The sequence below is a fragment of the Populus trichocarpa genome, chromosome 5 (genome assembly GCF_000002775.5).
Source record: "Populus trichocarpa isolate Nisqually-1 chromosome 5, P.trichocarpa_v4.1, whole genome shotgun sequence".
Classification (NCBI taxonomy): domain Eukaryota; kingdom Viridiplantae; phylum Streptophyta; class Magnoliopsida; order Malpighiales; family Salicaceae; genus Populus; species Populus trichocarpa.
In genome coordinates, this window is record NC_037289.2 from 8,890,090 (window position 1) to 8,961,516 (window position 71,427).

A 71,427-nucleotide genomic window follows, 5' to 3' on the forward strand; every position below is an offset into this window, starting at 1 on the left:
AAAAGTCCTCCTCAATAAGGAGGTCCTTATCTTATCGGGTAAAACCTAACCGTTCTAATATCTATGTAAAAAAACCATATTTTTAATATCAGGAATACGTTTTATGTATAAATTCGTAATCCCAAATCTAAAAGAAGACAAAAGGATTTTTTTAGAATTTTTGAAATATTGGCCTAGTTCTCATGGCTTTAATAAACTGGTTATTAAAGCCGAAATGCATGTTAATACATATATTGTTTTTGAAATTTTCTTTGTTGTGTGAAAATATGATGTTATAATATTTATATATATATATATTGGAGAGACTAGGCCGTATTTTAAAACAAAACATTTTTTAAATATGTATTTTGTACGTTTTGACGCAAATCGGGTATTTTTAATACTGGGTTTGTATCCTTGCGGTATAAAAATACAACCAAATATTAATCTACTTTGATAAAGCAAATGCAGAAAAATCAACAATATTCTCAAAGATATTTTAGAAAATTTTTGAAAGCAAAAGACATTTTTTATTTTGAAAATCTTTGATGTTTTGATGAAAACCGGGTATGTTAATACCGGATTTGTATTTTTACAGTATAAAATACCAACCAATATTAATCAAAATACAGTAATAAAATTACAACAAAATCACATATATTTTTCTATAATTTTTGCATAATGTTTATAATTTTTTCATATATATACATATACATATATATATATATATATATATATATATATATATATATATATATAAATAATACAAAATATAATATATATATAATATAATATATAATATTAAATGGGCTGGGCTGGTCCGGCCCAACCGACTGGGCCGGACTCAGCCCAAAATTGCTGGGCCGATTTTGGCCCAAAATGGATTGGGCCGATCTCGGCCCAAAATAAAAATATTCTCTTCTGGGCCAGACCCGGCCCAGAAGACAGGGCTGGGCCAGGACCCGCCTGGCCCAAACTCAAAACGGGCGGGGGGAATTAATTTCCCCCCACCCCTGCATGCAGAACGCTATTCGTTCTGCATGCAGAGAAGGAAATAAAGGAATAACAGAACAGGGGAGGGAGAAGAGTTACCTGGCGCGGGGTGGCGGTGGCTTCCTGCGTTTCTGGCGGTGCTGTGGCGGAAGCTGGTGGCGGCGACTTGTTCACGGACAGCGACTCCCGGCGGCGCTGCGGCTGTTTCCGACGGTTTGGTTCATTCTCTCCGTTCCTCCCTTTCTCTTTGTTTTCTCGGTTTCTTTTGTTTTCGGGTTGGTCCTTCCTCTCTTCCCGTTACTCTTCGCTGTTTTTTTTCGTTCTCCTCTCTTCCTTCTCTCTCCTTCGTTCTATCTCTTCCCCTCTCTCTCCTCTGTTTTTTCGTTTTTTCCTTGCTCCTCCCCTCTGTTCTCTTCTCTTTTTTTTTCTCTCCCTCCCCCATTGCTGCTGTGTTGGCTGTTATTTATAGGGCCAAGTGAGTGGGTTTGTACTGTGGAGCATGGGGAGCAACCGGCCGGTCGGCCATGGGGCGCGACTGCCAAGGCTCGGCCCCCCTCCCCCTCGGTTTTCTGGCAGGTGCGCGGTGGGTGGTCGGCCATTGTGTCCGGTCGGTGGGCTCCAGGCGAGAGTGGCCGGCAAAAATTCAAAAAAAAGCAACCTTTCTTCCTTCTTCCCCGCTGCGTGATCGGTGGAAGAAGATGAACAGTGTCGTTCAAAACGACACCGTTCTGCTCTTTCCCTTTTTTTTTTTTTTTTTTTTTGAATGTATGAAACGGCGTCGTTTTGGAGAAAACGCGCCGTTTCATTTAAATGTGGCGCCAAAACGCGCCAAATTTCAAATCAGCCCTCAATCATCTTTTCTTTCTTCAATTGCATCCCTGCCAATTTCGGTCTCCATCCCTCTTGTTGGCCGCGTTTTTCACTTTAGTCCTTGGTCTCTGATTTATGCAATTGAGCCCTTAATTGATCAAAAAACTTCTAATTTCTTCAATTAGGCCCCTGAATCAATTAATTCCAGCCCCTCCATTTACGCGCCTCTTCCAATTTGGTCCCTGGTTTCGGATTTTCTCAATTAAGTCCCTAATTGGCCCTTAAACTTCAATATTTATGCAATTAGGCCCCTGATTTGACCTAATAAATTCCTAAAAAATATATTTTGGCCCCAGAACTTAAATTTCTTCTAATTAAAGCCCAAATTGACTTAAAAATCAATTTTTCTTGCAATCAAATCCCCTATAAATTCATTTAAAAATCAAATTAAGTCCATAAACATCCAAATTTGGGCTTTTCTCCTCAAATTTCAAATTTTCCTTCTCAACAGGGCTCTCCTCCTTCAAGAACATACTGTCAAAAATCCAATCTTTGTATTTTTAACCTTATTGATCGATTTTCCAACCATTTTCTGAGCGCTTCTGCCTTCTGTTATTTTTTCTTAACCTCCTTTTGCTATATACATATTTTTATATATATTTTGTGGGGACCCAAAAATGGGTTACAACAGATGCCCCCTCTTTATAATGCTTACGGAGCAGAGGTTTTGCGCAGTAAGTTTTATAAAGATAAACCCTAAACGGAACTCCCAAAACTGATCTTGTTGAAGCTTGATTGACCTGAAACTTGTCTTTTACAGCAATCCTCCTTAACTTCAAAAACTATGATCAAAATTTATCATCTTGAGATCCCTTCTGGTGATCTCTCTAAACCAAAATCTATAATTATTGCTTACTCAACTTGGAATCCCGTCTGGCAATTCCCTTTTAACCAATATTGAAATACGAGATCCCTTCTAACGATCTCCTTCAACAAAAAATCTTAGAATCCCATCTGGCGATTCCTTGTAACCAATGTTGAAATATGAGGTCCCTTCTGACGACCTCCAAATAGCGAAATACGAGATCCCTTCTGGCGATCTCCTTTAGTCAACTTGGAATCCCATCTGGCGATTCCTTTTATTCAATGAAAAACGAGGTCCCATCTGGCGACCTCCCAATAATGAAACACGAGATCCCTTCTGGCGATCTCCTTAAATCAACTTGGAATCCCATCTGGCGATTCCTTTTATTCATGAAAACCGAGGTCCCATCTGGCGACCTCCAAATAGTGAAACATGAGATCCCTTCTGGCGATCTCCTTTAATCAACTTGGAATCCCATCTGGCGATTCCTTTTATTCATGAAAAACGAGGTCCCATCTGGCGACCTCCAAATAATGAAACACGAGATCCCTTCTGGCGATCTCCTTCAATCAACTTGGAATCCCATCTGGCGATTCCTCTTTTTTTCCAACAGGTAATACGAGGTCCCATCTGGCGACCTCCAAATAGCGAAACACGAGATCCCTTCTGGCGATCTCCATCGACTTGGAATCCCATCTGGCGATTCCTTTTATTCATGAAAAACGAAGTCCCATCTGGCGACCTCCAAATAATGAAACACGAGATCCCTTCTGGCGATCTCCTTTAATCAACTTGGAATCCCATCTGGCGATTCCTCTTTTTTTTTTTTTCAAACAGGTAATACGAGGTCCCATCTGGCGACCTTCAAATAGCGAAACACGAGATCCCTTCTGGCGATCTCCTTTAACTTGGAATCCCATCTGGCGATTCCTTTTATTCAAAGCGATACGCGAGGTCCCTTCTGGCGACCTTCTTTGACCAATATCGAAATACAAGATCCCCTCTTGCGATCTAAGACAACTTGGAATCCCATCTGGCGATTCCCTTTTATTCGAAGCTGAAATAATGAGATCCCTTCCGGCGATCTCCTTTAATCAAAAACCAAAAAATCCATCTTGTAAATCGGTTAACCTGGAGTCCCCTCTGGCGATTCCCTTTTACCGCTTGCTCGATGTCGCTCTTCCTGATGGCAGGGTTTGACCATTATTATTTTCTCTTCTTGTTGTTTTAGAACCAACTCAATGATTTTTTTCTTCGTCTTCAATTTTGTTGGAATGTATTAAGATCTCCTCCTGTAACGATCCCAAAAAAAAACATATATGCAATGATTTATGATTAGATGCCATGCATGCATTCGTACCTGGTTTTGAAACATAGGCCCCATCATCTTCTTCGAGTTCATGAGACTCCCTCTTAACATGAGCTTGCTTTTGAAGTCGTATGCTGGATTCCTCTCTCGTGTTGCCTCCGATCATATTCTTGGAGAAGAAATCTCTGACTTTCTTCAAATAGTCTTTTTTCAAAATGTATGACTTGTCATTGCCTCTTTGTCATGCTTTTGTCAAATGTTTTAGCTTGGTTTTTTAAAATTTATAGGCTTTCGTACATGAAAATATCTCTTATTGCCCCCAGTGTAGGGGTGTGATTCTAGTCTAGGCTTTTATAGAGAGAAGAAATTCGTTCAGCCGATGCTAAACTTTTTTAAATGAGATAACACAAGACATGCACTGTTGGGATTCATGCAAAAATGACTGTTGTGAGATCAATGCAAAAGAGAAAGAAGTCAATGGCCAAACTTTGCTTTATTGATTTAGGAGCCTACATCAAGCATAATATCTTTTTACAGAGTCAGAATTCACAGGTCGAGCTAGGTCTTCTCCATCCATTCTAGCCAACTTCAGTGCTCCTCCTGAGAATGCCTTCTTAACTATGTAAGGACCTTCGTAATTCGGTGCCCATTTGCTTTGATCGTCTCCAGGTAGTGACAATATTTTCTTCAATACTAGATCCCCTTCTTGAAATAACCGCGGTCTAACCTTCTTATCATATGCCTTGGCCATTCGTTTCTGGTACAGTTGGTGATGACATATTGCAGCCATCCTCTTTTCACTGATCAGGTTCAGTTGCTCATATCTCACTTTGGCCCACTCGGCCTCTTCTAATTCGGAGTCCATCAATACTCTTAACGACGGGATTTCTACTTCCAAAGGCATCACTGCTTCCATACCGTACACCAACGAATATGGAGTTGTTCCCGTCGAGGTCCTAACTGTAGTGCGGTATGCGTGAAGAGCGAATGACAACATCTCATGCCAATCTCTGTATGTGACTACCATTTTCTGAATAATCTTCTTGATGTTCTTGTTGGCGGCTTCTACTGCGCCATTCATTTTTGGTCGGTATGGTGAGGAATTCGAATGCTTGATTTTCCATTTAGTACACAGCTCCACTATTATTTTGCCATTGAAATTCTGTGCATTATCTGTCACTATCTTTTCCGGAGGACCATATCGACAAATCAAATCCTTTTCTATGAACCTCTTCACTACCTTCTGTGTTACATGGGCATACGAATTAGCTTCCACCCATTTGGTGAAGTAGTCAATAGCCACAAGGATGAATCTATGACCGTTGCTAGCTTTTGGGTTAACAGGTCCGATCACGTCGATTCCCCACATTGCAAATGGCCAAGGAGATATCAGATTAAATAGAGGAGCTGGTGGCATATTGACCTTGTCACTGTAAACTTGACATTTATGACATTTCCTGACATAGTCGATACAGTCTTTCTCTAGTGTCATCCAAAAATAACCAGCCCTTTGGATTTTCCTTGCTATCATATGTCCGCTAGCATGGGTTGAGCAAATCCCCTCATGGACCTCCCGCAATGCCTTTCTAGCATCTGCCTCATTCAAACACCTTAGCAGGGTTCCATCAAATGATCTTTTGTACAAAATCTCTCCATCTAAATAGAAGTCTATAGCCAACCTTCTCAAGGTTTTCTTATCCGTTTTGGAAGCTCCCATCGGATATTCCTGATTTTGCACAAGGTTCTTGATATCATAATACCAAGGCTGTCCGTCTATCTCTCCTTCAACTAAGCAACAATGAGCTGGGTCATTTCTAATGTCAATGTGTACCGGTTGTACTTTGCACTTGAGATCAATGGTAGTCATAGCAGCTAGTGTGGCCAAAGCATCCGCAAAATGATTCCCCTCCCTTCCCAGATGGGTGAATCTAATTTCTTCAAATTCCTTTGCTAGCGTGGATAGGTATTCTTGGTACGGCCTTAACTTTTCCTCCTTAGTCTGCCATTCCCCTTTAACCTGACAGATAATCAACATTGAATCTCCATATACATCTAACTTCTTTATCTTCAACTCTAATGCCGCTTCTAACCCGAGGATACAAGCTTCATACTCAGCTGTGTTGTTGGTGCACTCGAAATGTAGTTTAACCGAAACTGGATACTGTTTCTTATCTGGAGAGATTATTACCGCACCGGCCCCGTTACCATATACATTCACTGCACCGTCAAAAAACATCGTCCACCAATCTGTCTTCTCTTCTTCTTTCTCTATTGACAATATATCTTCATCAGGGAAGTCAAAATCCAAAGGTTCGTAATCTTCAACAGCATTATCGGCCAGATGGTCCGCGATTGCACTTCCTTTTACAGCTTTCCTTGTCATGTATACTATGTCATATTCTGCTAATAGAACTTGCCACCTTGCAATTCGACTTGAGAGAAATGGCTTGTTACAAATGTACCTCAGAGGATCCACTTTTGAAATCAACCAAGTGGTATAGTATAACATATAATGCCGCAACCTCTTTGCTGCCCACACCAACGTACAACAAAGCCTTTCTATCTCCGTGTATCTAGACTCACATTCAGTGAATTTCTTACTTAAGTAATAAATAGCTCTTTCCTTCCTTCCGGTTTCATCATGCTGACCCAATACACATCCCATAGCTGCTTCAGTCACTGTTAGATACAATACTAGAGGTTTTCCCGATACCGGAGGGACCAGTAAAGGTGGATTTTGCAAATAATGCTTGATTTTATTGAATGCCTCCTCACACTCCTCATTCCAGGTTCCAGGATTCTTTTTCCTTAGTAGTCGGAATATTGGTTCACACGTCGTTGTTAACTGAGCTATGAACCGAGCAATGTAGTTTATCCTTCCCAAGAATCCTCTTACTTCCTTCTCCGTCTTAGGGGATGACATAGCTTGGATGGCCCTTACTTTATCTGGATCCACCTCTATACCTCTATCACTTACCACAAATCCTAACAGCTTACCCGATTTAACTCCAAATGAACATTTGGCAGGATTGAGCCTTAGTTCATACTTCCTCAATCTCTCAAACAACTTCCTCAAAACTTCAACATGATCCTCTCCTCTTTTAGACTTGGCAATCATGTCGTCTACATACACCTCAATTTCCTTGTGCATCATGTCGTGGAACAAAGTCACCATTGCTCTTTGATAGGTTGCTCCTGCATTCTTCAATCCAAATGGCATGACCTTATAGCAGAATGTCCCCCACGGTGTGACAAAAGTTGTTTTCGTCTTATCCTCCGGAGCCATTTTTATCTGGTTGTATCCCGAAAAACCATCCATAAAGGAATATGTGGAACTCCGGGCTGCATTGTCCACTAAAACATCTATGTGTGGTAAAGGAAAATCATCCTTGGGGCTAGCTTTATTCAAATTCCGAAAATCCACGCATACTCTAATCTTCCCTTCCTTCTTAGGCACCATAACAATGTTAGATACCCATTGTGGATACCTAACTACTTCTAGAAAACCAGCATCCCATTGCTTCTCGAGTTCTGCCTTGACCTTGATCCAGACATCCGGGTGGGCCCTCCTCAGCTTCTGCTTGATTGGCTTACAGCCTTCTTCCAACGGTATCTTGTGTACTACAATATTTGTGTCCAAACCGGGCATATCTTCATAAGACCAAGCAAAGACATCTGCATATTCTTGTAACAGGGCGATCATTTTTGTCCTTTGTTCAGAAGTAACTAAGGTACCTATTTTCAACTCTTTCTTGAGCTGATCACTACCCACATTGATGGTTTCGAGTTCCTCGGCGATAGGCTTCCAAGTCTGTTCCTGTTGTTCTACTAGCCTGGTGAATTCACTAATATTGCTTTCATCCCATTCTTCTTCTTCCATAGCTATCACATGCTCGTTCAAGTTTGGCCATTTATTCTTGATGCTAAATATATGTGATGTTGTTGGAGATCCGCTTTCAGGATTCCTGAAAGCGGGAAGTGTTTGGTGTAAATGCATAAAAAAGAAAGCAATTTGTGGAAAGTGCATGATCTCACAATTTATTTAAAGAAAAAGTGGGCTCCATGACAAACATAAAATCTAACCGACAATTGAGCCTTGATTGTCGACTAGCGAAAATAAATGAAAACCAAACAAAGCAATGACAAAAGCATGTTAAGACAAACAAAATTGGTTTACATTTTGAAAACCACTGGAGCTTCTTGGGTCACCCAATTCTGAAACTTCTCGTCTTGAGCCAACTTGCGCACAAAGGTCTTGGCGGAGACTTCTTCTATGGTGTAGACCGTCAGTTGTGGGAGTGCTTCATCTCCCTTTCTTGCTACTGTCTTCATGTCATCTCCTTCCACCTTGTTTTCCCCCAAGGTATTTATGCTCAGGTTTGACAGCTCTTGATCGAGGCTTTCAGCTTCTTTATCATGTTGCATTATGTATGCAGCTTTTGAGAATGACACGCTAAGGGGAGGGATTTCTAGCTTTTCTTCATCAGGCTCTCTTCCTTTAATTCTAGCCATCCTTCTTGCCCTTCTCCGACCAGCAGCCCACCGATAATCTTCTTGGTTAGGTTGGTATCCTAACCCAAATCTTTGAGCAGCACTTTTCATCCTTGCCAGATTAACCCCTTCTGGTATCCTGATAATAAAGTTATACTGAACTGGGATCCCGCGGTTCAAAAGGCATAGACTTGCCATCCTTGCTGCTTCTGAGATCCTTGGCCTTCTTAGCACTGTATTCTCCGGCACCCAGTCGGTGTTCACAATCTCAAAGGCATGGATATTGTTACCCTTGCAATCATTCGCTTCGATAAAAGGCACAGCCACATTCTTTATCATGGATACTGTCTCCTCAGCCTTGACAGTTACCAACATCCCATTCATGATATACTTCAGGCATTGGTGCAATGACGAAGCTACTGCCCCCCGCTGCATGAATCCAAGGTCTTCCTAACAACATACTATAGGAAGGATGGATATCCATAACTTGAAGTGTTACTAGGAACATTTGTGGTCCCACATATAGCTCCACTTCTAGAGTCCCAATTATTGGCCTAGGGGAGCCATCATACGCTCTGGCCATCATAGTACTTGGCCTTATATGGGATTCATCGATCGGCATTTCTTCCAACATGTGCTTTGGCAACACATTAAGGGCCGAGCCGTTATCAATGAGTACTTTTCCTATGAGGCAGTCCTTGCACCTAACCGTAATGTATAAGGGCTTGTTATGTCCGGTACCTTCAGTATCGAGCTCATCTGCTGTGAAGTATAGGTAATTAGTTGCATGAATCCTCCCTACTAGATGCTCCATGGTTTTATGTTCAATGTCTTGGGGTACATATGCCTCATTCAATACCTTTTGCAAGGCGTTTCGATGCGGCTCAGAGCTGAGTATCAAGGACATAAGGGAGATCCTAGCTGGAGTCTTCTTTAGTTGATCTACTATGCAATATTCACTATGCTTGATCAACTTCAGGAATTCATTCGACTCCTCTTCCGTTACGGGCTTATTAACTTCTAGTGCTTGGTCCAGATCTACCACTTCTTTGCCCTTTGCCTTCCTCAACTCCTCGGAAGTAAAGCAACGACCACTCCTGGTCAACCCACTTATCTCAGTCTGGAACAAAGGAAAAGGAGCTTGAACGCTGGAGGCATAACCATAATTATAAGGCATGGCATTGTGATTCCCTTTTGTGTAGGACGGTTTAACCAAGATTAGCCTTGGGGGACCATTAGCTGTTTGTTGGACCCTGCATACTCCTGTCATCTCCATCTGACCTTCCATCATACTCACCTCTCCGCTGCTCCTTACGGGTTCAATCCTCAACTCCCCCATTTTTAGCATTTTTGCCATCTTTTCGCAAAACTCGATGCAATCCTCAATATGATGTCCTTCTCTTCCATGGTATTCACAGTAATCATCTCCCTCTAAATGGCTCTCCACCTTTGTCTTTAGAAATCCTGATTGTACCAACATGTCGTACAACCTCTTCATGGACACCTTCAACACCTTGCATTGATTTCCCTCTTCGATCATGCCTATTCCACTACTACTTGAGGCATGTTTAGGCAACGGGTTTGAATTAACATTGGGCTTGTCTTCAAAGGATACCCATCCTATCTTAATAAGCTCCATCAATCTTTTCTTGAAAGCGTAACAGGTTTCAATCCCATGCCCAGGATTACCCGCATGGTACTCACAAGTTAACTCGGGCTTGTACCAAATTGGGAATGGTGGTTGTAATGGTAGTGTAGGGATAGGAGCTATGTGCCCAATGCTCAATAGTTTGGCATACATGTCTTTCAAAGGCATGGGTAACGGCGGCAGTTGTTCTGAAGGGTATCTCGTATGGGGTCTTTGGTAGTGATTTTGGTAGTTTGATTGGTTATTTGTTCGATTAGGGGAAAAAGATTGGTTAAAGTTTATGCGTGAGAATTGAGAGGTAGGTACTTGTGGATTGTGGGAATCTACTTTCTTGCCCTTATACCCGTCTTCCAGATTGTTAACATCGCCTTCTCTCTTTCTTCCAATAAAGCCCTTCTTTTCCACTGGCATTGCTATTCGCCCAGCTTTGATCCCCTGTTCTATCCTCTCAGCTATGCGTACCGCATCATAGAAATGTTGAGAGGAGCTACCCATCAGGTGCTCATAATAAGGTGCTTTGAAGGTATTGGCAAACAAGCTCACCATCTCCGTTTCTATCAAAGGGGGTTGGACATGCATTGCCTCATCCCTCCATCTTTGCGCATAAGCCCTTACTGACTCCTGGTTCTTTTTCTCCATTGCCATTAGACTTGTTCGATCAGGAGCGATTTCCATGTTAAATTTGTACTGTTTGAGGAAAGCCTCCACCAAGTCTCTCCAGCTCTTGATCCTGATGCTGTCTAACCTCATGTACCAGCTTAAAGCGGATCCTGCTAGGCTATCTTGAAAGAAATAGATTAGCATTTTATCATCACGGATTACTTCCGCCATTTTGTTGCAGTAGGATCGAAGGTGAGTGTTTGGGCATTCCAAACCGGTATACTTAATGAACTCTGGTATGCGAAAATCTTTTGGTACCACGATGTTTGGTACCAAACATACTTCGGCTGCTCGCATAGGATCAAACCAGTCATTACCCTCAACTGCCCTTAATCTTTCTTCCAGAGCAAATAGCTTGTCTTGGTCTATCAAATTGGGAGACCTATTATCCGGGACTCCCTCCGTTGTTAAGTCAACAGTGACTGGAGTATGAGGTGGTAAGATAGGAGTAATAGGCACAAACTGTTGTTCATTGGCCGAGTTTGCCCCCTGGTTTTGAGATGCTTGAGGAATGTGAACTGCTGGCGCTCCTTCAAGCTGTCGTGCTGATGTTCCCTCCCCATTCTTAGCCCTTAGAAGCTGCTCAAGTAAGTCGGTTAGCCGAGAAACTTCATTCTTTACAGACTCCAACTCAGTCTGATAATGTGACTCCAAGTGAGCTCTTTCTTCGTTCTCCATTCTCGCTCTGGACCGGGTGTTGTGGATTTTGGATGTGGGACCTATGTTTCACGATCTGGAATGCATATGAATTAAAAACAAAATGTGTGATGAAAAAATGATGCTCATGCAATGTATATTTTAGAGCCGACTCATGACTTTCGTAATCCTTTAGGCAAGATTTCTGAGTTGACCCGATTACTGTAAAGGAGGGTTTTGCCAAGTTCTTTATCATAGTAGCTTACCAAAACATATTTAGAAAGAAAGATAGGTCATGCCTTCTTATAAATAGAAGAAGCTTATACATTGATAACAGAACAGGGCATTATACATTGCTACCCTTAGAAGGCATTTCCTCTATTAGCTAAATCCCCAATAAAACAGGTGATGGCTGCCATATATTCTCGATACTTTGAAGCATCATTTCCCACTTGAGTAGCTTGTCGTTGCAACCTTTCCGCATAGCGGGCTGCTTGCTCGACCTGCTTCGTTATATGCCTTATCTTATCATGGAACACAGTGTTATCTGCAATTATCACTTCGTTGCTGGCTCCTAGGGCTTCATTACTTCTTTCCAACACTCGAACCATATCATCCGACCGGGCCAACTTATCCCTTACCCTCTGCAGTTCCTCCTTTTCGATATCCAGCTCGGCTATTTTGGAGTTAATTTGGACTGTAAAGCTGTCCATGTAGCCTTGACATTCGTGATGCTCTTGCTTAGCCTTACTGAGATCCTCCTCCATCTCGAAGTAATGGCTTCTCAACTCCCTCAACTCTTCTACTTGTATCTCGATCTCAGATTGTAAAGTCATCATTCTTCCTTTCGAAGACTCAGCTCTTTTCTGGTAATCTCTCATATCAGACTCGGCGGCCTTTCTTGCACTTCTCTCTTCCTCAAGCTGCACCATATATTGAGCTCTAATCCTTCTTTCCTCTTCTATGTCGAGCTGGGCCAGCCGATTCTTCTCCTTTTCAACTTCTATTTTCTTTGAAAGAATGCTCTTTCCCTTCTTCAAGGAATCCATCACCTCTTTGTCAACATTCATCTTGCCTTTTGTTGATCTTTTAACCTTTGCCAACTCTTTTTCTGCGAGCCCATTCTTCTTAGCCAGCTCATCATATTCGGTCATTCGTTTCTTTAGCTCAGCCTGGACCCCTTTTGCTATTTCTTCCGCTACCTCGACCCTTTTCTGCCATTCCTTTAAAGATGTCAATTGTTTATCTTGTTTTTCCAACTGCTGGTTCAAGTAAACCCTCATCGTGTTTTCTTCCTCTAATTGATTTTCCAACAGTCGCAGCTGCCCTTTGCTCTTGCTGAGATCAATTCTACATTGTTCTAGCTGCTTTCTCAGCTCTTCCTCAATATCAGTCCTTTTCCTTTTTGGTTGTTCTATTGCGGATTCTGGATGTTTTGGTATGGAGAAACCCCTTTCTTCAAAAAGCTCTTCATTCCTCCAAACTACATAATTCTGGCTGAATGATGTTTCAAATGTGCTCCCTTCTTCCCTTTTTACCATCAGGGGTCTTTCCCAATCCTGTCGGATAAGCTCCATCTCTTCGAGGAAGGGTTGGTGCTTGAATAAACCGATGAAATCAGCTAAACCCAGAGTTCTTGGCGCGTACTGCATTCCACCCAACTGTCTTGTTACTAGGGCGGGCGCGTAACTGATGTACCCGGTTATACCAATCAAAGGAACCCATATCTTATTTCCACAACTCATTGTGCAGATGGCATTGTTCATCCATGGTGCTTTCCATTTGAAGTTGCTCCTTGGCAATGCTGCATACTTATCTATCCATGCTTTCTCATCCCAATTCTTCCAAGTCTCATCCATGGTAACCTTTAATGGTCGTAGGTCAAACCACCAAAAGTTGTTAAAAATGTCCCTTGGTGTTTCGATATGACTGATAATCCATAAATACAACATAGGGGTGCAACATCTCATGGCTCCTTTTCCATGCATTCTGCAGTGATTGAGTGATAACATGGTTTCTCCCAAAATAGCTGATGAAGGATTGATCTGGTCACGCTCGTATTCGATGAAGACACTTGCTGCTTCCAAACTGATGACTCCGATTTCTGAAGGGAACAATACTAGCCCAAAAATGGCGAAGGCCACCAACCTGTATCGTTCCTCTCCTAACTTGCCTTCCTCAGCATTTTTCTTCATTCGGGCTTCTATGACCTTCCATTTGAACCCCCCATCGGCGACTCTACATTGACTGATCTTTCCCAAGCCTAATAAACTGACTACCTCCGAAGCGGTGTCTTCAAATCTTCGCCTTAGATAGATCCTGTGACTGTTGTTTGGAAAATCTAGAATCCTTTCATATTCCTCTAAAGTCGGTGTCATATCAATGTTCCCAAAGGTAAAACTCCGATAACTAGGATCCCAAAAATTCAGTAGGGCTTTGATTGCTGCTGCTTGTACGGGTAACCTCATTAGTTGTGCAATTCTCCCGTATCGCCTTTCAAAAATAGTCTCATCAATATATTCCATAATAGACACTAACTTCCCCAAGTCATTTACCATGTGATTTATCTTGGTAATGCCAGGCAACCTACTAGCATCGATTCTTGGGCATTTTCCTTCAGCTACTTGAGTCAACTCAGATTCTTGTCCAAACTCTTGGAAAGATAGGTACTTAGTCATGATTTCGGCTCAAAAACCTGGATTGATGATTTTAACATTATTAATCATGATGAAGATGAACGTAAGATAGATATCCTAAGGACAAGTTCTATTTATTAGGTGAGAATGGGTAGGTTTTCTATTTGGTCTTTAAAATGGTCTCATATCTGCCCAGTGACGTTCTTCGTAAAGACAGTATGGGGGCGTTGCAAGGAACAGTTAAGGTAAGTATACCCACCATTACCAAGCAGGCACTCAGATATGAGTTGGGTGTTTCACGCATCTGAACCCTGACCAATAGTCATAGGGCAGATCGCTAATCCCCCTCCTAGCTTAAAGCTTGTGTGTGTTTCTCAAAAATCAAAGTATGTGATGCATGTGACAGTTCTATAAGATGTATGAGACAGTTCTATACAAATGCATGAACAATATGTGTAAAAATATTTAAAGCGTATAAGAAAGTAACAAAAGGAAAGGTATATTAACAATAAACACACGAAAACAAAAACAAATCAGACAAAAACAAAGCTTAGTCCACAAGGTCCCCAGTGGAGTCGCCATTCTGTCGCACGTGAGCGACGTCGCGGCGATCGTCCACCCTCGAATGTGTGATATGGGGGATATATATCTGGTCAATGTGAGGAGACAAGGAATTCGTTGTCTCTTAGTAGTGAAAAATGGTGTGGGAGTCGCCACCTAGTATTTTGGTCACTAGGAACCCTAACTGGTCTCAGAGATCGGGCACGGGGACTGGTTGCGTAAAGGGAAGGTATTAGCACCCCAAATACGCCCTACCTAAGGTAAGCTGCATTGTTTATTTGTCTGATAAAATTCAAGGTCTCGTTGTGTTTCCTAGTTGTTGGTCCGTCTACGGTTTAAGAAAAGTCCTCCTCAATAAGGAAGTCCTTATCTTATCGGGTAAAAACCTAACCGTTCTAATGTCTATGTATGTTGGTCCGTCTATGGTTCAAGAAAAGTCCTCCTCAATAAGGAGGTCCTTATCTTATCGGGTAAAACCTAACCGTTCTAATATCTATGTAAAAAAACCATATTTTTAATATCAGGAATACGTTTTATGTATAAATTCGTAATCCCAAATCTAAAAGAAGACAAAAAGATTTTTTTAGAATTTTTGAAATATTGGCCTAGTTCTCATGGCTTTAATAAACTGGTTATTAAAGCCGAAATGCATGTTAATACATATATTGTTTTTGAAATTTTCTTTGTTGTGTGAAAATATGATGTTATAATATTTATATATATATATATTGGAGAGACTAGGCCGTATTTTAAAACAAAACATTTTTTAAATATGTATTTTGTACGTTTTGACGCAAATCGGGTATTTTTAATACTGGGTTTGTATCCTTGCGGTATAAAAATACAACCAAATATTAATCTACTTTGATAAAGCAAATGCAGAAAAATCAACAATATTCTCAAAGATATTTTAGAAAATTTTTGAAAGCAAAAGACATTTTTTATTTTGAAAATCTTTGATGTTTTGATGAAAACCGGGTATGTTAATACCGGATTTGTATTTTTACAGTATAAAATACCAACCAATATTAATCAAAATACAGTAATAAAATTACAACAAAATCACATATATTTTTCTATAATTTTTGCATAATGTTTATAATTTTTTCATATATATACATATACATATATATATATATATATATAAATAATACAAAATATAATATATATATAATATAATATATAATATTAAATGGGCTGGGCTGGTCCGGCCCAACCGACTGGGCCGGACTCAGCCCAAAATTGCTGGGCCGATTTTGGCCCAAAATGGATTGGGCCGATCTCGGCCCAAAATAAAAATATTCTCTTCTGGGCCAGACCCGGCCCAGAAGACAGGGCTGGGCCAGGACCCGCCTGGCCCAAACTCAAAACGGGCGGGGGGAATTAATTTCCCCCCACCCCTGCATGCAGAACGCTATTCGTTCTGCATGCAGAGAAGGAAATAAAGGAATAACAGAACAGGGGAGGGAGAAGAGTTACCTGGCGCGGGGTGGCGGTGGCTTCCTGCGTTTCTGGCGGTGCTGTGGCGGAAGCTGGTGGCGGCGACTTGTTCACGGACAGCGACTCCCGGCGGCGCTGCGGCTGTTTCCGACGGTTTGGTTCATTCTCTCCGTTCCTCCCTTTCTCTTTGTTTTCTCGGTTTCTTTTGTTTTCGGGTTGGTCCTTCCTCTCTTCCCGTTACTCTTCGCTGTTTTTTTTCGTTCTCCTCTCTTCCTCTCCTTCGTTCTATCTCTTCCCCTCTCTCTCCTCTGTTTTTTCGTTTTTTCCTTGCTCCTCCCCTCTGTTCTCTTCTCTTTTTTTTTCTCTCCCTCCCCCATTGCTGCTGTGTTGGCTGTTATTTATAGGGCCAAGTGAGTGGGTTTGTACTGTGGAGCATGGGGAGCAACCGGCCGGTCGGCCATGGGGCGCGACTGCCAAGGCTCGGCCCCCCTCCCCCTCGGTTTTCTGGCAGGTGCGCGGTGGGTGGTCGGCCATTGTGTCCGGTCGGTGGGCTCCAGGCGAGAGTGGCCGGCAAAAATTCAAAAAAAAGCAACCTTTCTTCCTTCTTCCCCGCTGCGTGATCGGTGGAAGAAGATGAACAGTGTCGTTCAAAACGACACCGTTCTGCTCTTTCCCTTTTTTTTTTTTTTTTTTTTTTGAATGTATGAAACGGCGTCGTTTTGGAGAAAACGCGCCGTTTCATTTAAATGTGGCGCCAAAACGCGCCAAATTTCAAATCAGCCCTCAATCATCTTTTCTTTCTTCAATTGCATCCCTGCCAATTTCGGTCTCCATCCCTCTTGTTGGCCGCGTTTTTCACTTTAGTCCTTGGTCTCTGATTTATGCAATTGAGCCCTTAATTGATCAAAAAACTTCTAATTTCTTCAATTAGGCCCCTGAATCAATTAATTCCAGCCCCTCCATTTACGCGCCTCTTCCAATTTGGTCCCTGGTTTCGGATTTTCTCAATTAAGTCCCTAATTGGCCCTTAAACTTCAATATTTATGCAATTAGGCCCCTGATTTGACCTAATAAATTCCTAAAAAATATATTTTGGCCCCAGAACTTAAATTTCTTCTAATTAAAGCCCAAATTGACTTAAAAATCAATTTTTCTTGCAATCAAATCCCCTATAAATTCATTTAAAAATCAAATTAAGTCCATAAACATCCAAATTTGGGCTTTTCTCCTCAAATTTCAAATTTTCCTTCTCAACAGGGCTCTCCTCCTTCAAGAACATACTGTCAAAAATCCAATCTTTGTATTTTTAACCTTATTGATCGATTTTCCAACCATTTTCTGAGCGCTTCTGCCTTCTGTTATTTTTTCTTAACCTCCTTTGGCTATATACATATTTTTATATATATTTTGTGGGGACCCAAAAATGGGTTACAACAACCAACACTCCAACTTTTGAGAAAAAAAAGACACCATGAAGAAATAGGGACCTATATTTCTCAGGTAGGTATACATGCATATCAATCATAATACATTATTTTCAATATTTCAGCAAATTGTTAATCATTCATCATACTTTTTAGGTAGTGCGTTTTCTAACCCTGCCTCTTTTTTTTTTAGTGCGCCTTTGAGCCCTCATACCTTCTTTTTTGAGTGCGCCTTTGAGCCATAATTTCTCAGGTAGTGCGTTTTCTAACCCTACCTCATTTCGAGTGCGCCTTTGAGCCCTCACTTTTTAGGTAGTGCGTTTTCTAACCCTACCTCCTTCCGGTGCGCCTTTGAGCCACCATCTCTTAGGTAGTGCGTTTTCTAACCCTACCTCCTTTCGAGTGCGCCTTTGAGCCACCATCTCTTAGGTAGTGCATTTTCTAACCTTACCTCCTTCCGACTGCGCATTTGAGCCACCATCTCAGGTAGTGCATTTTCTAACCCTACCTCCTTTCGAGTGCGCCTTTGAGCCCTCACTCTTTCCTTTTTCCTTGGGTAGGTCACCCATTACAATGAGACCAACTTTTTCGGGGTAAGTCACCCATTACAACACGACCAATTCTCCATGTTTTTTTTATCTAGGTAGGTCACCCATTACAATGAGACCATTCCTCCACCTGGGTAGGTCACCCATTACAACACGACCACTCTTCTTTTTTTTTCTTCCATTTTTGGGTAGGTCACCCATTACAACTCGAACATTCTCCATGTTTTTTTTATCTGGGTAGGTCACCCATTACAATGAGACCATTCCTCCACCTGGGTAGGTCACCCATTACAACACGACCACTTCTTCATTTTTTTTTCCATTTTTGGGTAAGTCACCCATTACAACTCGACCATTCTTCATGTTTTTTTTATCTGGTTAGGTCACCCATTACAATGAGGTCATTCTTCCATTTAGGTAGGTCACCCATTACAACACGACCACTCTTTCCTTTTCCCATTTCTTGGGTAGGTCACCCATTAAAACTCGACCATTCTCCATGTTTTTTTATCTGGGTAGGTCACCCATTACAATGAGACCATTCCTCCACCTGGATAGGTCACCCATTACAACACGGCCACTCTTTCTTTTTTCCATTTTTGGGTAGGTCACCCATTACAAATCGACCATTCTCCATGTTTTTTTATCTGGGTAGGTCACCCATTACAATGAGACCATTCCTCCACCTGGGTAGGTCACCCATTACAACACGACCACTCTTTCTTTTTTCTATTTTTGGGTAGGTCACCCATTACAATAAGACCATTCCTCCACCTGGGTAGGTCACCTATTACAACACGACCATTCTCCATGTTTTTTTTATCTAGGTAGGTCACCCATTACAATGAGGTCATTCCTCCACTTGGGTAGGTCACCCATTACAACACGACCACTCTTCCTTTTTCCCAATTCTAGGTAGGTCACCCATTACAATTTGACCAATTCTCCATGTTTTTATCTAGGTTGGTCACCCATTACAATGAGACCATTCCTTCACCTGGGTAGGTCACCCATTTCAATGAGACCTCTTCCTTTTTCTACTTGGGCAGGTCGCCCATGAAAATAGACCAGGGTAAGTGTGAGTGTGTGGGTTGGTCGCCCCTGAAAATAGACCACTTTGAGTACTTGGGCAGGTCGCCCGTGAAAATAGACCAGTGTGAGTGTGTGGGCTAGTCGTCCCTGAAAATAGACCAGTGTGAGTGTGTGTAGGCAGGTTGCCCAAGATAAATCAGATCATTTTATTTCCTTTTGTTTTCTTTAGAAAGATTACTACGCAAAACATTAATGAGGTTTTTGCTCCGTAAGTATTGTAAAGAGGGGGGCAACTGTCATAACTCATTTTTGGGTTCTTCTAAATTACATATTTTCTTTTCTTAAAAAAAAAACACTGAAACAGTGCCATTTTGAACGGCACTGTTCTCCTTCTCCCATACAAATGCAGAGACAGAGGAGAAGAACATTTTTTGAAATGTTTTTCCCGCTCACCCTCTCCTTCACTACCTCCCCACTTGCCTAACTACTTACACAACCCATACCCTCATTAATGGAGAAACAGGAGACCCATGCCCCCCACCATGACGAAAAGCAGAAGACCCATGCCCCGACCACCATGCCCTGTGCTTGTACAGGGTATGGTGAACCTCTCCTCGACTACCTATAAATACAGGGCAGTGACAGAGAGGGAAGAGGGGGGGTGGAGAAAAAGGAAAAAAAGGAAACCAGGGGGGCAAAATTTTGGAGAAGGAGGGAAGAACAAAAAACAGATTGAGGGAGTTTGTTTGAGAGGAGAGGAGCTCGGGCAAAACAGAAGAAAAAGGAAGAGAAGGGAGAAAGGAGAGTGAAAGAGCACGACAGAAGAGGGAGGAGAAGAGCCACCGTTGCACCTCCACCAGCGCCTCCATCGTTCCTCCCAACCACCATCGACAGAACCGCCATCGCAGAAAAGAACCATCATCACTCCGCCAACAACAGCAGCCACCATTAGAAATAGAAGAAGAAGCGAGAGCAACAGGAGAACAGAAACAGGGAGCGAGGAAAACACAGAGAAAAAAACCATCGACCACCCTCAGCTCTCCCCAGTTTGCCACCGCCACCAGTGCCACCCCAGAGCCACCGCCAGCTGCCACCGTCCTCCCCGTCATTGGTGACAGCCTCTGCCCCGTGAGAAACAGAAGAAAAAGCACAAACAGAGAGAGACGGAGGAAAAGCAGAAACAGAGGAGAAAGAAGGAGAAACCGCTGCCTGGAACCACCATCTGCAGCCACATTCGGCCACCACCGTCACCACCAGCACCGTGAGCAACAACAGTTGCTACCGCAGAAACAGAAGAATGACTAGAGAGAGGGAGAAGGAATAAAACAGGGAACGAGAGGAAGAACAGAGCAGAAACAAAAAAAACATAGAAAAGAAGAAGAAGGACCGACCACCGTCCAAGCCATTCTCCGATCAGCAACCGCCAGTAGCACCGCAAGTCCGCCCCTCTTCCTTCTTCTTCTTCCTCCTCCACTTCGTCTTCTTCGGTTCCCTCCTCCACTGTTCACGCTGCATGTGAACAGTGGAGAGTGCTCCACTGTTCACTGTCCGGCCCAGCCCAAAATGAGTGGGCCGGGTCCGGCCCAGTCCAAAAAAAAATAAAAAATATATATATATTTTAAGAAAAATTTGTGATTTCTCCGCGTATTTTTTTACTAAATTTTGCTTAATATTGATTTGTATTTTTATATCATAAAAATACAAATGCGGTATTAAAATATCCAATTTTCGTCAAAACTTTAAAAAAATATTTTTGTTTTCATGCATACGGCCAAGTCTCTCAAAACAAATTACACCATATTTTCATACAACAAAGAAAACTTCAAATATATATATATATATATATATATATATATATGTTTTAGCAAGCATTTTGCCTTTAATAACCAGTTTATTAAAGTCACGAGAACTTAGCCAAAATTCCAAAAATTCCAAAAAAAAATTATTTTGTTTTCTTTGAATATCAGGGATTACGAATTTATACGTAAAGCGTACTCCCGATATGGAAAATGTAGTTTTTTTTATTGACTTTAGGACGGTTAGGTTTTACCCGATAAGATAAGGATCTTCTTATCAAGGAGAACTTTTCTTAAACCGTAGACAGACCAAAAATTAGAAAACACGACAAGACCTTAGTTTTTATTAGACAATAAAACAATGCAACTTACCTTAGGTAGGGCGTATTTGGGGTGTTTATACCTTCCCTTTACACAACTAGTCTCCGTACCCGATCTCTGAGACCAGTTAAGGTTTCTAGTGACCATAATACTAGGTGGCGACTCTCATTCCATTTTTTTCCACTAATAAAAGACAAGAATTCCTTGTCTCCTCATATTTTCCAGATACACACACATAATTGAGTGTGGAGGACGATCGCCGCGACGCCGCACACGTGCGACATTTCCTAGGAGAAGAGAGAGAAAAGAGGGAGGAGAAGAAAAAAGCCCATTGAAGCCACATCGGTAGTTCGTCGCCACCATGCACCCATTCACAAAAAATATCTTGGTGAGCCACTTTGAACACTGTAACAGAAGGTAGTATTTGGCTGCCAGAGGAGCTCACACACGCCTTTAGGAGAGCACGAGCTCTTTCCATTCACTACCGTGTGCGTTGCTTGCACCATCATTTTTGTTTTTTTTTTTTTTTTTTGCATTTATTGAAAGATCAAATTGACCTTACCCAATTTGATAATAACTAAAAATCCAAGAAAAAAAGAAAAAAAAAAAAAGAACCCCCCGGACAACAACTATAAGATTTTTGCATTGAAGGGTAATGTATATATTTTAATGTGTTTTTGAAATGAAAAATTCAAAAAAGCCCCTACACAAAAGTTATTTGAATTTTGCTTTTGATGGTACTTGAATCATTACACTATGCAAAAAAAAAAAAAAAAGTAAAAATATCAATCTACCCTTAAACTCAATGTTCAACAAAATAAAAATACAGATCTCTAAATTTGCTTTATAATTAAAACCTTAAAATTTATTTTGTATCTTTGTACTTTAAAAAAAAAACTAGACACGCAAGTATAGCCTACCAAGCCCAAGTGTGGCTAGGCCCAAGCGCACAGTTTGGCCTACTACCCCAATCATGACTATCTTTTTGTTTTTAAAGGCCAAGTGCATATGGGCTTGGCTTTGCTGACACTTCTTTTTATTTTAATATCCTAAAATAAAATTCTTTTATAAAAAGTTACATTGGTATTTTAAAAAGCATATGATGATATCATTATTTTTAAGTAAGATTAGAGATTTTTAATAGTTATATTAGTAATAATTTTATGAATAATTATATATGAATATGATATGAAAAACAAAAAATAAATGAAAATTGCACATGTATATTTAATGACAATACAATATATTTTGTTATAGTTAATTGTTTATATTTTCATGAATTAATTATTTCTTTTATTTTTTATTTTGTATAAAAATTATGAAGATGTATTTTTGTTTTTTATTTAAAACTTTCCTTTTAGATTATAGATTATGATAAGTTTTTATCTAAAAACAATATTCCTAATAAAAAAAGATTTTTGTCGAAATAAAAAAAAATAAGTGAATAAGGAAAATGGGATTTTGTCTTAAAAATATACTTTTCCTTCTAAATCTAAATTATTGAGATTATTGTAAATATTTATTTTTACTTTTTATTGAAAAACCAAAGTTGTTAATAAAAAAAATGTTTTGTAAAAGAGATGTATAAACAGAAAAAAAAAAGATTTTAATTAAAAAAAATACATTTTCCTTGAATTCTTTTAAATAAAAAATTATTTTAAGAAAATCCGTGGCATCTCGGGTCAGAAACTAATTTAGAATTTAGGACCGAGGAAGAATAGTTATTAAACCCGGCCCGGGGGTTGACCCGGCCAAGGGGCCAGGTCCCGGGTTTCATAGGTCAACCCGGGTCAACCCGGATTAACCCGGAAAAATTAAAAAAAAATTAAAGTTTTAATATTTCATATGAAAAAATCCATGTAAATATAGATTATACATATTATGAAGTTTAAAAGAATATTTTAAAAAGTTTTTTATCCCACATTGAAAAAACATAATTTTTTTCATGGAAACATAGAGTATATATATGAAAGGGTTTCAAATCCCACATTGAAAAGATAATATATTATCCTTTTAAGTTGAAGTATTTAAACCAAAAGGTTTTTTATCCCACATTGAAAAAACATGATTTTTTTCTTGGGAACATAGAGTATATATACTAATGGGTTTCAAATCCCACATTGAAAAAACATGGTTTTTTTCATGGGAACATAGTTTATATATATGAAAGGGCCTCAAATCCCACATTGAAAAGATACTATATTATCCTTTTAAGTTGAAGTATTTAAACCAAAAGGTTTTTTATCCCACATTGAAAAAATATGGTTTTTTTCATGGGAACGTAGTGTATATATATGAAAGGGCTTCAAATCCCACAATGAAAAGATACTATGTTATCCTTTTAAGTTGAAGTATTTAAACCAAAAGTTTTTTATCCCACATTGAAAAAACATGGTTTTTTTTCATGGGAACATAGAGTATATATACTAATGGGTTTCAAATCCCACATTTGAAAAAAAAAAAAAAACTGGGTCTTGTCCGGGTTCGCCCGGGTCACCCGGGTTCCGGGTCGACCGGCCGGGTCGCCCGGGTTTGACCGAGCTATTGCCACAGCCGGTTTTTTATTAAACCCGGACCGGTCCAGCCACCGGGTCGACCGGGTCCCGGGTCGACCCGCCGGGCCTGACCGGGTTTAATAACAGTGCGAGGAAGTATTAACTATCATGAAACTGGGTGTAGGAAAATTGCTGGGATGATACTCTCATAATTTAAATATAAAAAGGAAAAAAAAATGGGACCCTATGCAATGACAGAGTCCAGAGATGACACAATCAAATTAGCACAAGGTTCCTCCATGTGAGCAGGTAGTAGAAGTCGTCATCGTCAATAAAAAAACAAATGGAAGTCCAGGCTCTACCATGGCTTACCAATCCTTTCAAGGTACCCCATTTATACCTTCCACCATCATAGATAATTATTTCCCACTTGTAATAAAATCTCCAAGAAATGCTCCTCTCCATTATACTTCCTACCAAACTTTGGCTGCCATTGCTTCTCACAAAAAATGACGCCAACAACTACTACTCTCCCCAAACCCACTTCCAAATCCTTGCTTCGTGGCCCTTCTATGCTTAATCAAGCAAAACCCATTTCGTTCCTCCGGTTTCCAGCTTCGAAATCTGATTTTTTTGGATTAAAGAATAAAGCTCTGTCAAAGACCATGACTGAATTGGTCAGAATATCTGTTTTTAGAGCTAGTTATGGTGGTAACAGTGAAGAAAGTACAGGATCTTTTCAGCAAGGAGATGTTATTCATGGGCCTAATAAGTTTCAAAGTGTGCTCTTGGCTGGTGGACTGGAAGCCACTCTCAATTGCCTGGTTTGTGTTTTTCTCTGTTCGTTTGTTACCTCTTTCAAGAGATTTTAATCTTCGTAATCTGAGTTGTTTTTTTTTTTCCTTCATGATTTTATGAGTCTTTTTAATAATCACTATGATTTAATGTGTTCTGAAAGTCTTCAAATTTAGTAACGCGGGACCAAAGAGATTTGAAGCTACATAAAAGAGAAAAAAGAAACTAAGAAGAAGTAGTTAACTTTAAGCATGCAATGTTAGACCTTAAATGTAAATGATTAATCAAATAAAATTATATTGTTACACCATTTTAGATAAGCTCTATTGTTCACTAGATTGTTTGGTGGGAATATGCTAAAAGTTATTGTTGCTGACGTGACAAAGAATGCTGATGTGGTGGTAACATAGTGTTGTTGAGGATGTGCTAGTTGACGTGTCAATGCTGATATGGCATTATGATGACATGGTAGTGTGATGAAGTGGCGCTGAGGCTGTGTAAGAGTATTTGTTTTTCAGATCTGGAACGTAAAACAGAAAGATGAATTATTTGTTTGTACTGCTACATTCTTTATCATTATTGGTGAAAGTTTCCCACAAGATCTACGGTTTATGAATGGTTTTTGAATTTCAGGATTTGAATAAGCCTATGGATTGTTTAATTATGAGAATAATAAAAAAAAAAATTCAAACTCTAATACCAAAGTTGATACAGAATTAAAGAGATTTCAAAGAAAAAAAAAAGACAGAAAAGAAGAAGCTAAGAAGTAAGAAGAACAAGTCGAATAAAAAAAATAGAAGTGAAGAAGAGAAGAGTGGGGGTTAGAAAAGTCTGCAACATTGTAATTTTTATTCAATTCATCAATAACAAGCTAATTTTTAGAAAAATAAGATACAATTACTAAAATCCTTACTAGAATAAATAATTAAGCTTATAATCCATTAAATAAAATACCCAACAATAATTAATTCAAGCATAATAAGTAATATCTAATTAATAAATTTCAACTAAAAATTCAAATAAATTAAAGCAAAATATAAGTTAAAACTCAATCTCTCAATGATTTAGATTACCCTCTATTTTCTATGATCATATAAATATATAAATAGTATCTCGGATCCGGTTTCCACTCCATAGCTTTTTACTGCATTTCATATGTCCCTATTCCAATCAAAGACCAATATACTTGTTTTTTAATTTCACTTACTATCTATATTTCTTTTTACATTGGTGAAAACTTCTGAAAGTGAACACAAGTTGCATTCCTTTTTCTTTCCTTTTATTTTTTCTGTTTGAAAGTGAGACTTGCGCCCAAAACAACTGACATTGTGGAGTGAATTGATGCTGCAATTGAGAGATAAAACTAATTCCCTAGTGAAGCACTTGCATTGAGAATGCCTTTGGCAATTATGACATTAAACTCTTCTTTGCAGGATAGCATTTAGCACTAGGAATCCTCTATAGCTGCTTTATAGCAGATTTATGTTGGCTTCATATCTTTGATATATTTGAGCACCCTTGCCCTTCAATTTGTTTTGGTGCTTCCACATTCTGCAATTTACTTCTTTCAGAATTTCAATTTCGGCATTTAGATGAAATAAACGCGCATGGTTTAGGCGTACTATTGTTGTTGGAACAGAGCAAATGGCTTGTAGTTACTTTTTTTGGTGCTGTCATTCTTGGGAGGCATGATGCAAAAGCCATGTGGGCTGCTTTGGGGTTAGTTGTGAATTCAATCCTCTCTGTAATCCTTAAGAGAACATTCAACCAAGAGAGACCCGATTCCACATTGAGGTCTGACCCTGGGATGCCATCTTCACATGGACAGTCCATCTTCTTCACTTTGGTGTTCGCTATTCTGTCAGGTAACGTCCCTCTTTATTTGACTTGTTAGCTATTTATCAGTCTATTTTATGTCAGCATTTGCAAAATCTAAGTAAAGAAGGTTCATGATAGCTCCATCAACTGATGAGGGATGCAGTATCATGCTTAGGTTTTTGCAAATGAACCATGAAAGTTTCTATAATCTGCATATTTTCTCTTCCTACCATGAAAATGGCTGCTTGCTGTTACAAATGTTCTTTGCATGTGTACAAGTTTTGGTCTTTTAATAAATGCTTGTGTGAGCTTCTTCTTGGTAAATTCCTACAGAGTGCTTGTTCTGTGTGCTGTTGCAGTTGGGGAATGGCTAGGAGTAAATGAATTCACATTGATCCTCAGTGCATTTATGCTAGCATTTGGCACATATCTTGTAAGTATCATTTTGCCCCTTGTATTATAGTCAAATGCAGCATGCTATTAACACTTGAGCTCACTTTCGAGTTTATAAAAACAGTCAACAATGTAGAAATCTAGGGGCTTGCAAATTATGGATATTATGAAGAATGTGTGAAGCTTATAGAATATGTTCATTCTATGGTGTGTTTTTTATCCTCAAACATTTTTTTTTGCTATTTCGGGAAAATTTTGAATTTTTTTTTACTTAAAATAAAAAAAAATTGTTTTCTTATCATTTTGATATGCTGATGTCAAAAATAATTTTTTTAAAATAAAAAAACTTGCATTTTAATATATTTATAAACAAAAAGTACTTTAAACCGTTACTGTTATCATAATTTCTTATCCTTGCACTTGATGTGTGCATCAATTTATTTGTTATAATTCACTTTTACAAGTCTCTTAAACGGTGAAATACTACAATTTGTTATTTAAAGTTTTAAATTTTTACATATTTGATCCTATTATTTAAGGATTTTATATTAAGGTTCTAAACTTTATTTTATTTGTGTTTTGGTCCTTCTATGTTGAGAGAGAAGATGAAATATCATCTAAAATAAAAACAAAGAGAGAGAAAATATTCAACTATTATGGTTTTGTCAATGAAAAAAAGTTGATGATAATGTTAATGAGTTTGTCTTAGAGAGTCTAGTTTAATTGAGGTAGTTTAAAACTTGTAGTTTACTAGAAAAAGTTGATCTATGCTTGGGAAGCTTTTTTGAATTGGTCTAATTTTTTGTTTTCAAATTGATTTTATGGTGTTTTGGAGTTAAAAATAAGTTTATTTAGATTTTTATGATGTTTTTTAGATATTGTCAAATAAAAACAAATTGAAAAATAGTTTTTATAGATCCAAGAATCTAAAACCTAACTTTTCCTAGGGTGGTGGCTAAACTTGAACTAGGTAACAAGAAGTCTTTTGTTTAATTTAAAAATAAAAATATTAGATTGATGACATGTTGTTCTCGCATTTAAAATACAAAAGGACCTAAAGCTCGGCCCAATACTCCTAGGCCCATCACTTGCTTCTTTTTATATTACCTTTTAATTTTTTTTTCTTTTTTCTTTTTAATAAAATTCACTATTAATAAAACAATTAAAATTATATTTAAAATATTATTCAATTATTCATAGTTTTAAAACAAGATTATATTTTTTTATAATGATATTAATAATTACTTTATGAATTATTATATATAAATCTAGAATGAAAAATTTCTATGAAAATATGTTCGTGAATATTAATTAAGAATAAAATTTGAAATTTTTATTTTAAATTTGTTACATGATTTTTTCCAATTAAATATTCTTTTAATTTTTTCTTTTTTACTGTGTAAAAATTATTGAATTATGTTTTTTCTGTTTTTTAATCAAACCTTGTGTTTTAGATAATTATAATTTTCCGTTTAAAAAAAAAACAACGATTCTCTTTCATTATATCAAAAAAGAAATAAATAAACAAGAAAATAGAGTTTTGATTAAAGAGATATATTTTTCCTCTCTAATTCAAATGATTGAGATTTTTATGAATATTTATTTTAATGACTTTAATTTTTATATTAAAAAACATGTTGCTAATATAAAATATATATATTATTTTGTAAAAACAAAAAACAATGTTTTAATGAAAATCCATCTACTAAAAAATATTTTTTTTCAAAATTTAGTTAACTTTTCTCCTTAGCTTAATAAAAATTAATTCTAAAAACCTTGCTCGGCCGAGTGACTTGAGACCTAGGCGACTAGGGATTTTAACCGGGTTTTACAAAGCAAATTACCAGAATTGCAATCAGTCTAGTTAAATGTAAATGTAGGTGATCTGCCGGGTTGACCCAGTTATCAGTTATACCGGTGACACCCTACTATTGTTTTTCACAAGTAAGCGACACTAATTTGATTTAGAGAGAAAAATCCGACTTCCCAAAAAAGCCGCCGCCACCACGCAAAATACCACATCCCCTCTTCCCTTCCGTTCCCAATCTGCTGCTGCTTTTTTCTTTTCTTCCCTCGTAATTGTGGTCCTATGCCCTCGCCATTTGCCTCCTCACGAAACTCAGATAATGTATTGAATATTGCTCTTTTGTAATCGGTTATGAAGCACTGATTCTATGAGATTTTCATTGCTAAAGTAGCTATGGTGTTGTTTTTTGAAGTTAAGAGTTTTCAATTGCTTTATGAATGAGAACATGGATCATGGTTAATGGATGTAAAATCTGCATCTTAAAATAAAGTTAAATCTTTTTTGTTTGAGTGTTAAAGTCCTTAGAATTAATGAAAGTTTTGCTTCACAGATTCACTATTTCTTAAACATTATCTTTCAGCTCCCCTGGGTGACCTGTTCCGGGTTATCTAGGTCAACTCAACTCTTTTAATTCATGACCCCATTATTTTACCAGACAAATTTCTATCGGATTTAATAACTATGATTCGCATGTTTGTATCTCACCAACCGTTTTGAAGACATGGTTACGTGTCTCACAAGGACTTCATACAATCAACCAAGCTGTGGTCGGTGCTGCTGTTGGGTCCATTTTCTCCATTTTGTGGTTCTGGTCTTGGGATGCATTTGTGCAGAAAGCATTTATTTCCTCTCTCTGGGTTCGTATGGTTGTTGTTATGGGAGCTGCTGTATTCTGCCTAGCTTTTCTTGTGTATGTTATTGGTTATTGGTTCAACGATGACTGATGAATTTTTTAAAAAAATATTTGAATATGATTACACGATTTGCAAGCAATTCTTTCAGAGCAAAGTAGAATATCGTGACCTGAAATAGATTCTTTAGTGAAGGAACTTTCATCCACCAAATTTGAAAGCAAAAGGGTTGCAAAAAAAAATGTTTTTGGTTTTTTTTTCTGGCTATTTAATTAATTTTTTTAATTTAATTCTTTAAAATTTGATTGATTTAAGATTAGAGGGTTAATGATTTGACTTGGTTGAAAAAATTAACCCAGTATTGAAAAAAAATTAGGAGCCATGTAGTTCATTTATTAACGAAAGAAATAGATAACTTGTTCTTGATAATTAGATTATTAAGCTCCTTATAATCAACATAAAATCTCCAAAGTATTTCCTTTTTTCTTCACCAACAAAACTAGGGAAGTAAAGGGCCTATAGTTGGGTTGAATAATACCATTATGTAGCGTTTGTTTCATCATTTTTTTCAATTTCCTTCATATACATGATGAACTCCTATAAAACCTTATGTGGATTAGTTTAGCCCTTAGAGTGAGAGGAATTCTATGTCTATTTGTTTTGTAGGTGGAGTGCCTTGATCTTTGAAACATTGTTTGATTTTCATCTAGTAAAGCCTTCACATGTGTAATTTATATATTTTGATTTGAATCCTTCATGAGTTTCTAAAGAGAAGAATTAATCAAGGAAGCCATAATATATCTCCTTTAGACTCTTATGCACCTTCATGGTTGAAACCATTTGCAAACTAGCTTCTTCTATAATTCTTTTTAATTCAATCATACTCTCATCTTTTTTAAAAATAGTTTCATCTTAATAAAATCAAACAAGATTGGTGAATATATAATTGCATATCCCAAGCTTTAACAACCTCAAATTAGCTTGGAACTCGTACCATTGCATGAACCATTTGAATTTTTAGTCTATAAGTATCACATGTCATGACATTGTGATTAGCTATTATTATTGCTAAAAAAATAATCTTCATAAAAAACAACCTTGGTTTCTTTAATCACATTCTCCTCACACAATTTTATTAGACCGTTATCAATTAAGATAATAAAATATTTCCCTAGACAACTTCCTCTAATTCCAATGGTATTTTATGCATAATTGTCTGTTAGAGCTTTAAATGACATCTCATGTTCATAAATTTTATCTTATTCTAGAATAACATCATGTCCATCACCTTCTTCGATATCTAAATATCTTCTTTGCTGTTCTTTTTTTCTTTCTACCATATGAATTCCTTTATGCTACATTTATGTCCAAGTCAAATTTTTCTCCACACTTAAAACATTGTGCAATTGTTCTTCTTTGTTAACCAAGAGTTTCTGAAAATAGTTTTGGACTTTATTGCACATCACTTCTAAGTTGATTGAGAGGTTTATAAAGTGAATTACCTGTTGGTCTTAAATGAGGGATTGATCCCAAGAGCAATTCTTTTTCTTCTATCCATTAAAAAAATGGATTTCTCTTGTCATTTTACTTGATCAAAAGCTTGCATTAAAATGGTAGGCTTAAGGATTTTCAACGATTATGGTAAATAAGGATTAAAAGTATTCATTAATGATTTGAACTCCTCAAATCTTTCAACATATTTCTCCACTCCCTTCTCTTGTTCTAGTTTATTGAACTCCTCTGCCACATCCAAACCTCATACACCAAGTGCCTTAAAGAACTCTCTCCAATTGATTAGGTCATTATCCCCTAACAAGAACCCCTCAAACCAAAACTCAGCTTTTTTTAAGGTGAAAAGAAGCAATCTTCACCTATTGATGCACAAGTGTAAAGTGCATCTTGATGAATTTTCTACATTTCATTCACCCCTTTGAATTTTGACCACAAGAAATGGGTGGTTCTACTCTTGTTAAGGCCACATTGTAGACTCCTCTCTCTTGATCGATGCCCATATATCTCCCCATGATTGTGGCTTCTTTGTGGAAGGACTGATTCCATTAGAATTGGAATTATCCCTTTCGTCTTCTTTACTAGTCACGATAGTATTCAGGATGTTCTTCCAATGCCCTTAACTTGTTATTTTCCGTCATTGTTTATTATTGAATAATGAAAGGATGTACTGGTTGGTCAAGAACGAGGATTTGATATCAACTGTTAAGGAATGTCCTTAACAAGTGATCAATAATGAAGTTTCAGAAGAATTTAGAACGAAAGAAAAGAGAGAAACTGTATGCAATACGTTATTTCTTGTATTCCACGTTTATCACAACTCTTTATTTATACACTTTCATTTCAACTAACTACCTATCTAACCAACAAAACTAACTGATAACTACTTTCCTAACTAACAATCACGTGTGGAAATCATAGTCTTTTGAGACTGCTTCTGCTGCTAGCTCTTCTGCTGCATGATGCATCAGCTGCTGGTGCTGACTTCCTGATTCTATAATATCATTGCTGTAAAAACTCAGCTATGGGTAAAGGGATCCATGCGTTAAACGAAGCATTTTATGAAACATCTAACGCGCATGCGTTAAATGACCTGCAATGTCTGGGTCCTTTAATTCTGAGTAGATTTCTAGCATATCTATATGATATTCAATCGGAGTTTTTGGGGGTGAGGCTTTAATTGGTTTCGGAGACGGGACCGTGAGGTCTCTTTCATCTGTGCAAGCCAGAGACTGTACATAATCTTCAAACATGTGGCCTGGCTGAGAGTAGCATGTCTCCGTCTAGGGAAGGGAAGTAGCCGTGCCAGTGCCAGTGACAGGCTCTTGACCAGCCTTGAAAGAACATGAAACCAATACCAATCTCTTTCCTTCTCTAGTAGCTTTATCCTCCTCCTTGTTGGACATTCAATGATGTTTAGTAATTGACGCTGCTCGAAATTACAAGTGAAAAGATTGCGAACGTTAGGGCAGGAGCATTACATTGATCATCCAAAATGACATTTGACCAGGAGAGAAGAATCCATGCTTTTTCGGAACAAAATCCCCCATGCTCCATCTCAATATTTGGAATTGAAGTCATAGATCGAGATCATATTGGGTGGCGGCTCAGTTTAAGGTAGAAAGGCCTTTCTTACCAATTTATCTCTTTCCCTATGGAGAGTAAATGTAAGAATTATGATTCATTGATGATAATGTTGCTGGATTGGATTCAAATCAGGAGTTGAGAGCATCTAAAGAGATTTATACGATCAGTGCTCTTGGGAAGGCCTCAACGTTGTTCATGCCAAAAAAAAAAAAATAGCACGGCCGCAAATGTTGAAAACATGCCGGTGTAAGCCATATCACAGTATAAACCGGAGTGATAGCGTCGAATCAATTTAATATATTATTATTTTAATTATTTAAAAAAAAATATCAGTTTTAATAATTCTTTTTATAAGGAAATCTGTTTTTACTTTTTTTAAATTCACAAAATTAATTTTTATTTTCTTTGTTATTAATCCTTTGTTCATAATTCAGTGTGCACACACTTAAAAAAACGTATTTGTTTATGGCCAATGTTTAATTTCTTTTTGGTCCCTATAGTTTGTAAAGTTTTCAATATGGTCATTAAACTTTATTTCATTTTAATTTTATCTTTTAAAGTTATGTTTTCATGGTTTCATGTGCTTAAATATGTTTTGATCAGTGTTCTCTCGACCTAATGTATTTTAAATTTTTCAAAGTTAAATTAATGATGAATTTTACAAAATAAAGTTTTAATTTCTTAAGAAACAAATTAAAAGATAAAGAAATAGAGGAAAACCTTGTCCACAAAAGGTAGATAAAAGTTTCATTTCATGTCTCAATTTTTTAAATTTTTTTCTTTCATCTCTATTCTTTTAAAGTTGTTATGTTTTGATCCAAAATTTTAATTTTATCATGTTTCAATCTTTAAAAGTTGAGAAATAAGAGAAAAGATCATCAAAAAGGGAGAAAGTCCGTGACTGGATTTTTACCACCAATAACTTTAATTTTGGTATCTATAGATTTAATTTTAATAAATAAATAAAAAACATAATGGAGGTGATTTATATCTTTAATGATTAAAAACAAAAAGATATAAGCCAAGAAAGGTATTTTTTTCATTTTGATTTTGAATTTGAGGTATATTGAAGGGTGTTTAGGGATTTTTGAACTCTCTATTATGATTTTTAAGTGAAAACAAATAAAATATTAAGTTTTTAGAATCCAAATATATTGAATTTTGATTTTTCAATTACCTCTAGTAAATAACATAGCAATGATACGTCGTCCACCTGCTTGAAATAAACAGGCCAACGAATGTCGTATGCCTACTCTCTTTTTTTTTTTTCTTTTTTTTAAAAGGCGCTTAAGCCTTGTCTTCTATGCCTAGGCAGGCATGCGCGCAGGCCTGTATTCCAAGACCGCGTGCTCTACCTTTCACCTTTTCTTGATTTTTTATTTGTTTTTATAATAAAATGTTTTGTTAATTGGTATTATTATGAAGAGGTTTAAAAAATATCCAATTATGCTTTATTTTTTAAAAATAAGGTTGCATCTTTTATGGTATAATTTTTAAAATTATTTATATTAACCTAATAAAAAAATGTAAAAATAAATTTTTTTAATATTTTTTATGTTAAATTTTATATTATTTTCTTAAATTAATTATTTTTTATTCTCTTATACTTTAGCATCGTGGCATTATTTTTTTTAATAAAATTTTCTTTTCATATGAAAAGTTTTTATTTAAAAAATTATTTTTCTAATAAAAAAAAGTTATGTTTTCGCTAGAAAAAAAAATAAAGGAGGGTTTTGGATTAGAAAATATATTTTTTTGTTATTATTTAAATCATTTAATTTCTTGCTAATGTTAATTTTAATTGTATTAGGTTTTTTTTATAAAAAAAACATGCTACTTAAAAAAAATGTCATCATGACAAAAAATTACATTGATAAGAAAATAAAATTTTGATTAAAAAAATATGTTTTTCTTATTAATTTAAATAATTTAAATTATTAAAAATATTCATTTTAATTACAATAAAACTTGATAAAAATAATTTTCTTAGATCGCGGCATAAGAGCGCAGCGAAGCATACTGCTAGCCTGATCTATATTACAAGGGTGTCGGTTTTTGCTCTCTGACCCGTTTAATATTGTGGTAAAAGAATTTTAAAAAAATGTTTTTCGCTTAGAAATATTTAGAAATATTTTTTTTATTTTTAAAATTTTATTTTTGATATTAGCATATCAAAACAGTCTAAAAACACTTAAAAAATTAAAACAAAGAAAAAAAATAAAAATATTTGAATTTTCTTCAAAAAAAAAAAAAAAAAAAAACTCTTAGAAAATATGCCACCAAGTGCTTAAGAAATAAGAACTCATGTGTCCTTCTAGATGCTTTTTATACTGTTGGTAAATCCTAAAATCGTCAGACATCCCATGCTACAATGTCTTCAGATAGGTAAGACGTAAGATCTCTCAAATCTCTTCAGATCCAAATTAATCTGTCGGTTCCCAACTGACAAAATTACACCACAAAAATAGAACGATGTCATTTGATAAACAATATAGTGATTGCCCTTCAATTGTCATCTGGTGCGCTCTCTCTTTATTTTATGCTGCAACTTTCTCTCGCCTGAGATTTGGTCCGATGGGTCTGTCTCATCATGACGATCCATATTCTTGAACTTAGATCATTGACAGAGTTTGATATCTTGATGGGAGCCACAAACATGGAAGAGTGTGAAGGAGAGAACAAGTAAATAGGAAGGAGAGCATCGGCACATGCAAATCACTGTGGCATTTAATGAGTGATGACCCTTTAAAGGCTAAAATGAAAACAAAATAGTAGGACCATGTACATGGGCAAGCGATCCTACAACTCACATGGGCAAGATGGAGACGTTAAAAGCACCAGATTTCTGAAAAAGGACTTGCAGAAGCTACTCCATAAAGTTACACACGAGTTTCTGTCTTTGTTGGGCATGGTAGAAGGTAAATGATAGGCCTGCCATGCTCTTCAGGCAAAGATAAACCCCAGAGAAAATCCTGGCGAAAGGGTACTGGTCTGGTGCGATCTTTTTTGCTGCTTAATGGCTATTAATTGTATCGCCAGCTTTTAGTTTTAGGAGATGGAAAACATTTATCTAGTAGTTGGTATTGGTAACTGTACCAAATATGCACGACCATGGACCAGCTTTGTTGGGTGCAAACCATCCCATAATAAAAGCAAACAGGTGACTGACTACCTAAGAGATGCAATAAAATGGGGATTAAAGGAGTAACCAGCGACACTTAAAAAAAGACACCAAATACCGTCTCAGTTTCGAGCTTTATGGTTGCTAATATGATGATCGCTGGAGATTTATATAGTCGTTAACTTTAGGGTCGTGGAATTAGTCGACGTGTGCGCAAACTGGCCGGACATCTACGTTAATAAAAAAAAAAAACACCGAATAATTTTTAAAGGAAAGAAAAAATGGAAGGAGGAATTTAAACTAGTATGAAATTTGGGACTTTTTTTTTGAAAGCAATGCATCAAGTGGCTGTGATAGACTAGAATTGATGTAGCTTAAATTTATGATGGTGTTATGAAATTAACAATTTAGTTGTAGGACAGAAATGGTCATTCATTGTATACCGTTGCACCATTTCTTTCCACTTTACACGCTTTAAGGATGATCTCCTTTTCTTTTTCATGTTTTTCTTTCTCGTTCTTCGTAGTGAAACCCCACTTCAATATTAAATAAATAAATAATATAATATAATATAAACAAAATTATCATGTTAAAATTCTTAGTCTTCAATTTTCATATATTTTTTTTTTTTGTAGAATTCAGGATTAATTTCAAATATGTCTTTCCTTGTTGTATATATTACTGATTCTATTATATATAATTGAAATACTTAATATATTTAGTTTTCAATTCAATTTGCTGGTACACGGAGGTAGATTTAGTAAGATTCATTTAATAATTTTAATTATTTAAAATAATATGTTCTTAAACTTTATTTGACCTGAAATTTTATAATAATATATTTTTTTATATTTTTATAAAATTTTAGCTCAATCTAATATACAATTTAAAAAATATATTGATTTTTAAGACAAATTCAGAATTTACTTGATTTGCATCTTATTTATTCTGTTTTACATTGCTGAAAAAAAAAAAAAAAAAAAAAACAACCTGTCTGTTTCTCTATCGACAGTTGCTTGTCGTCTTTTGATGGTCTTGCAGTTTTTAAAGACAAAACTTCTCTGAACTTTTAAACGGCAAACCCTTAAAATTTCAGATGACTTATTTGGCTTTGGCTCTTTTACTAGTCGTCTTGATCCATCAAGGATGTTTTCATTTCCATGTTGAAGCAGGAGATGGTTTCATTAGAACTAGAGGAGTGCATTTCTTGTTGAATGGTAGCCCTTACTATGCAAATGGCTTCAATGCTTACTGGTTGATGTACACAGCTTCTGATCCATCTCAGAGACCAAAAGTTTCAGCTGCATTTCGTGAAGCAGCTAGCCATGGTCTCACTGTGGCCAGAACTTGGGCTTTTAGTGATGGTGGTTACAGACCTCTACAGTACTCCCCTGGATCGTACAATGAACAAATGTTTAAGGTCTCTTGAAAGTTAAATTCTTTTTAGCTATGCTTGCTCTTATAAATCTTCAAAAGTCGCAATCTTGCTTAATTATCTCGATTTTTATCTGTTTTTCCTTTTACAATTTGTAAAGGGGCTGGATTTTGTTGTAGCCGAGGCTAGAAGTTATGGGATCAAGCTCATTCTGAGCTTTGCTAACAACTATGATAGCTTTGGAGGGAAGAAGCAGTACGTAAACTGGGCAAGAAGTCGAGGGCAGTATCTGTCATCTGACGATGATTTCTTCAGGCACCCCGTTGTCAAGGGTTACTACAAGAACCATATAAAGGTCAGAGTCCTTTCTCCCTAAACTTACTTTTCTTTTCAGATTTCAGATGCGATCTGTTTTTATGTTGATCGTGTATAGTATCTGCATGCATATGGATTCCTCTTTTTTCCCTCGTCGGCGTTCGTGGCATGAATTTCTTCAAATTTGTATAATAGATTGAAGAATCAGAAACTTGCCCTGTGTTTTTGTCTGATATGTTCTTAAAGTTTGAATGGTGTTTCCACAAAGAATTAATTAACTTGGTCATGAAGAAGCATTTCTGGACCTCTTCTGTTTATGAGACGTGAGTATAAAGTCAGTTATTAACTTATCTTAGATTACATTTTGTTTTGCAGACTGTTCTTTATAGATACAATAGCTTTACTGGAATTCGTTTCAAAGATGATCCAACAATCATGGCATGGGAGCTTATGAATGAGCCTAGATGCACATCAGATCCTTCTGGAAGGACTATTCAGGTTCAATGACCTCCCCACTTCTTGTTGCCTTTTCTTTTTTTCTTCGCTACCAGTAAACCTAGAGCCTTACCTTGTAGTTGTACGCTTCATTATTATAGTAACTAGGGCATTCTAGCTCTGGTTTACTTCCAACTGGCCTTGATGGATCCTTAGCATGCCCCCACCAAGTTTCATTGATTGCGTTTCTATTTGCACCTCAATTTTCTTGGTCCGCCTTGAGTAGTGAACGTTCGGCAAAAAAAGGTTTAGGTATCACCAGTAAATGACCTTTTACTTTTAGCCCCACCCTAGTAAGGGTAAGCCTTAATGAATTCTAGAGTTGCCAGAGCATTTAAGGTAAGCCTTAATGAATTCACTGATCTCATTTAGAATGGTATACAATTGCACAAAATCCATGTTTACTGTTGGTGTCTGTGCTTGTTGATATAGGCTTGGATAGCAGAAATGGCTTCCTTTGTGAAGTCAATTGACAGAAATCACTTGCTGGAAGCTGGGTTAGAAGGATTTTACGGACCTTCAACACCACAGAGGAACAGTCTCAATCTTGGTTTGAAGATAGGAACAGACTTCATAGCAAATAACCGCATACCTGAAATTGATTTTGCAACAGTCCATGCATATCCTGATCAATGGTAACTACAACCTAATAAGAACTTAAGCGTTTGCTATACTCAAGAGAATCATATAGCGTTACGAAAGAGATCTATGACCTTTACATTGAGTCCTTGTGGAGCCAATACTGGTTAAAAACTCAGTAGCCGCACCAAAATGGCTAATTAAATAACCACACCTTAATTAGCCACACCGAATCGTTTTTTTATCTTACACGTTTTTTATGCTTGAGCAGGTTATCCAGCTCTAATGATCAAAACCAGCTTTCTTTCTTGAACAATTGGCTGGATACCCACATACAAGATGCACAAAACAGTCTTCGAAAACCAATTCTTATTGCAGAATTTGGAAAATCTTGGAAATACCCTGGTTTCAGCACATACCAGAGAGACCTATTGTTCAATACCGTGTACTACAAGATATACTCATCGGCTAAAAGAGGAGGTGCTGCTGCTGGAGGCCTGTTTTGGCAACTTTTAACTGAAGGAATGGACAATTTCCACGATGGTTATGAGATAATGTTGGGGCAACCTTCCTCAACTGCAAATGTGATAGCTCAACAGGCACACAAGCTTTATCAAATTCGAAAGATTTTTTTGAGGATGAGAAACGTGGAGAGGTGGAAGAGGGCAAGAGCCGCTAGGGCTAGGAGGGTTCATTGGCGGGGTGGAAATGGAGGCAAGCGAATAGGAAACTAAAAGGATCGTGCCTTTCATGTGTGAAAACGTTTTGTGCCAAAGTACAAGCTGTTGTGTTTTGAGTGTAATCACAGTAAGGTTCTGTGGAAATGGCTCCTCTCTTAGAGATGAGTGTTTTCGTCCAGGAGAGTAATCAAGTCAAACACAGTAGTATTATTATACGAGAGCAACTTCTCAGTGTCTGTATTTTGATTCTTAAGACTTTATTTTCATGGAAGGTATTGCCAAGACAGGCTTGATCAGGTCCAGTTACATCGTTGATTGCCTATCTTTTATATGCATTCATTGTTAAGGATGTTTTTGGACCGAGTTCCCTCTAAAGAAAGGGGATCCTCTCCACGCTTAAAATGATTTTTAATAATAATAGATATTCATTAAAAATACTGAACTTAAATTTTGTATAACATTTATATTATTTTATTTCCTTCCAACTCGTAAAAGTGATCGTTGAAATGGTAATAAAACAAGCCCAACTCACTCTACTCTACTCCTTCAAGCTCTCGCTCTCCCAAGCACCATCGTTATCCTCCTCCTGCTTGAGAGCTTTTTTGTTCTCCGCCATGTTTTGCTACCACCCTTCACACGGTTCATGATAATCTGCTGCTTCAGGTGGTTAGGCCTAGGCAGTTAGCAGGAATTAAGAAGGCATGCTCCCCTTGTTTAATTGTTGTTTCTTAATAATAGTTTAGATGACAAAAAAACTGTATACAACCATAAAGCTTTGGAATTTTCTTTGTCGGATCTTGTTTGGGCTCTAATATTGGGACATAAACTAGAGAGTTAATCAACTCTGCCCAAAAATGGGACATTAACTAGAGAGTTAATCTCTTCCTTCCTCCTCTCTCCTCAACTTGCCCCATGACACCCTATGATGAATTTTATTTATTTGTTTGTTTGTTTGTTTGAATGTTCTTGCTGTGTAAACAATGGGCTAAATTACCCAAAATTAACCATAGTTTTGGGTCAAACAAGATTTAGCCCTTCAGCTTTAGTTTTATGAACTAAAATTGACCTCCTGCTGAGCAAGGCTAGGCCACACTAAACTAGAAAGAAATGTCTTTCTATGCAGGCAAGCATATCTAGTCATTCTATAGTAAGTAAAGTTTCATCAAACAGAAATCAGATTAGGGCCTTTCAAAACACTAAAGTCAGATCAAATTATGCATGTTATAGCTTTGAACCATGTTCGGATTGCAGGAAAACTCTAAAAGAAAAAAAAAATTATATCAACATATAAGTCCAAACTAGCCCAAATGCCCTAATAACACAAAATTCCGAAACAGTAAAATCGCTAGTAAGATGAAATTTGACAGTTTCTACAATCTATTTTACTAGGATCTCAACTAATTGTGGTTTTACACAAGTTTTGAATCTTTAAAGCGACAACCTTCTTTAATAACTACGTGATCCAACATATACCAGTACTCCCCACACATTGACAGGATCACCATGTGTCAATTTCATTTCACAATCTATGAATCCATGTTTTGTTTGGTCAATAGCTCGATAGCAACAAGCTGTAAGGCCGTAACAACAAATACCTTTCTATAACCAGTTTCGTACATTGATGCATAATGCAAATGAACATCGAAACTCACCCCGGGCTAGTAACATTAATGTATAGATTAGCATCCAAAATAATTCCTCCTAGGTTGAGACCCTTCTGGCAAGGATCACCATGTTTCAACATATCAATTCCCTTGACCTTAGTTTCATAGCTGCGGAGACTTGCAAGGGATACAACTTAAATACAGAACAAACTAAAATCAATGAGACTATTGGCCCTCCCCGGATAGAAAGCTCTCTTTTGAAAATGTTAAGATGGACCTGATGGTGTTCGTGCAGGTATCAGCAAGGCCTTGAAAGCACAAAAAGGCTAGAAATATGATTCCAGATGATCAATGACCCAAACCAAAATTAATCACCTCCCAGATCACCAGTAAGGCAGTAATGAATTATTATGATGGTAACCCTGCAATCTAAGCAGGCAGGAAAATTGCTAGGGACAAAAGCAAGAGGTTGATATTCACAAGATGGCATATAAAACCTTTTAATTCTCCTGTGACATGACATCAGAGTCTATTAATTGATCAGATGCTCATCAATTAGCTGTATCATCATGCTCTGGCGCATGAGAATCACTGGCAGAAGAAGATCCTCTCATTGCTGGGAGATACGACCATGCCAAGGCTGTTGTGCCCAGTGTAATTGCAGCAGCAATTGAGCCCCAAATCCACTTCCGCCTCCTTTTCCTTGCCTGCCTATTACGCCGTGCCATTTCTACAAAATAAGAAGCCATATATTACAAGACCAATAATCTAGCAATACATACAATGGGGCGCCAATTAAAGCCAGTACACCTTAATAAGCTATGAGATGAGCATGCTTAAAACAGGAAATCTCAATCAATTTCCTTAATTCGCTCTTGTTCAAAAGCTCCTCTCTGCACATTTAGAAGGAAAGTAAGGAACGATGTTTTCAAAACAAACCAAACTTGCCAACCAAATTGTACTACAGAAAACTGGTTAGGTCACTGAGTCCGATCAACAGTACATACAGATAATGGTGCAACCACTAGCCAGTCAATCTAGGACAGCAATTTATGAACTGCTTAAATGTTGACAACAATGTTTCAAGCTTTCTAGTTGACTAGATCAACAAATTGAGCAGGAATTTCATAACCAGTTTCATCAATCCCTAGCAGCTATAAGCCAATTACCACCAAACCAGTTCCATCCTTCTAGAAGTACACCTAATATCTTAGCTTTCTTTTCTTTGGGTCCAATAACTCACATGGTTTTAGAACACTGGCTTGAAGGAACACACTAAGGAAATTAGAAATGTAGCTATAGTTTTTCTTGATTCCACGACCACCCCCAGTTAAAAATAAATGAGAAAGCTGACAAAAGAAACCTTAAAACATTTAACAAAAATCTCACCTATGACTTCTTGGTTCCTATGAGACATTTCTCGATTCACAGCCTCATAATAATGAAGTCGATCACACAATCGAGCAATTTCAAAGTTCTTTTCTTCAACCTGAGCTTCCAACTCTATCTCCGCCTCAGCTTTTGCAATGCCCCTTCCTATAGATTCTGATACAAACCGAGCAAGATAGATTTGCTGGCAAATCTCCTCTGCAGGATTAGAATCTGATGGCTGGTCATTCTCTGGCACATCAACAGGAAAAGCAGGGAGGGATAACCCTACCAGAGCTAATTCTTGCCTGATTCTCTGCCACTGGTTTTGCATATTAGTCAAAGCCTCCTCTGCTTGCTTCCGCTTCTCTATCTCCATCAACAAACTCAATCTCATTTCACGCAATTCAGCTCCACTGAGATGAGGAGAAGGAGAAGGATGTGGCCCACTCTCAGAAGATAGTTCTAGCAATAGTAATAAACAAAAGTGAGCTTCTGCATTCTGTTATGACTAGTACACAAATTTGTTACACTACTAATTTTGCTAAAAGAATACAGAGATAGTTTTGGGAAATGATAACGCTTGAATTCCTCATTTTAAACAGCCGCTTATACTGTATCCATAAGAGTAAACAGCCAAAAAAAAAGGCAGAACCAAAATATGTGTTCTTCAATAATAATAATATGCCAGAGTAAAGAGGAGACGACAAACAATACAAAGCATGCATATAGCAAAAGAAAAGACACAACAAAAAGTATAGAAGAGGTAAGAAGAGCAATGGCTCCCCCAGCACCATAGCTGCAGCATGCTATGAGATACTACTTAAATATGGCAGATTAAACGCAAGATGCCAAACAGTATGATGCATGAAAATAACAAAAGGACGGAAACGCGCTATAACTTTTCCAATAACCAGATGATCTACCAAAGTAAAACAGACAGAAAGAATAGAGTAAGACATGAACACCCAAGTACCTTCCCAAGCATCATAAAACTCTCCCACTGGTATAGCTGCAGTAAGCTTCATAGAACACTCAGCTGCAGTGGTGTCCTCAACATCGGTGTTACTAGTATAACTCATTGAGTCCTGTGGATCAAAGAAATCATCAACGTCTCCATCTCGTTCCCCATTCTGCTCAGTTGGCTTCAACACATCCTTTTCCAAGGTAAAGTCCATCCTTGTATTACTAGTCCCATGTTGCATAGTACCACTCGCTATTTCCCCATCAATCTTTCCATTAACATGCGCCGCGTTGATAGTATCATGATGGACACCATTTACAACATCCTCGTTACTAGGACTCCCATTTACAACATCCTCTTTGCTAGGACTCCCATTGACAACATTCAAAAGCTCACCTTCAACAGAACCAGGGATGAAAAAAGTAACTGAATGGCCATAACTTGAATCAACAAGCTCATTTTTTCCATTATCCACATTCCCATTCACCTCATCTTTCTCCAATTCCTTCTTCCTAGAAGCTACATCATCCTCTGAAAAGCTCTTCAAAAGGCGTGGCCCACGTCGCTTATGATTAATTATATAAGGCGAAGGAGGAAATGAAGATGGCGAATCAGGAAGTGGGGTCGATTCGGGAGTCGCATACAGCGAAGGCGATATTTGAGGACGATTACCTTTCCTCTCTACCACCGACGCACTATTCCTCCTCTCTAGGTTTGATTTGGGTAAAGGTGGCTTCGATTTTGGTGGAGGAGGCTTCGGTTTCAGAACTGGATAGTTGTCGTCCGAACTAGGAACTGACTTGTCGACAAATTTTGAAGCTCCAGGTTCTAACAACCTATCCAAAGCTATTGCAGGAAAAGATGGCATCCTTCTACAACACCAAATCAAAAATCAAAGCCAGAAACTTGAAATCAGAGATTAGTTAATAAATTAACCCCAAATAAAATTCTAGAAGCTAAATAGCTAAATAGAAAAACACATGATTTGTCAAGTAAATAAGGGAAAATTAGTGGAAATGAAACAAGTTTAAATTAGATTGATTATAGAATCACAAAATTCAAGCTTTAGATACAATTATTCAATGCAGTACATTAACAATAAAAAATCATTTCTAGACAAGACAAACTTCTAGATTACAAAAATAAACAATAATAATTTAAAAAAAAATAAGAAGCAAATTTCCACCCAGCTTTTTAGATGGCTGCACAATCAAAGCAAGTGAACCCCAACTATGATTTTTAATAGAGACCAAAACGACACCGTTTTGGTAGCTGAAAAATGGTGTCAACATCAGGTGATGGTATTAAGAGAGGAAATGAAGCTAGAAAAAATTACCTTGATAACGAAGGAGCTGAGAGATAGAGAGAGAGAAAACAATAAACTGGGAGAAACCCTAAAAAGAAAAATCAGGTGATGGTATTAAGAGAGAAGAGAAGGATCAGGGAAGAGTCGATAAAGATTATTTCGTGCAGAAATAAAAGGAGAAGAAACGAAACGACATGATATTAGAAGGAGTGATAACATGTGGTGGTGTCGTATCGTAGATTGAAATTCACGACTCTTCCCTGTCCATGAAGAAGGGAAGAGAGAGCAAAGGCCGCTTGCTGCCCAAGTTTCTTGGGGTTTTTCCCTTTCTCTTTGTTATTGCAAAGAGAGACAGATCGCCTATCTCGTTTTGTTTTCTTTTTGTTCTCCGCAAATATTTGAATTGGCATTTGGCCTTCGGGTTAGAAAATATCTCTCACACGTACTTCCCACTTTTTCTGTATTTTTATTTTTTATTTTCTCACGCAGCAGTTCAAATTAATTACCACCTTATTACCTAATTTACTATAGTTATTTAAAAATCGTTTCTCTCCGCTATAGGTTTGAAACCCGGCCCAGCGGGTCGATCCGGAACTTGAACCGGGTTAAGTTGAAAAAAATAAAAAAATAAAAAATCTGGTGGATTGATCCGAAGACCGGTTGATCCAGCAAGACCCGGTCAAAACCCGGTTGTAACTAGTTGACTTTTGTTTTTTTTACTAAAACGACGTCATTTTAATTTAAAAAATTAACCCGATGATCCGGTCGAAACCCGTAACCCGAGTCAGGTCTAAAAACTATGCTCTCAACTATAACCTACTCTCTTGCCACTCGAATCCATTTAGAACATGTTTATTTCGTGTTTTTTTAATTTAAAATTAAAAAAAAATTATATATTTTTAAAATTAAAAAAAATTGTTTTATAAAGTATTTTTATTTAAAAATATATTAAAATAATATTTTTTATTTTTAAAAAGTTATTTTTAATATTAATATATTAAAAACATCCAAACATATTATTTAAAAATAAAATAAAAAATTTAGAAAAACATTTCACAACCGCGGCAAAAAACACACGCTTTAAATTGAAGTGAGCATTTTAATGTGCTCGCTGGCTTGTTAATGTTAGAATAAAAATTTAAATTTCCTTCTCTTTTTTGGGTAGTTACAGCTGGCAGTTAGGTTTCAAATAAGAGTGTTTGACCACGACAACGGGACCCTTTTGGTGTTTGGGATAAATGTTTGCTCAGTTGGTGTCTCCTGACTGTTTGGAGATGTCGTATTGGGGTTCTGGATCAAGAAATTGATGTCGTTTTGGATCACGGGTTGCCTAAATTTCGCTGTGTTTTTATTTTACAATAGAGCCACACCACACTCGACTGTTCTATTGTTTTGTTAAGCTTAGCATGTGAGGAGATCGGACAAGCAAGGCTTATCATTCGCTTCCTTGAGATATTAGTTCTTAATTTTATTTTATTTTATTAATATGGGTATTTAGACCAGCTTGCGCGTACCTCGACTAATCCTACAGACCCTGAAATTAATGACTATATAAGTGTGAAAATTAAAAATAAAGTCATTCTAACTCCTCTTATATGAGTGTGAAAATACTAAAACACTTAAGGTTTTTAATCTACCAATTCACCATGTCTAATTTTTATTTTTTTTAATTTATTCCTCAAAGTTTTTTTCATAGTTCAAGGCTTGTGGGATATTTTGCTGGCTATCATTTAAACTTTTACTATTCAGATCTACTAAAGAAAGGAAAATAGAATAACTTTGAACGCTTATTTTTGAAAGATGAGAAGACATTGTGGCAACTTGGTAGGGTGAAATGAGGGGTATGCAACAACTTTTGTTTTTTTTTTTAGTTTAACGTAGGTGTCCGGGCCAGCTTGCGCGCACCTCGACTAATCTCACGGGCCCTGAAGTTAACGACCATGTAAGCCTCCAGTGGCCATCATATGAGCAACCACAGGGCTTGAACCTGAGATCACAGAGGGAGCAAATCTCTTGGTCCCAAACTTTTTTACTTGTATATATGGAAAGTAGTGACATGTTAATTTTTTATTATATAGATGGCCTTGTTATGAAGGGATTCCGAGACCCAAACTTCTTCGTTGATAATTTTTTTTATGTATTATGAATGATGTTATATTATAGTAGTAATGGCCCTACAAGGTGTTTCACAAAAGGGCAATGAACAACTATTTAGCTAATCAAGTATGTTATACCATGTTTAGTAGATCTTGTGTTTACTCTTATATAGATGTAGGGTGGAATATTTTCTGGTTTTAGTTAAAAAAATATATAATTAAACCTTTTTTTTGTTAGATTTTAAACTAAACCAAACCGAAAACCATTTTAAATTAACAGGTTTTGGTTCGGCTCGGTTCAATTTATTTTGTATAGAACTTGACAAAATCTATTTTATTTTTCGGGCTTTCTTTATGTTTTCTAAATAAACTAATATAAAAAACCTATTCCATTGCTTAATGTTTTGTCTTTTAATTAGGCTTTTTAATTCTTTTAGAGGTGAATAATCGTAGTGTAATACTATCAAAATGCAATTTGTATCCATCAAGCTTTACATAGGTTTGTCCTATGAACAAACACAATAATGAAAGAAACTTTATTCTCCTCATATTAAGCAGCCTTTAAAATGCCAGATTATTAACAAAGAAAAAACAACACAGTCAATCTTTGTTGCAAGAGGCTTTCTCGTCAACTTAACTACACAGCCTTCCCTCTATTACCACCCTTTCTTGACCATAACTAATAGTATAGTAAAAAAAAAAACACTTAAATCCCATCTTGAGTTCAACAAAATCCCTACAAAAAAAGCTATAAAACAAAAAATCCAGTAGAAAAATAATTTCTCAGTATCTACAATGTGGATTCTAAGCATAAAGATAAACCAAATGACCAAATTTGTTCATAAGAGACAATAAAAAATTAAAAATCAATATAAACATAACCAAATTATGAGAAAACATAAAGTGAAATCTAACTTTGGTATGCAACACACCATTAGACACCTAAATAAATCTATCAAATACTCAAGATTTTCCACTATCCATGTGAGATATTGTCCCTCTAACCCCTCAACTATCTATTTGAAAGGGAAAAGAAAACATGAATATTGAAACATTTAGAACTGACTCTGATTACTAACAAAGTTGTGTTCGTATTCAACAAATATAGATCAAAAGCAAAAAACCAGTAACAAGTCAAAACAAAAGAAAAGCTCGGATGAGAAAATAAGGATACATTCAACAAAAAGATGGCAGTATAGCCATGAGAGATTAAAGAAGCAAATAAAGGGGTGGGCTACGGTGGAGGAGATCGACAGAGAAGAGGAGAGGGGGAATTGTGTGCGGCTATGCCTCGAATAATGTTTTTAATTTTAGAGTTTGCTTATAGTTGTTTATTTATACCCTCTATTAACTTTATAGTATTTTTTATTTTTTCGGTGAACCGGTCTATTTCGGTTCGGTTCAATCGATTCTAAGATTCTTAAATCGAAACCAAATCAAATTGATTTTTTATTTTCTAATTATTTTTTTCAATTTTTTTTTCAATTCAGTTTTTCCAATTAATTATTTCTTGGTTTTATCAGTTTTTTGATTATTGTTTTTGCTTACTCCCAAGTAAAATAATGATTTGTGATTATAGGTGGAATTTCATAAATTGAAGTGTTTAATTATTTTCTTATTGTGAAATTTGCACTTTTATTTTATTAAAACTATATGATTATATATGTTTTTTGTTTCTTTTTTATGGTTCTATGTTAATTTTTATCCATATCAAAGAGTCAATCCATTGGTAAGATCCTTAAATAGGTTCTATCCTCTAAATGTTGAGACTTTTTTATTTTTATAAATAATAATAAAAGTATTTCCCTGCTAATGTTTTACCAAAGAGTCAACATGTGGGCAATAAGATTATCAAAAGGGGCCAGCCTTCTGAAAGTCTTTGTAGTTTTCTTGTAAAATATATAAATCATGTAAATATATATTTCTAATAGATGTATGTAAATATTACGTAGTTATTGTTTGTAATATGTGAATATGTAGGTCTTGCGATATACTTTTTTCTAATTGTAGTGAATGAACTCCGGTTTAGTCAACAAGACCCAAAAAACAATGTTAGTGACTTTCTTCAAACCAATTTTTAATATAAGTAAAGAGAAAAGACTAAAACCCAATCAACTATTATCATCCTCTAAGATTTAATACTTATAATTTAAAGTAAAGATTAGGCCCTATAGTCGAGCTTGGATCCCAAATCATTGTTACAAGTCTTTTACCTTTAACAATAAACTCACGTATACCAATTTTGGCAAATTCTTAGCATATATACATAATACATACCTTTATAAAAAAAAAAAAAAAAAACTATGAAGTAACTTACTTTAGATAAGATGTATAGGTTGATTTTATCTTTCATATTACATAACTAACCCCTTACCTAGAACCTCTGAAGACCAGTTATGGTTTCTAATTATCATAAAATTAGGTGGTGATTTTTTTATTTTTCTTACCTCATCAATCTTAATCAGGACACCGAGATGTCCCTTCAACACTAGTCATTTTGGATGAATGAAAACTAATGACATTGTTATTGAGAGATATTATTTGCCTCATTTGAAATGAGATATTAGTAAGTTTATGTAAAGATGTTATAATTGTCAAATTGCCAAAAGAAAAACATATAATACATTTTTATATGTGCCTTTACTGTTCCTAAAAATATGTAGGAAGACTTGTCTATGGAATTTGTACTTAAGTTACCCCATACATAAAAGGGAATGGATTGTATAATTTTTATAGTTGATAAGTTTTTAAAGATGCTACATTTTATTCCTTGCAATAAGATGAATTATGCTTTAGTAATTGCTCGACTATGTTTTTTCAAAAAATAGTGTGTTCGCATAAGGTACCAAAAACCATTACTTCTAATTGAGACAACAAGTTTCTTGGTCATTTTGGCGAACTTGATGGAGGTGTATGATTCATCTTTATAATTTAGTAGCACAACACATCCATAAAAAGAGTCGTCAAATCGAACACTTGAAAATTAATTAATTTGAAACATTTGTGAAGACAAACTAAAATAGTGGAATTGAGCACTTATACAAGCAAAATTTACATATAATAGTGTTAAATATAGTGCCATAAATAAATCACCATTCAAGATTTTGTATATGTAGTGTCTTAGGTATGTACTATATCATGTACTAGTTTAAAAGGTTCTTTGTATTACTATCGAGAGACATGACAACAAATACACAAGTTATATAAGCTCATATGAGGCAAAAGTTGCAGTAAATCAACATCGAATTCAAGGAGGCTGTTGTTAAATATTGTCATGCTAAAATGTTAAATGATACCAAATATTCAAAACCATATCGGATGGGTGGCCTAATAGTGTGTTTGGGTCTACTTAAAGCTATATTTTTATATTGTTGATCTTCTGAACTAAAACTCCATGAATCCTCAATGGTTTTTTATTTCATATGAGTATCTAGCTCCATCTACACCTTATGGTCATTGTTACTGTAATTTTCTGGCACTTGTTTCTTTTCTTCTTGAGTAGGTTGTAACATGGCTTTTTCATTAAAAAAAAAAACAAATATTTATTGATCACCACCTTGTTTGATTTCATATTCCAGAGATTGAAACCTTTCACCCATTTTTGACACCCCAAAAAGATACATTAATGAATTTAGGTTTCACTGATTATGATATCGCCGGGGTTTTGTTGATAAATCATGTAGCTTGATTAACTTCATATTATTGATAAATTAGACTTGGGTTTTTTTTGTGTTGTTCGACATGATATTTTGTAATATTGGAATATTATGCTTCTATGATGGTGTCATTGTCAATACTGATAATGGTATCACTTATAATGGAAGAAGTAATGTGTTTCTAACTTCTATATTAGACATGTCTCTTAATAGGTTGTCTAAAATGTTATATGATCGACTTGGATGGAATATGTATGAGATTGAAATTACTTGAAGGATGATGCAAATCGAGAATAGTTCAACTCGTTATGTCAGTGTACCTATTTGTAGTGAAAAAAGTGTAAATTCAATGTCTGAGTTTGCCAACATTAATGGGATGAATATTCTAGATATTTACTTGAATAGTAGACTTAAACGAGAAAATTCCTCTAGTACAGAGTTCACTTTGGTGCCAACTTATTATCAAAGAACTACATAGGCATTACAGGCAATCTATCAGGATGAGTTAGACGCACATCAGGTCACCAAGTATGGTTTTTAATAATGTATTTTATTTTTTTTATTTGGGCATTAATTTTTTAGTTTTGACTTGTTTTGTAATATATGTATTTCATGTCTTAATGATTTATATTGATGTCATATATGAAGAAATTGATATTATCAACTTCAATAATTGATAATATTGATAACAGGCCCATTCATCATGACATGTTAACAAATGTTGATCACTCCTACAATTACACCTTTAATACTGATCGCTAAAATAGTTTTCCACAAAACCCTCAGCTATCAATCATCATTTTCCCCTTGAAAGAAGAATCATTTTGCTTGTAAGGATAGGCATGCGTCTCTTTTTCTGTCATCAATCCTTCTTCAGCTTTATCATTCAATAATAATTTTGATTATTTTCTTATGATCTAAAATATATAAATAATTAGGACAAAAAAACTGAGCTCAAGTTGTCTGCCAGACATAGACATAGTAAATATTTATGTATTTTATTTGGTTGATAAGAGACAAGATAATACACACACACACACGATAATTTTTCTATTCATCAAAATTATATTAAAAAAGAACTTGTAAACATTGTAAAAAAATAATAATTTATTGCTAAGAAAATAAAATAATAAAATTATAATTTACTCGGGTCATTAAATCATTTCTCCAAATATATTTAATAATAAAATAAATAATTAAATTAATTATATGTTAAATAAAATATTTGCATCATTACAAAGTTAAAATATAACAAAATGCAAGATAATAATTTCTTCAAAAATGCATATTTTTTGTCATTATTTAAACCCCACCTCTTCATATATATATATATATATTCTACTTTTCAGATCTAATGGTGAAAATTATGACATGTTTAAAGGGATTTGTGAAAAGAAAAAAAATTGACTTCATTTTATATATCTTGTTACCTCTATCCCTCCTTTTTAGAAAAACCAAAAATTGGCCCTAATACCAAGACAAAAACCTACTTTTATCTACATCTTCACAGCCAATTGAGTTTCCATCCTTCATGTCTCCATCTACCTTGGTGATTGCATGAAATAAAACTCATTGAGTGCCTGAGATGAACATCTTGAAGCCTGTGAGATTTAGCTTTGGGGCTTTTACTAAATCTTGTAGTTGATGATAAAGGCTCACTCAAGATGAAATTGAACTTTACAAGAACCTAAATGTCTTTCCTAGACATATTAATAAGATTGAAGAGATTAATACAAATAATTAGGGTTCAAAGAACTCCCTGATCTGGCCAGAAAACAACCATGACAAACCTCTCTAAAAATTTGTCCAGCTTTGTTGACTCGTTACCCAATTCTTCCGCCTTTTTCCCCTACAATTAAATGGGGCCAGGACTTTAAGGCTTTCTTCTTTGTATGCAAATTCTTACATAGAAACTTAATTGGATAGCAGATTAGGAACAGAAATGGCCACTTTTCATTGAATAATACTTGTTTCTTACCTATTTTCCTTTGAGCATAAATTACATCCTGAAACTCCAACAGGCAATGAAATATCAGATGGACTTGAAGATATTTTAGCCATGGGACGAATGTATTTACAGAATGAGTAGCTTGCTGTAAATAAGCAATCAGCACAGATATAACAAGCTCGGGCTACCGCTCTTCTGAGTTGAACTTGTTCCAAGCTTCCTGGGAACAAACCACCAATAAATCAATAAGAATACAGAAACTAGCAAGAATGTCCACGGTTTAGGTGTTTGATGCCTCGGCCTCATGGAACAACAAAACTATGCTCGGATAGAATGCATGCTGTATTTTTTTTACTCGTCAAAAATAAAAATAAAAAAACTAGATGCTTTTATAAGCACTACAGGCTACTGGATACTGATGACCATTTGGTGAGCAAGAGTTAAACGCTGCCCTTGAGAAGATGCTGCCTCAACCGATGGGGATTAGTGAGGCAGAGTAATTCTAACCTAATGAGAAGAATCTAGGCATAGAAAGCCAACATAGGGATTCACAACAAACAAGAGATCTTTCTGTGAAGGGTTTCCCCCCTGCCACATTTGGTGATCCCAACCAATAAATGTATGAAGGCTGTTTTCCAACAACAGAAGAACTGGTCTTATAAATGAATTTAAGAACTAGTCTACCATATTTACTAGAGTTTCAATCATCACTTGAAGCTGTTGAAAGTAACTTGCAAGCCAGTACCTTCAGAAGATCAAAGACCTTCTCGCATATGTACTTCTGCTGAAGACTTGCACCCCGTTGTTGTAATTTGTCAGGATGAACACAAAGAGTGGCTTTCCTGTAAACTTTCTTTACAGCTGCTGAAGTTATAACTTCAGTCAACGGAATTGGCTGCCAGCCACTATCAGGTCCAAGGATCTGCCACAAAGAAATAGTTCAAGTACCATTGTACAGGCTAAATTTAGTGAAAACTGCAGAAAGGAGGCCGGAAATCTAAACATTTATCACCATTAGAAAAACCTAAAAAAGGAAATGAAGTAAACTAGTTGATGGAGAGTATTTAAACAAGTGAAACTCTACCATGACACCTTAACAACACAAATGAGCTAGACACTTTCTACTTTTAATTTGGCCATATTAAATATTCATTCAAAATTTGTCTTCATATCTTATCCAAGAAAAAGGCCTTAGCAGAATAACTTCCGTTTATTTACATTTTAGCAGCATTAAAGGAAACCAGAAGACAACTTCATTCTTAAAATGATGCGAGGAGAATGAACCATACATATTGCAAAGTTGAAAGCAATGCACGCAAGTTTCCTTCTTTCCCGCTTGACCATCTCTTGACATCAGCATCCAGAGTTTCTGCTAATCTCTGCAAGAAAAATTTAATTGAGTTAAATACATAGAATATGCAAAGCAAGATAAAAGTTTGAGGAATAGCTTCCCAAAAAATTATTACATTTCTCTCTGCTTGTTCCCTCTGAGCAAGAAGATCTCGCATATTTTTCTCTGCTAGAGCTTTTGCCTGCCATAAAGCCAAAACATTACAGATGAACTCCTTTATATAAACAAATTGATTGCTGTTTACTATGAAGGAAGAAAATCATACCGCACGTTCAGCTGTTCGCCTATGTCTCTCTAACCTTGCTTTACACCTCTGAGGTGACTCACCTTCCACCCCTTCAGATCTCTCCATATAGTAGGAACCTTTTTGTACAGGGATGCATGATTCAGAAGCAATAAAGGAGAACAAATATGTGCAAAGGTGTGTAAGAAATTTTATAGAAATTCCAGTTTGTGCAGAATAAATACCATTATATACAGAGGATGAAGAGCTAGGTCCCATTCCACCATTCCTGGAAGAAGCAGAGAATTTATCTGAGACAGATCTTTCTACTCGTTCTCTTGTCTCAAAAGCAGTCCTTTCAGACATTACTTTTCCGAAAGCACGCTCTCGGACCTCTGCAGTAGCTCTCTCTACTGCAGCACGTTCCCTGAGCCTGGCCTCTAAATATGTTTTATTATCAGCCAATGACTTCTCCCTAGCCTCCACACAGGCCTTCTCTAGCCTTTCACGGGCCTCAGTTATTGCTCTTTCCACAGCAGCCCGTTCTGCCCTATCACGGGCTTCAGTATGTACCCTTTCACGAGCTTCAAGCGCTGCTCTGTCAACAGCCATTCTATCCTTTTCTCTTTCCCTCTCCCTCTCCCTCTCTTCTTCCATCTTTCTAAGACGTTCCATTTCCAACTCTTTTTCTCTTCTCATCCTTTCAGCTTCTTTTTCTTCAGGTGAAAGGGTCTTGTTGAGATTCTTCATTTTCCTTTCACTCACATTAAACTGCTGAGTTGATCCCAGGGTGCTTCCCTTTGCTTCTAAATCAGCTGGCTGAGCAGCTTCTATTTTCCTTCCCGTCACAACCGACTTTTTCACTGCCCCGGTTGACATGAAATTGTCCTTTTTGTCTTCCTGATTCATAACAACTGCCTGAGGCATATTCTTTCTTCTCTCACCCCTATCCTGATCAAATTCCTTGCCTTGATTTGCAGTATCAGATTCTATTTGGAAGGCTTTCTTAGTTTTCTCTATGTTCATTTGTCCAGTTCCATTTCCAGCTTCCCCTGCTTTTCTCATCCTTTCATCACCATAAACCGAAGCTGCTGCATCATCTTCCACTATAGATTGATTCTTTTCATGTTCTAAGTTGCCTTGATCCACACCAGACACTTTTGTTTGTCCATCAACCTGCACATTCACAGTTTCAACTGTTGCTTCCTTGTTGCCAATTTTCAGACCTGGAGGTACCTTGCTAATTTCTTCATGAGCATTCTCCCCAGTCACTTCTTGTTTCCCGTTCTTCCCCTCATGTTTTCCAACTAATCTAGTTGACCCAAGGTTCCTATTTTCATCTGTCTCACATGCCTGCTTCGCTACCCTGCAGTTCCCACCCATCTCATTTAGCACCCCTAGCTCATCATTCTCAGAGACATCCTTAAGCGTCACCTCAATGTTTCCCAAGTTGCGAATCTCTTGGGATGCATCCCCAATTTCTTCTGGCTCACATGTTCCTAGTTCACTTGCTTCTCCCTCCAGAGCCTCTCTTAACTTGCCACTTTCAACAAGCTCATTTGTCTCTTCTAGTCGCTTTTCATTTGCTTCTTGTTCTAGTGTCTCTTCAATCCCTTCATTTTCAAAAACCTCTTTAGATTTCTTCTCAGTTCCTTCTCTTTCATTAGCCTCTTTCTGTTTTTTCTTATTTTCATGCTCAAGAGCTTCTTTTGGTCTTTTCTCATTCTCTTCACTTTGGCAAAACTCTCTCAGCCTCCCCTCATTCTCTTCCTTCTCAAGAGCTTCTTTGAGTCTCTTCTCATTTTCTTCTCTTTCACGAACCTCTCTTTGTCTCCTTTCATTCTCCTCCCTATCAGTAGCCTCTCCTAGTCTCCTCTCATACTCCTCACAAATCTCTTTCAGTCTCCTCTCATTCTCCTCCTTCACAAAGGCTTCTTTGAGTTTCCTCTCATTTTCTTCCCATTCAAGAGCTGCTCTTAATCTCTTCTCCTTTTCTTCTTTTTCATAAGCCTCTCTCTGCTTCTTCTCAGTTTCTTCCCTCACGCAAGCCTCGTTTATCCTCTTCTCCTTTTCTCCCTGCTTCAGTGCCTCCTTCAGCCTTCTCTCATTTTCCATTTGTTCAAGAGGTGCTTTGAGCATCTTTTCATTTTCTTCCTGCTCAAAAGTGCTCCTTCCTCTCCTTTCACCACCATCCTTTTTACGAATGAGTTGTTTCTCATTCTCCACACTTCTAATAGCCTCTTTTGGCAAAGGCCCTTTCTCCTTGTCCTCTGCAGTCTGCCTAACTTCAATTTTACTTTGTTCTCGTGGAACCTCTACCACGTTCTCATGTTTTTGTGACCCATTAGCTCTAGTTTGTCTCTTTTCAGTTCCTATAGACTGCAAGTTCATTCTAAATCTCTCCTCATCCTCCACTCTGAAAACCTCTTGAGCCACTTGTACCTTCATCGCAAGCCCTTTCTCTCCATGTGACACTTTAGCAGCTTCTGATCTCCCATTGCTTCCCCCATGGTCACGAGCTGGTTTTGATACTTTAGGGTTCTTTGCATATTCCTCTAGTTCATGATCTGCTGTAAATGCTTGTACTTTCTTCCCATTTTCTTGCTGCTGCTGCATTGCTTCCGTGGCTGCCTTTTTCACCTTCTGCCCTCGTTCATGAATGTTTGTGTTCTGCAGCAAAATGTTATCATTATTTTCCGACTCAGTGACTTTTCTGGGCACATTTGTTCTTACCAGTTCAAAAAATTGAGTAGCTTCTTTCCACTCTCCAGCTTCATCAATTCTATCAGATCCTTGAGATGACAAGGATTCCCTTCCATGCTTCTCATCAGAAGATTTTTCTGCTGCATTTAGATGCCTTTTCCCTTCCACTGAATCTGGAATTCTAATCTTTTTCCTTTCCTCCATGACAGAAAACTCAATTTTATTTTCTCTTTCACAAGTGCCCTCTTCATATTTTTTACTACCAGACACATCATCATTCTTACTCACCCTACCTTCTCTATCCTTCCTATCATTCTTTGAACCTGATTTTGTACGGCTTTGAAAGCCATCCCTCTTCCTCTCCATCAATTCTTTTGCACTTTTAAGCTTGGCTTGAGCTTTCTCCATAGCTTCTTCTATAGCAGCGGCAGAGGCTGCAGCAGAGGAACTTGCATCTACCTCTACATCAAAGTAAGGTGGAGAACTATCACCAGCACTCCCTGAGGAAGCAACACCTTGACAGTTTGGAGTTGATTTACTAAAATCTCTCTTTTTGAAATCAAATGCAGGAGGTGGTCTAGAGGGTGGTGGCAAATGAGAGGGGTGAGTTTTAAGGTTGACATCAGAAATAGTAACAAATGTCTCGTTAGGAAGAGAGACATTTCTGACATATTCCTTATGAGGTCTAACTTCATTTCCAAAAACTAGCCCATCAGCACTGCCATTAGCCGGATGTGACATGGTCTTCCTAAGCTTCTTTTCCCCCATCATTTCCCCCATAAAATCAATATTGAGATGGCCATCATCACTCACATGCAGAGGTGGGTACTCATTATCTGTCTTTGGCAAAGACATGGATTTATCAACCATAAAAGCATATCCAGGAACATCAAATAGCTTAGTCACATGTGTGATCCCATTTGTCATATCTTTATTGCTGCTTTGACTAGCTTTATGATATGATATGTTAAATTCCATACTCCCATCAATGGACTCATGAGAGTCACCATTCGACAAGCATTGGTTCTTTGCAGAATTATCTGACTCTTCTGATAGATATTCAGGATCTTCCGGTGTCCTATGAATGAGTAAAAAGAAAAAACGCATTCCACTGTCAGATTCTATCTTGCTGGGTGTTACCAATTAAGGTGCTATTGATTTTTACTCAATGAACACAAACAGACAGAACACACAAAACAATACAAGAAATTAAATAAAATAAACGGCCAGCAGTTCCCCATAGGGACAACCACATCAGCATGCAAGCAAAGCATCAATATTTTTATGACTAACTAATCACTTGCAAAATAAACATAAGAGATAAACCCTTTTATATACACATGCCATACACCTAATTTTTCAATGGGCACAACCTCCTTGCACCAGCATACACTAAAGGCCTTCGGGTCTACTTGAAAAGTCATACTCAATTCAAAAAATAAAAAATTAACTTTATACTTTTAGAAATAACCCAAATTTCTCCTCGGAACATCAGATCATCCAGCCTTAAGCTTCGCAGAGCACCAATGCATGCGTGATCACACCACAATCTATGATCACTGGAGCTAAAATTTCACAATCTATGATCATCCAGCCTTAAGCTTCACAGAGCACCAATGTATGCGTGATCACACCACAATCTATGATCAGTGAAGCTAAAATTTCAAAATTATACCTCGTATAGTTTACCTCATGGTAACTTATCATATACCATAATGTACAATATTACACTTTAAATCGACAAACACACCACCAATGAAAAAGAAATAGAAAAGACCCACATATTAAACTTAGCTTTGAAAAAGCTAAAAAAAAAAAGCTAAAACAACAGAAATTACACTACGAACAAGACAACTAAAAAAAGAAGGAAAAGAAGACAACGACTAGACACATTATTCACACACTGTAACCAGCCCCTTCACCCTCCCACCCCAAAAGAAAAATCCACAAACAAGACAAAAAAAAAAAAAAAAACATAAACTCACACAAACACAGACATTATTTTTTACATTTTAGCTCGAAGAAAACCCACAGAAAAACTTGAAAAGCACAAAATGACCATACCAAGCTTCATCAGAGGAAAAATCACGGCCGTTAGAATGCTCCATCATCAACTCTTCGAAGGAAACATCAAAATCAGAGGCATTAAACCCACCAAAAACCTCATTATAATCAAATCCAGAACAACTTCTAACATCAAAGAAAACATCTTCAGCTGCTTCATTATCTACCAATGGGAGATCAAGCACTGGAATCGAGGAGGAAGCTCCACGTGGCGCGTGAAACGCGCCGAATATCTCGCCGTAGTCTTCCACTCGAGGAGACAATGTTGGGGCCGCTCCAAAACGAGGTGGGGCAGAAAATACGTCGTCGTAGACAGTTTTGCTGGGGTTGGTGAAGGGCTTCTTGGAGAGCATGTTTGGGTGTTGAGAATGTGTGAGGTTTTCCATGAAAATGAAGAGAGATTTTGAAGAATGTTTTTGGGTTTATTTTATTTTTCTGCGACTGTTTCTCATAGAAAGTGAAAGTGAAATCAAAATGAAAATAAACACACAGAGTGAGAGAGAAGGAAGGAAATGACAAAATTGGACACTGCATTATTATTCTCATTCCAAATTTTTGAAAAAGGAAGGGTAGGATTGTGTAGCTAGCAGTATCTTCTTGGTTAGTTATTTGGAAGGACAGCTTAACTTTTTTTCTTTTTTTGCATTGAGTGGTTTTATTTGCAAGGATAGATATTTTTGGGGTGTTTAGTATTGCATTTAAAAAATATTTTTAAAAGAATTAAAAATTATTTTTATTTTAAATTAATATATTTTTTATATTTTCAAATTATTTTGATGTGCTAATCTTAAAAATAATTTTTAAAAAATAAAAAAACATTATTGATATATTTTTTTGAGTGAAAAGCACTTTGAAAAACAACCACAACCACAATCTAAAAAGGAATTTTCAGTCATTTTAACACTAACTAGTCGTGGAATTAAAATCACCGGATATAACATAAATAAATTTAATTCATATCATCTTTATAAATAAATAAAAACCCACTCAAAAAAATAAAATCCACTCCATGCCTCGAAATAAATAAATAAAAAATAAAGATTATGTTTGGAATTACGGTCGATTTAATTTCTTTTTAGCATTAATTTAATTTTTTATATTTATATATTGTTTTGTTATACCAATCTCAAAATAATTTTTTTAAAAAAATATTATTTTAATATATTTAAAAAAAACAATTCCTATATTACAATTTCAAATAGTTCAGAAATCTCCCTAATGAAAAGACACCGTTAATGTTTTTTTATTTTGGCGTATATTTCAATGGTTTTATAAAATATAAACACTCTCACCTTAAATAAATATACAAGGAGGAGGGATGATAAGAGGTTCAAGGATAATCAAATTTGTTTTGAATATTTTAAAGTGGCATGGACTAAAAAGTAATTTCCCAGACTGTCATGAAAGAAACGTTGGGTTGTAATAATCGGCGATCTTTAAAGGAGAAGATCGGAAGAGAGGAGGCGGTAGCCGGTAACAACGCGGGAAAAGGAAAGAAAGAAAGGAGTGGATATTTTAATAATGTGAGGCTAACAGGTTTTGGAGGCATCATAGGAATTTTAGGTTTGAATGTGTTTGCCACCAAACTGTCCTCGAACACTTTGGTACACTGAAATCTGGTGTTTGGGGAGGGGGTAGCTATGGAAATCGAAAGGCTCATAATATGTGTGGTGTGGAGAATCCTCCATGGCTGTCCTTGACGATGCTGGTTTTCTGAAGGAGCTTCCACAGTTTTAGTTTTTTTTTTTTTTTTAGTTTAACGTGGGTGTCTGACCCAGTTTGCGCGCACCTCGACTAATTCCACGGACCCTGAAGTTAACGACCATGTAAGTCTCCAGTGGTCATCAAATGAGCAACCACAGGGCTCGAACCTGAGACCACAGAGAGAGCAAACCTCTTGGTCTCAAACTCTTACCATTAGGGCACCACCTAGATGGTTAGCTTCCACAGTTTTTGCTTGGAAGTATTGTAGTTTATGTAGTTATTGGACAGTTGCATCATGTTTTTTTCTGAGTGGTCTCGTTCTCTGTCGCTGCATTATTACAATCTCTTTTAAAAAATATTAAATTTACTGCGACAAACATTAACCTGCTGAGAGGTATAATAGTGTCAAATGGACTGAAAATCTTCCTTTACATTAAAATACAAGCAATACTAAAATTGAGTTTTCTAAAATAGTATACTCTACAGAAGGAAAAAACTCAAATCACAATTTTCACATTTAACAAATTAAATCATAGCAATGTGTAGGATTTCGAAAGTCTCTTAAATTTTATTTTTAGTTGTTGTCATGGATGGTAGCGTTTTTTAATCCCATATAATCTCAAATTTAATGTTCTTACTTTTATATCTAATGTTTTTTTTGTGGTGTTTTGTTTAGTTTATATATGTGGTACCTTCCTTTGTTTATTTCTTATTTCTTGTTTTCGTTTACCTTTTAATGATTCTTTGTGCAACCATATAATATTATACAATTTTTTAATTAATTAGTTTTCGGATCTCTTATTCAAAAAAGAAATATATATATATATATATATATATATATGGTTTTTTTTTCCGGTTTGGATTCAGTTCGGTTCCGTTTTTTCGGTTTCAGGCTTATAAAATCGAAACCGAACGAACCAGTCGGTTTTTTTAAATTTTAATCTGTTTTTTTTCACGGTTTGATTTTTTCAGTTATTTTTTTTCCGATTTTCTCGATATAATTTATTTTTCGGTTGTTTTACTCGCCCTTAATTGATAGATTATTGGAAAAACAATATATGTGCTAGTTGTCGTACACTTGTAAAATAGTGTTTGTATTTTAGATCTTTACTTTTTATATAAAATATTTATTATATGTTTTTAGATGTTTTTAATGTGAAATGTTACTCCATTTCATTTTTTATATTTAGAGAATCTTGGTTACCTTTAAATTTAGATAAAAAAAAATTATATATTTTTAGTTAAATGATATTTCTATCTTTATAAAAGAGAAAAACGCATATCTATAATTTCCCAGATAATTTATTGAAATTGAATTAGAAGCATAGTGTTCCCGCTGCACTCAAGGTCGATGCAGCCAAATGGTGCTCATCTCTTCAAATTGGCAGGTGGAGCGTCCAGCATTTAAATTTTTAAAGTTAAAAGAAAAACATCAAGGTTTTGAGCTACTTTTGTGTGTAATTTAATTGGACCCAGCTTGATAAATAATAAACATTTATATTTTTCGTTTCAGATTCTAATATTTATTAATCATTAAGAAATTAACCATAAGATTTATTATTATTTTTTGCATGTTAATTTCAAGTAAATGCAAATTCTTTTAATTTATGACCCATCATGTGATATGTTATATAAATAGATAAATGCTCATATGAGAAAGTAAAATAAGAGTAGTAGGGCCGGTAATGACTAAGAGCTTGTTTGTTTTTTTATTTTAAAGAGTGTTTTCAAAAAATTAAAAATTTTATTTTATTATTTGCTTTAAATTAATTTTTTTGATGTTTTCATATTGATTTGATGTGTAGATATCAAAAATAATTTTAAAAAATAAAAAAAAATATTATTTTAATATATTTTCAAACAAAAAACACTTTGAAAAACAACAATTACTATACTTCTAAGTACCCTCAAATCAAGAGAATTACCAGCTGAATGGTCTAAATCATTAAAATCAATGTACAGTTAATAGAATAAAGAGAAAGTGTGTTGTTGAATCAGCTGCATGTATAATTTTCTTTGCAATCAATTATTACACAAGTCCTTCCTTAACTTGAGAAAAAAGTTTGATAATTAGTTTTTCAAAGCATTGGATTACAACCCACATGCATAAAGATATATATATATATATATATATATATATATATATATATATATATATATTTCCTCAACTTTTTGGATAATTTTGAAATAATAACTTTGAGGTCAGATCTCGAGTGTGCAATCCATTATTGAAATGATGAATTCACAATTATACAGAGCATTAACTTGGACAGAAATCTAAAAAGAAGATAGAGGAAACATATCCATTCACTGTACTCTATGGTAGGGTGTGATTGATTTTCGCCCAACAAACACCGGTTGTTAGGGCTAGCAAGAAAGATTAGGTGACGGCATTAAAAATTCAAGAACCTATGATGATCAGTTGTACAGTCCATGTCAACTACGTGGACTAGCTATCAAGAACATGCATGCCATCGCTGCATTCTTGTGAAGGTTTTGATGGTGACACTGACTGTCCCCACTCCCGGTGGAGGCAGAAAAGGGTGGCCACAGCCGGCCGGCCACCATCATCCTTCACTACTGATATGATTTGACTAAAAAATAAGTCCCATGGCCCTGCCCAGAATAAAAACAAAATTGAGCCCCATCATAGTCAGTGAAAACAACTACACGTAAGCCTTCGTCTTGCATGTGCTTATGTGCTTGCAGACGATGGGTATGGCGTAAGTACAAGGAATAGGTATGTCAAGGAGTTATTATACTACCATGCAAGTACTAGTCATGTGTGGTGTTGAGAATTTTGATTTACTTATAGGGATTTAGAATTAATTTCTTGCTTATTGGCTTATGTAATTTATTTTTTAAGTTAGCTCGATATTATATATATATAATCATTATACCTTTTTCATTTTCTCAATAAAACAATGAGAAGAATTTATTATTATTATTTATTTGAAAACATGGCTCTTTTGAAATCCTTGAATTCCTGATTTGTCCACAATTGTTGTCTAATTTTGTTTTCCTTTTTTTTTAGTCATTGAGTTCTCTAGGGCAAAAATACAAACACATTGAATCATTATCTACTTGGTATGTTAAGAGAAACGTATTATGTTTGCATGTGATTTTTTGTTTTTGAAAAGGAAAAGTCAAAAATTTTCAAAATAGTGGTTCGGAGATATGTTTAGCTTCGATTGCAGTCATCCAATCTGATTGAATTATAAATGCAGTCTCAACTAGGCCTAACCAATCTAAGAACAATAATGGTAACAACAAATCTACTTATAAATGCAATCATTATAATCAAATGGGTCATGCCAAAATTTGGTGTTACGAGCTTATAGAAAATCTATAATTGTAGGATCATACTTGTGATTCATGAAAGATGAATTTCTATAAAACATCCACTTTGATAGTTATTGAAACAGAGATAAAAGATGGTGTTGCTAAAAAAAACTTCAACATTAGTAGTAGCTACAGATAATAGTGGTAAAGTTTTAAATATTTCTACCCTTATTTCTAATAGTGCATTAATAATTTATTATGGTGTCACAAATCATATGACATTTGATTACAGACAGGTCTCACATCTTAATTCTTCGTCGTAAAAATTTATTTATACTAGTTATAGTTATTATGTAAGGTTCTTTATCCCTTACTAAAACTTTGAATTCAAATTATGTTCTAGTTATTCCATCATTAGTTATAACTTGTTATCAGTTTCTCTAATAACCTTAGCTTTATCTTGAGTGGTAATTTTCTAGTCTGAATATTATGTGCTTAAAAACGTTAGGACCAGGAAGACAATTGGTTATGATATTAAGCAAAGAAAGCTATATTACTTAGACTTAACATCAAATAGTTTTGACATGTTACCTCAAGCTTTAATAATGGATTGCTATAAGGGAAAAGACTAAAATTAGGTTATGGTATTGACATTTGGGGGATGTTTCTTTTGCTTATCTAAAAAAAATATTTTCAAGTTTATTTGAAAAAAATTGATGTTTAATTTTCGATGTGATGTTTGTGAACTAGCAAAGATTCATCATGCTTCGTTTTTAGTAAGAGCTCGTATTCATTTATGATTATATAGTTTGATGTTTGGGATTCATTTGAAGTTGCTACTTTGGGTAGATCATGTTGTTTTGTTACCTTTATTGATGATTGTACCATGATAACCTAGGTTGCCTTGATAAAAATCTAAAGGTAAAGTGAATTTTTTATTTCATGAGTTTTATAAAAATATTGAATCTTGTACAAGGCATTAGCCCAGGCTCTCCATAGTGATAATAAGGGAGAATATCATAGTTCTAAACTTCAAAAATATTTGAAAGCATTTGAAACTATTTATCAAACTACTTGTTTCAATACACCCATAAAATAAGATTATTGAGCATAAAATTAACACTTGTTAGAGGTTATTTGTACTTCATTAATAGAAGTTCATATGTCATTATCTTATTAAGGAGAAACACTTGCCTTTAAAGCGTATTATATCAATAAGGTACCCCTAAATTCTATTAAATCTTGAACTCTATTTTAGGCTCTCACTCAAGCATTTTAGGCTTTATCAGTCCTAAATTTATCATCCATGTTTTAGTTATGTTGTGTTTGTACACCTTTATGAATACCAATATAACAAGTTCAATCCTCAAATGTTATGATATATTTTTCTTGGATATTCTAATTAATGAAAATGATATTAATGTTATCATCCTCAAACTCGATAAATATTTATCATAGTGAATGTTGCTTTTCATGAAGATATCATGTATGTTTCCTCCGAAATTGAACTTGCAGGAGAGTATCAGAAGAAAATTCAGACTTTAGATTATGATTTTCTTGACATAAATTTGGATTCTATGAGTGATGATTCTCAAGCTAGACCTAATAGTAATAATAAAAAAAGATGGATTGGGTTTGAATGGTATAATTTTGGACCAAAATGGTGATGAACAATTAAAAGCTAAAGATGTTACTCTAATAAATACTTTATTCGAGTTAGAATCTCTCATAAATAATATATCATAATAGTCAATTATTGAGGATGTTCCTAACTTAGTTTATGAGTTAGTTAGAAAATTATCATATCATCATATAAATTTATTTTTCACATATGAACCCAAACTTTCTAGCAAAGTAAAATATCTTATGAGTCATTATATGTCTAATCATTATTTATCCTAATCAAATCTATCATTTGTAAATCAATTATCTTATGTACATGTTTCTAATAATGTGTCAGACGCCTACCTGAATAAGATGGAAAGCAACTATAAACGAAGAGATGGAATTCTTTTTAGAAATGGAACGTGTTGAATTTCTACTAATAAAGAAACCAGTTGGATACCGATGGATATACACAATAAAGTACAAGGCTGATGACATAATTTAATGTTTTAAAACAAGATTGATGGTGAAAGGTTAAACTCAAACCTATAGAATCAATTACACAGAGACATTTACACCTTTAGCCAAAATTTATACAGTTCGGGTCTTATTGTCATTAGGTGTGAACTTGATTTGTCATTAAAATAATTTGATATGCATAATGCCTTTCAACATGGTGAATTAATAGAAAAGGTCAACATGGATCTTTTGTCAAAGTTAATTTTGGATGATAATTTCTTGAAGGGAAATGTTGATATTTCTTGATTTCCTGTATAGGGATTCAAAGTTAATTTTCTAATTTCTAGGTTCCTGATTTTTCTATATAATTATTTTTCTAAATTAGTATTTTACTATATCATTGAAATACACTGCGCTGCGCTGCAGGTCAAATCATAAGTAAAAGAAAAATTTCTAAGCATTGATAACATGTTTTGTAATAAAATAAAATTTAATCATAAACTCAACATATTGGACGATAATTTTTTAAAATACTGATACATCGATAAATTTTATGACACTGTTTTTCAAATATTGAGACTACAATATATTGGATCGACCCGAGTTAACTTGTCAAATCTAGGATCTGAGTCTTGAGACTGTGATAACCCTATAGAAAATAAATCAAAATAAATTATGAAGGTCAATTCATAATCAACCAAATTTTGAAAAACAAAACTGAAAAAAAAACATTAAATTTTTAAAAGGACAAACAAACTACCCTAATCAACCCGAGTTAACCTGCCAAACTTGCAACCCGGGTCATGGGATTGAGATAACCCTATAGAAAGCAAATCAAAATAAATTATGAGGTTTAATTTTCAATCAATTCGATGTTGAAGGATGGAATAAAAAAATCAATTGAAAAGGGAACAAAAACAACCAAGTCAACTCAGGCTAACATATTAAATTTATGACTTAGTTCATAAGATCAAGATTACTTCATAAAAACCAAATGAAAAAAATTATAAAACTTTATTTCCAATAGATACAATGTTAAATGGTAAAATCAAGAGAAAAAAATAAATTCATGAGACTATGATAACTCCACAAAACAATTATGAAAAAAAACTATGAAGCCCAATTAAAAATAAAAACTAATATTGAAAGATAAAATTAAAAAATAAAAACTAAATAAAAAAGATTGTGTTGTTGGAGAATGAAATTGAAAAAAAAATCAATTAAAAATGACCCAAAAAAACAAACAAGCTCAACTCGGTTCAACTTGCCAAATATATAATCGGGGTCATGAGATCAAGATATTTGCATGAAAAGCAAATAAAAATAATTACAAAGCCCAGTTTCCAACTAATCTTGTGTTGAATGATGAAATCGAAAAAAAATCAATTAGAAAAAAGCAGCAAGAAAAAAACAACTTGAGTCAACTCGGGTTAACTTATTAAACCTATGACGTGGGTTATGAGATTAGGATAAATTTATAGAAAAAAAATTGAAAAAAAAAATTATGAAGCCCCACTTCCACCAAATCTAGTATTAAAGATTGAAATTGATTAAAAAAAACTTAAATCTATGAAATTGGTATATAACCTACTAGAAAGAAACTAAAAATAAAGTATTGCAATGCAAAATTCTCAAAACAATTAAATATTAAAGAGTAAAGTTAAAAAAAAATAAGAGAAAGAAAATTAAGCTATTAAAGGGTTAAATTTAAAAAAAAAAACTACAATAAATAGTATTTTGTGGGCCCACAATGATTTAGCCCCACCTTTTAATATATATATATATATATATATATATATATATATATATATATAGGTGTTTTAATCATATTTTTTTTAAAAAATGACCAAAGTGGCAAAGTATTAGAAACTAGCTGGGCTTCAGCTTTTTGCTTGAACCAAGCTCAAGGACAATAAGAACAAACAGACTGACTTCCACTTTTTGAGAAATCAAGTAAGACAATGAATATATACTATGAATTGAATATATTTTTTTAAAAAGAATAATGTCTGCAAAACACATCCATGAATCAGAAACTCATGCTTGCCTTGTTTTCGAAGATTTACTCCTCTCTCTCTCTCTCTCTCTCTCTCTCTCTCAAAAGGGATAAAATTAAACAGATGGAATCAGAATGTAATTCAGGTAAACAATGTCAGTATCTTCTTTAGTTTCATTACTTTAGCATTTGTCCCCAGTCTTGCCCACAGTGGGTGTTTCTTTCTGTCCTCGAATAATTTTTTTATATATACAATAATATAAATTACATTTTAAAATTTTATTTAATTGCTTAATATTTTTTAGTTAAAATGATTCTTCTAAATGTACCCGTGGAAACTAAAAAATCATTCAAGAGCAGTTCCTAGAGTTCAAAAGGTAGATTATTGTATATTTATTATTGTAATAATAATTATTTTAAATTTAATGTTCGTTTAAAAATATTTTAAAAAATATTTTAAAAAATAATAGAATAAAAATAATTTTTTTTGAAAAATATTTTGTAATGGAAAACAAGCAGTTATCAGAATGCCACCTGTTCCAAAGTACTTTTGGTTCTGTTGGCATCCGGTGACCAATCACAAGTCACAACGCCAGAGGCTTGCTGCTGCACATAGGAGGGGTGCGTCTGTAATTTGACCGTCAAAGCAAAGCAAAGCAAAGAAAAGGAACAAAATAAATATTGAAATCCTAAACGGGGCCCTTTTGTCATTAGCTAAAACCAATTACCAAAGCCGAAAGAAGATCAGAGACAGAGGACCCTTCTGGGCCCTTCTGGGCCCCCCAATGTTCGCCACTTTATCAGAAAAGTCATCATTCATTGAATTAATTTTTCATAATCAATATGTTTGTTTAATAATTTAATACGATTTCTTTTTGTGTTGAGAATCAATGCATTACATTAACATTAATAAAAAAAAAAAAAAAAAGTGATGTTTTCGTTATACATCACATCACAAAATATGATTTATTATAATAATTTTTTTTCTTTAATTTATATTTATTTTATTTTATTTTTTAATATTTAATTGAATAAAAATTAAACTTTATAATTTATATTGTTTTATAAACTAAAAGAGGTAGTGTTTTTACTGTATACCACCTTACAAAACACTATTTATTACAATAATATTTTTTACTTTGATTTTTTTAAATTAATATTATTTTTTCATTTCATCCTTTAACATTTAGTTTGTTGGAGATTATACTTCATAGTTTGTTGTGTTTTCCAAGCTAAAAGAGTTGATATTTTCAAAAGGCGCCTCTCTTCGCAAAATATTATTCGTTACAATAGTTTTTTTTTTACTTTAATTTTTTTAAAATTGATATTTTTTTATTTCATCCTTTAACATTTAATTTATTGAAGATTAGACTTCATAATTAGTTGTGTTTGTAAGCTAAATTACAATAGTTTTTTTTTTTATATGTGTTTTCCTTTTATCTCATTTCATCATTTGACATTTAGTATATTAGAGATTACAATTCATAATTTATTGTGTTTTTTTTATGTGGTTATCCCAGTATTATAACTCGTGTTGCGGGTTTTATGGGTTGACTCGAGTTTTTTTTATTTTCTTTTTAATTTTAGCCTTTAACATTGAGTTGATTAGGAATTAGGCTTCATAATTGTTTTGGTTTATTTTCTATGAATTTATCCTGATTTCATAATCTAGGTCATGAGTTTTGTGGGTTAACTAAGATTATTTTATTGTGCCTTTTTTTATTGAATTTTTTTTCTAATTTTATCCTTTAACAATGTATGTAATTGATAATTAAGCTTCATAATTTGTTTTGATTTACTTTTTATAAAGTTATCCTAATCCCTTGACCCAAATCATGGGTTTTGTAGGTTAGCTTGTGTTAACTCGGGTTTGATTTTTTATTTATTTTTTATGAGGTTATCTTAGTCTCTTGACCTAAGTCATGAATGTGACGAGTTAATTCTTGTTGAATTGGGTTAATTTTTTGTCTTTTTTTCATTGATTTTTTTTCCAACTTCATCCTTCAATATTGGGTTGATTGAGGATTGGTGATACGATCTAGACAAGGTCAAATTCGGATTTTGATGTAAAATATGCAACTATCTAGTTTTACGGTAACAATTATAATTCTCAATCCGACCGTTGGATCGGGCTGAAAGTTTACATGAAGTCTCCTGACATGTTGTCTTACCTTGGGTTAACATTTCAAATCAATCGCTGTTTGGGAAGGCATCACAATACAGGTCAACAGAGACTGTATGAATTTTATTATTTACTTCCTTTTGACTTGTGGACTTCCTATTTGGCAAGGATCTTTTTCCTACAAGGATATGATAGCTTGTTTTAGGAATCTCCTAGCTCTACAAGGATCTTTAATGGGTTGCAATATAGTTCCCAAGTGTGGCAAGGATTCATAAATGTTTCAAAATCCTTTTCTTACAAGAATTCCTTATTCATCTTAGTTACAACAAGGAAAGAAGACTTCATAATTAAATTCTACCTTCAAATCAGATTTCCTAGTTTATTGTGATTTTTTAAGGGTGACAAATCTGATTCTAACATATTTAGGATAATAATTTTTGGATTTTTATTATTTTCTTCTTAGTCTTTGGGTTATTATTATTTATTTGGGTCAATTGTAAGTGAGTCTCATATAAGTCCACCTAAGGGGGTTCCATTAGAGTTTATTTAAGTCTAGAGTTAGTATAAATAAAGGTATAACCAGACATGTAAGCTAGATAATTCAGATTAATAAAACTTTTTGTTTGCCGCACTTTGTGTGTGTGTGTGTGTGTTGGTGGGATAATCTCCCTTCCATTGTTCTCTAAAGAACTGAAAACGACTTATCGAAGAACAATTTCGTGGCGTCATCCTTATACTTCTCATTCGTGAATCAATATTCGTTGGGTGGGGGTTTTCCGTTTCAAATAGTGTTGGTGCCTAGATACAAGTTATCTTTGTGTCACACTCCTATGAAACCTGATTTACTTGGCTTTCTAGAAATTGGTGTCTTTGCATGTGGGTTGCGTGACCACGTGATCACGAGGTTCGCATCAATTGGACTTCATAATTTTTTTCAATTAACTTTCTATAAGGTTATCATGGTCTCATGACCTAGGTCATGGGTTTAGCAAGTTAACCCGGGTTGACTCGGGTCATTTTTTTGTTCTTTTTATAATTGATTTCGTTTTCAATTTCATCATTTGACATTGAGTTGATTGAGAATTTAGCATCATAATTTATTTCAATTTACTTTATATGAGGTTATCATGATCTAATGACCTGGGTCACGGATTCAACATGTTTACTTAGGTTAACTCGGATCAATCAAATATGTTGTTATCTCAATATTTTTAAAAAAATATTTGTTGTCTTGAGTTTTTTTTAAAGTCAAACTATATTTTTACCAGTTGTCTGGGTTGTTTTTTGACCTCCAAATCAACCAGATCATATCAGATCAACTCCTACACAATTTAGTTTTTTTTACTAGAAAAAACATTAACAACACTTAAATATTTTTTTACTTAAAAAAAATATTGACCTAACCTACAACATAGCATGGACCAACAATCTAGTACTATACTATTTTGGAATGTTAAAAAGTTGGTTAGTGCATTTGCAATATTAAGTTTTCAAGTATTGAAAATCTTCATGGAATGGGTTATGATACTACACTGTAGTAGTTGCAATAATATTATAACTAGGCAGTTGTCCCACACACTGCTAAGATGGATTATTTTTTTACGTGGCATAAAAAAACAATGCAGTTATTGTTAGTGCTTGTTACAACATTAAAAACAAACCGAGACCATGTAATTGAGAAGAATATGCATGAAAAATATAATTTTTTAAGCAATGTTCTTTATTTAATTAAGATTGAATTCAATTATTTTCAGGGTAACATCCTTCTTTTTATATATAATATTAAGTTGGTGATATATTAGACCAACCCAAGTCAACCTAAGTTAACCGTCAAATTTATAATCTAAATCATGGGCTCAACCACAATATGCTTACCCGATTGGTAACTATTTATTTTCTTTCTTTTTCTTTATCTCTCTCATAACAATCTTTGTTGGTTTCAGGAATTTAAAACTAAATTGAAGAGTTATTATGAAAATAGAAATTAAATTAAAAGAATAAGGTTTG

At 35.4% G+C, this 71,427-nt stretch overlaps 5 protein-coding genes across 12 annotated transcripts; 2 read left to right on the forward strand and 3 right to left on the reverse strand.

Moving 5' to 3' along the window:
• Positions 1–4,470: 4,470 nt before the first annotated feature.
• On the reverse strand, positions 4,471–11,433 carry LOC127905332 (uncharacterized). The gene is given in 5 exon segments (XM_052452947.1): positions 4,471–7,789; positions 8,197–8,873; positions 8,875–10,164; positions 10,402–10,530; positions 11,080–11,433. Coding segments are annotated over 5 exon segments (5,769 nt in total).
• Positions 11,434–23,909: 12,476 nt separating this feature from the next.
• Positions 23,910–29,450, forward strand: LOC18099254 (lipid phosphate phosphatase epsilon 1, chloroplastic). 4 transcript variants are annotated; one of them, XM_006383107.3, is made up of 4 exons: positions 23,910–24,468; positions 26,079–26,304; positions 26,617–26,690; positions 29,177–29,450. In XM_006383107.3, exons 1-4 carry the CDS (start codon positions 24,154–24,156, stop codon positions 29,399–29,401), a joined length of 840 nt encoding a protein of 279 aa, XP_006383169.2. In that variant the 5' UTR covers positions 23,910–24,153; the 3' UTR covers positions 29,402–29,450. The 4 variants fall into 4 exon arrangements, with proteins under 4 accessions (XP_006383169.2, XP_024456987.2, XP_024456988.2 ...); XM_024601219.2 differs by having other exon boundaries at positions 29,008–29,319; XM_024601220.2 differs by having other exon boundaries at positions 29,038–29,319.
• Positions 29,451–36,517: 7,067 nt separating this feature from the next.
• On the forward strand, positions 36,518–39,282 carry LOC18099255 (mannan endo-1,4-beta-mannosidase 7). Its single transcript, XM_006383108.3, has 5 exons — positions 36,518–36,945; positions 37,061–37,255; positions 37,591–37,713; positions 38,143–38,345; positions 38,561–39,282. The coding sequence occupies exons 1-5, from the start codon at positions 36,622–36,624 to the stop codon at positions 39,021–39,023; spliced, it is 1,308 nt and encodes a 435-aa protein (XP_006383170.1). The 5' UTR covers positions 36,518–36,621; the 3' UTR covers positions 39,024–39,282.
• A 1,176-nt stretch (positions 39,283–40,458) lies between these two features.
• On the reverse strand, positions 40,459–44,610 carry LOC18099257 (uncharacterized). Of its 3 annotated transcripts, none has more exons than XM_024601866.2 (4): positions 44,242–44,610; positions 42,918–43,777; positions 41,963–42,406; positions 40,459–41,466 (listed from the first exon to the last, which is right to left on the reverse strand). In XM_024601866.2, exons 2-4 carry the CDS (start codon positions 43,771–43,773, stop codon positions 41,453–41,455), a joined length of 1,314 nt encoding a protein of 437 aa, XP_024457634.2. In that variant the 5' UTR covers positions 43,774–43,777; positions 44,242–44,610; the 3' UTR covers positions 40,459–41,452. The 3 variants fall into 3 exon arrangements, with proteins under 3 accessions (XP_024457634.2, XP_006383174.3, XP_006383173.3); XM_006383112.3 differs by having other exon boundaries at positions 40,459–41,303; positions 42,918–43,774; positions 44,242–44,608; XM_006383111.3 differs by having other exon boundaries at positions 40,459–41,303; positions 44,242–44,607.
• A 6,747-nt stretch (positions 44,611–51,357) lies between these two features.
• On the reverse strand, positions 51,358–58,715 carry LOC18099258 (auxilin-like protein 1). Of its 3 annotated transcripts, none has more exons than XR_008059213.1 (8): positions 58,253–58,715; positions 53,731–57,266; positions 53,528–53,625; positions 53,378–53,443; positions 53,201–53,290; positions 52,657–52,833; positions 51,942–52,131; positions 51,358–51,812 (listed from the first exon to the last, which is right to left on the reverse strand). XR_008059213.1 is itself a non-coding variant. In XM_052452862.1 (8 exons), exons 1-8 carry the CDS (start codon positions 58,636–58,638, stop codon positions 52,096–52,098), a joined length of 4,326 nt encoding a protein of 1,441 aa, XP_052308822.1. In that variant the 5' UTR covers positions 58,639–58,715; the 3' UTR covers positions 51,894–52,095. The 3 variants fall into 3 exon arrangements, 2 of the variants coding, with proteins under 2 accessions (XP_052308822.1, XP_052308821.1); XM_052452862.1 differs by lacking the exon at positions 51,358–51,812 and having other exon boundaries at positions 51,894–52,131; positions 53,731–56,155; positions 56,219–57,266; XM_052452861.1 differs by lacking the exon at positions 51,358–51,812 and having other exon boundaries at positions 51,894–52,131.
• Between the last annotated feature and the right edge of the window lie 12,712 nt (positions 58,716–71,427).

Excerpts from the sequence above, each read along its gene's own strand:
- LOC18099257 (XM_006383112.3), bottom strand. The coding sequence starts at position 43,773 with ATGCCATCTTTTCCTGCAATAGCTTTGGATAGGTTGTTAGAACCTGGA. Across the intron at positions 42,407-42,917 it reads GTTTTATGATGCTTGGGAAG|AACTATCTTCTGAGAGTGGG; the intron begins GTACTTGGGTGT and ends TACTATTGCTAG. Across the intron at positions 41,304-41,962 it reads TAGGAACCAAGAAGTCATAG|AAATGGCACGGCGTAATAGG; the intron begins GTGAGATTTTTG and ends CTTATTTTGTAG.
- LOC18099254 (XM_006383107.3), top strand. The coding sequence starts at position 24,154 with ATGACGCCAACAACTACTACTCTCCCCAAACCCACTTCCAAATCCTTG. Across the intron at positions 24,469-26,078 it reads AAGCCACTCTCAATTGCCTG|AGCAAATGGCTTGTAGTTAC; the intron begins GTTTGTGTTTTT and ends TTGTTGGAACAG. Across the intron at positions 26,691-29,176 it reads TAGCATTTGGCACATATCTT|ACATGGTTACGTGTCTCACA; the intron begins GTAAGTATCATT and ends ACCGTTTTGAAG.
- LOC18099258 (XM_052452861.1), bottom strand. The coding sequence starts at position 58,638 with ATGGAAAACCTCACACATTCTCAACACCCAAACATGCTCTCCAAGAAG. Across the intron at positions 53,444-53,527 it reads GGCGAACAGCTGAACGTGCG|GCAAAAGCTCTAGCAGAGAA; the intron begins GTATGATTTTCT and ends GCTTTATGGCAG. Across the intron at positions 53,291-53,377 it reads GGGAACAAGCAGAGAGAAAT|AGATTAGCAGAAACTCTGGA; the intron begins GTAATAATTTTT and ends TTTTTCTTGCAG.
- LOC18099255 (XM_006383108.3), top strand. The coding sequence starts at position 36,622 with ATGACTTATTTGGCTTTGGCTCTTTTACTAGTCGTCTTGATCCATCAA. Across the intron at positions 36,946-37,060 it reads ACAATGAACAAATGTTTAAG|GGGCTGGATTTTGTTGTAGC; the intron begins GTCTCTTGAAAG and ends CAATTTGTAAAG. Across the intron at positions 37,256-37,590 it reads ACTACAAGAACCATATAAAG|ACTGTTCTTTATAGATACAA; the intron begins GTCAGAGTCCTT and ends TTTGTTTTGCAG.